Source organism: Glycine soja, chromosome 2 (assembly GCF_004193775.1).
Source record: "Glycine soja cultivar W05 chromosome 2, ASM419377v2, whole genome shotgun sequence".
Lineage (NCBI taxonomy): Eukaryota > Viridiplantae > Streptophyta > Magnoliopsida > Fabales > Fabaceae > Glycine > Glycine soja.
The window spans coordinates 9,788,946-9,860,758 of NC_041003.1; the positions used below are offsets into that span (position 1 = coordinate 9,788,946).

At 32.8% G+C, this 71,813-nt stretch overlaps 6 protein-coding genes and 1 non-coding gene across 13 annotated transcripts in view; 3 read left to right on the forward strand and 4 right to left on the reverse strand.

The window, feature by feature from the left end:
- Positions 1 to 7,309: 7,309 nt before the first annotated feature.
- On the reverse strand, positions 7,310 to 10,699 carry LOC114370807 (transcription factor bHLH95). Its single transcript, XM_028328198.1, has 3 exons — positions 10,230 to 10,699; positions 8,472 to 8,885; positions 7,310 to 7,581 (listed from the first exon to the last, which is right to left on the reverse strand). The coding sequence occupies exons 1-3, from the start codon at positions 10,554 to 10,556 to the stop codon at positions 7,489 to 7,491; spliced, it is 834 nt and encodes a 277-aa protein (XP_028183999.1). The 5' UTR covers positions 10,557 to 10,699; the 3' UTR covers positions 7,310 to 7,488.
- Positions 10,700 to 16,858: 6,159 nt separating this feature from the next.
- On the reverse strand, positions 16,859 to 25,411 carry LOC114386156 (E3 ubiquitin-protein ligase MBR2-like). 5 transcript variants are annotated; one of them, XM_028346155.1, is made up of 8 exons: positions 25,225 to 25,411; positions 25,028 to 25,079; positions 24,772 to 24,835; positions 18,782 to 20,528; positions 18,336 to 18,386; positions 17,777 to 17,878; positions 17,551 to 17,700; positions 16,913 to 17,272 (listed from the first exon to the last, which is right to left on the reverse strand). In XM_028346155.1, the coding sequence occupies exons 3-8, from the start codon at positions 24,777 to 24,779 to the stop codon at positions 17,141 to 17,143; spliced, it is 2,190 nt and encodes a 729-aa protein (XP_028201956.1). In that variant the 5' UTR covers positions 24,780 to 24,835; positions 25,028 to 25,079; positions 25,225 to 25,411; the 3' UTR covers positions 16,913 to 17,140. The 5 variants fall into 5 exon arrangements, with proteins under 5 accessions (XP_028201952.1, XP_028201956.1, XP_028201960.1 ...); XM_028346159.1 differs by lacking the exon at positions 25,028 to 25,079; XM_028346163.1 differs by lacking the exon at positions 24,772 to 24,835.
- A 6,310-nt stretch (positions 25,412 to 31,721) lies between these two features.
- On the reverse strand, positions 31,722 to 31,794 carry TRNAA-UGC. The gene has a single exon. It is a non-coding gene; the product is annotated as a tRNA-Ala (tRNA).
- A 16,385-nt stretch (positions 31,795 to 48,179) lies between these two features.
- LOC114386181 (caffeoyl-CoA O-methyltransferase-like) lies at positions 48,180 to 50,156 on the forward strand. Its single transcript, XM_028346171.1, has 5 exons — positions 48,180 to 48,454; positions 48,606 to 48,685; positions 48,798 to 48,942; positions 49,163 to 49,294; positions 49,628 to 50,156. The coding sequence occupies exons 1-5, from the start codon at positions 48,362 to 48,364 to the stop codon at positions 49,919 to 49,921; spliced, it is 744 nt and encodes a 247-aa protein (XP_028201972.1). The 5' UTR covers positions 48,180 to 48,361; the 3' UTR covers positions 49,922 to 50,156.
- A 3,169-nt stretch (positions 50,157 to 53,325) lies between these two features.
- Positions 53,326 to 54,105, forward strand: LOC114386185 (40S ribosomal protein S16-like). Its single transcript, XM_028346174.1, has one exon. The coding sequence runs from the start codon at positions 53,402 to 53,404 to the stop codon at positions 53,870 to 53,872; it is 471 nt and encodes a 156-aa protein (XP_028201975.1). The 5' UTR covers positions 53,326 to 53,401; the 3' UTR covers positions 53,873 to 54,105.
- Positions 54,106 to 55,933: 1,828 nt separating this feature from the next.
- LOC114386194 (filament-like plant protein 7) lies at positions 55,934 to 61,213 on the reverse strand. Of its 2 annotated transcripts, none has more exons than XM_028346181.1 (6): positions 61,025 to 61,213; positions 60,009 to 60,118; positions 59,682 to 59,829; positions 57,074 to 59,327; positions 56,896 to 56,956; positions 55,934 to 56,651 (listed from the first exon to the last, which is right to left on the reverse strand). In XM_028346181.1, the coding sequence occupies exons 2-6, from the start codon at positions 60,105 to 60,107 to the stop codon at positions 56,169 to 56,171; spliced, it is 3,045 nt and encodes a 1,014-aa protein (XP_028201982.1). In that variant the 5' UTR covers positions 60,108 to 60,118; positions 61,025 to 61,213; the 3' UTR covers positions 55,934 to 56,168. The 2 variants fall into 2 exon arrangements, with proteins under 2 accessions (XP_028201982.1, XP_028201979.1); XM_028346178.1 differs by lacking the exon at positions 61,025 to 61,213 and adding an exon at positions 60,627 to 60,951.
- Positions 61,214 to 65,773: 4,560 nt separating this feature from the next.
- The window catches only part of LOC114386203 (probable E3 ubiquitin ligase SUD1), a 6,902-nt gene continuing 862 nt past the window's right edge, over positions 65,774 to 71,813 (forward strand). The window contains exons 1-8 of one of the 2 annotated variants that reach the window (XM_028346182.1): positions 65,774 to 66,324; positions 67,150 to 67,845; positions 68,456 to 69,217; positions 69,306 to 69,517; positions 69,602 to 69,964; positions 70,231 to 70,391; positions 70,465 to 70,628; positions 70,732 to 70,878. In XM_028346182.1, the coding sequence (XP_028201983.1) occupies positions 65,959 to 66,324; positions 67,150 to 67,845; positions 68,456 to 69,217; positions 69,306 to 69,517; positions 69,602 to 69,964; positions 70,231 to 70,391; positions 70,465 to 70,628; positions 70,732 to 70,878 (2,871 nt within the window). In that variant the 5' untranslated portion in view covers positions 65,774 to 65,958. The remainder of the gene's footprint in view (positions 66,325 to 67,149; positions 67,846 to 68,455; positions 69,218 to 69,305; positions 69,518 to 69,601; positions 69,965 to 70,230; positions 70,392 to 70,464; positions 70,629 to 70,731; positions 70,879 to 71,813) is intronic. The other variant, XM_028346184.1, reaches the window with a different exon arrangement.

A 71,813-nucleotide genomic window follows, 5' to 3' on the forward strand; every position in this document is an offset into this window, starting at 1 on the left:
CAAAGCAAGTTTTTTTTGTTCGAACGGAAATCCATGAGTTTGGTTTTTATTGTCATGCCTACTACATTGTGACCTCACTTTCTTCTTAGAAAGAGTTTGGTTTAATTTATTTCATTTTTATAAAATATATAACTAGAATTTCACATAAAAGTTAATTAACTTTTCTTAATATAAAATGCAATTTAATAAATTCTATAACATCTATTATCATTGTGAGGCTTAAAATAATTTTTGGTGACATTCTTAAGATGGAACAATAGTAGCAAGTTTTCCTTTTTAGATGTAGCAAAGTTACAATATGGTTCTAAAAAAGATTAAAGACTATTTCTCGTAAATGACTAATTGATTGTTTTTAATATTGTATTGAGAATTAATGGGGTTTTATTGGTTTCCTCCAAAACTGTTTTGTAGTTCAATGCTTCATTGACAACAAATGCTTTATTTGCCTACGAAAATAAAAAATGTCAAAGCATTTAAGGAAAAAAAAGGTCCTAAACTTAACCTTGGTCGTTGTCGGCGGGTATTTTAGTAGATAAAATTCTAGTGACATTAATGACTCTTTATTTTTAATGTAAAAGAATTCTATTTTATTATAGTTTTTAAAATATTATGAAAATATTTTTTTTCTCGATATATTTAGAATTATCACTTGAGAGTTCTTTCTAAAAATCATTATCTAAAATTGTTAACTTTAACTAAGTTCCTATCCATTTTATTTTCTTGATCTTTAAGGTATAAATAATAATAATCATAATCATAATAATTTAAAGTATAAGTACAAGTAATTAACAAATTCACTTGTGCATGTAATGAAATTTGATTTTAGTTTCTTTCTCTTTGCGTTAATGTTAAATCCCCCATCTTTCGTGTTTTTTTTTACATTTCATAATTACCCATGAGTCATGTATGATATCTAATCTCCAAACAACAAAAAATTGTTTCTAAACATGATTTAGTACAGTTAGAAAAATGTATGATATATAATCTCCATCCAATTGTGTAAATTGAGTCATGTCTAATATGTAATTATGAATCATATTGTTTTTAAATGAGATGAAGAATAACACACATTTGTCCAACTACACTGTTTTTACCACATTGAATTCAAATGCAATCAAATCTATAATAACTACATAAATTACATATTATTAATGAGTGAGATGTTAAAAAAGAATAATGTTATATGCTACTAATTTCTCCTACAAATTCTTCTACTATCTTTAATAGTAAGTATTGAATAAAAAGTAAATCCATCTAATGTGTTGAAATTATAAAACACATTCATTACTTACCATAAAAGAGTATATGAGGATGATCTAGGAGAATTTAGAATTATTCATTAAAAAAACATATTGTTATCATTACAATAATTTTTATTTACTACATTTGGATTCATTTTTGGTATAAGTGATTTGATGTAACTTATGTTTAATAGTTTTTATAGTGGATGAGATGTAGAAAATTCAAATGCATCGATCAAATACTCATATTTCTGTTTTAGGAGATTCGTTGAAGTTATTTGTTATGGTCATAATTTAATTGTCATGATTCTTAGGTAAGATTCCTTTAAACCTATAAGGATTGAAATCAACATGAAAGAGGTTTACTTGGACAAATGAGATGCATGTAGAGATGGATAAATAGGCTAAGGCTTAGGTTCATGGATCGGTCCATGGGGCCCACGGTCTGCATGGGTCATGGACCAATTTTTTAAAAAAACTATGACTATACAGGATTTTAGGTTCATCCCGCATAACCCATGAGCTGTACGGGTTTGGACCGCAGGTTGACCCGCAAACTTGGAACTACTAGATAAGCCTAATTCAAACCCAATTAATCTTAAAAGCTCAGTCCAAAATTTATTTGCATTTTTGTTAAAAATTTACTTGGTTGTGTTAAAAATTTTATAATTGAATATTTGTTAGAGATTTATTAAGACTTTATATATATATATATATATATATATATATATATATAATTAAGTGTAATTGACTATTTTTTAGAAGAAAAAAATATATTCATTTTGAAATTGTAATTTTTTTAAAAGACTAGACCCACAAGGTCCACGCACGCGCACGCACACGCACCCCCCAACACACATACACAATTTTCATAGAATGATAAGAGGTAATCTTTCTAGAAATATTCTACCCAAATTTGGATTAAGCCATAAATTTTTTGCTTAAACCATTCGCTAGATTTCCAAAACCTGCTTAAGCTCAAAATTCTCAGCTTAAACTCTATTTTGTCTAGACTTCACATTTTTTCCAAAATTCACTTAAGCAAAAAAAAACTTGACTTCAACCAATTTCTTCCATAATGCTAAAACTTACAAACAATCCTAAATTCACTTAAGCCTTTTTTTTTTTTTTTTTGCTTAAGCCAATTTGCATTCTACAACATTATTCCTTCAAAAATTCGAGCTTTCGATGTTATTAATGGTTATCCAAACATATAAACTCACAATAAATGCATCAATAATCACCCCTTAAGCTTTTAAACACTAAATCCCAACAAAAGAACTTAAAGATTTAAATCAAACAACTCAAAACCACCATAAAACAAGAAAAAAGGATAAGCTTTCCTTAACAACAAACATCTCCAAGTTGGGTTTTGAGAAGAAAAAATAGGAAATATATTGAGGTCTCTACATCAAAACCAACCAATCATGATTCAACCACATCCATGAGGTCTCCTTTGAGTGAACTTCAAAGATTTTAGCTCTAAAGAGGAGAGAAAACTTGAAGGAGGAGAAGAAGGGAGAAAATAAAAGGAAGGAAGGAGCTTAAGCTTTTGGAAGGGTGTCTTTAAAGTATTTTAGGCTTTTTCACTATGATACCACCCCAAGAAATTGTGGAAAAATTGTACCTTGAGAGGACTAGAACCCAAGACTTTATGACATTTGAAGGTAAGAAAAACCACTATACCAACATATATTTTTAGTTTATATATGATAAAAATAAATTTTATAATATATCATTATTTTAAAAATTATATATTTATTAATTTATGAATGAGATTTGCTAATGGACATACATTCCATTTTCAATTTGAGCGTATTAACAATCAACACACAAAAAATGGACAAAAAACCTTTATCTTTTTTTATTTTAATTAGTTTGTTTAAGAGTATTACAATAATTTAATACTTAATTAAAAAAAATATGATTTCTCTCTCCGGTATATCTTACCTATCAACGTGTTTCCCTTACGTTTTCTGCAACCCCAACCCGCCTCCATGGACATGCTACTGGCTGTAGCAATAGCATCAGTTCAACCTATTGATTTACATGCAAAGAAAACAATAGAAAAAAATAGTCACAAGAATTACAATAGGTAATGAGTCATTTGCATATAAAATTCATTTTTCCGCTTTTGTTTCGAAGATGGACGCCACTAACCTAGGCTCTATTGGGTGGTTTGCTTGCATCAACATCGTCTCCACCATGTCATTAGAGATCACACAATCGTCATTCTCCGCTGCATTCATGTTGTTGCTCATGGACACATCATCATAGGAGCAAAATACCAACGCTTAGATTAAAGACACATTGTGGAGTGCGTACATTGTTGCGGACAGTGGCGAATTCAAGATCCGAAATTAGTGGGGCAAATTATTTAAAAAATAATAATATTATTGATTATCATACATATAAAATTAAAATATAAAATAAGATAGAATAAGATTTTTAAAATTTATTTCGTTTTATTCTTTCTATAAAATTGTCAGTTTTTTTCTTCTTATTTTTAAAATGCAATAGTTTTGGTCTTGAAAAGCTTAAGAGACAAAAAATGGATAAAAAAATTTAAAGGGAGAAAAATCAAACTTAAAAACTTTAAAGGGACTAAAAATATATTTATAATTTAAAAGAAATGAAGTACCTATAGAGTTTCAAGCCAAAATATAAGGTACATGCATATTGGAAATTAGATTTTTATCACAAAGATTTAGGCGACTTAAATGCAAAGTAAAAGATTTCATTTTACTATATGAACCTTAGTTGAATGGATGCATTGGAAGTTGTTTTTGTTTCAACTTCCAAGAAAACTTATTTATTATAGTTGGTGACAATCTTTACTATAAATAGAGAAGAGAAATTAGTGGAGAAACACAACACATGTAGAGAGAGTGTGTGAGAAGAAAGATTATAAAACAAAGTCACTTTGTTGAGAGAAAAGTGTCTTTATGTGAGTGTTATCATTTCTTATAGAATGATACACTATTTGGAGTGGGTTACAATCTTGTAATCATTTTTGTGATGTGAAATAAATTTTTAGACGATTCTGTGGACATGGCAAGAGGTGTCAAACCACATTAAATTCCTGTGTTTGTAATTATTTTTCTATGGTGTAATCTTTGTTGTGTTCTTACGATCATTTGTGGGTGTGGATAATTTTATTTGTGGGAGCGTTGATTACCCAATAGTTGTATCAGAGCTATGGCCGAGAGCACACAAAGGTTCAAGATACCGTTGTTTGACGAAAAAAATAAATTTTATGATTTGGCAAAATACTATTCAAGACCTTTTAGTGCAACAGGGTCTTGATCAGGCATTAGAAGATGAAAGACCAGTTTCTATAAATGAAACCGAGTAGACTAAGATTTAAAGGATGACTGTGAGCATGATTCAGTTAGCCCTTATTCCCGAGATAAAATACACCGTGTTGAAGGAGACAACACCAAAGGCCTTGTGGATATCTATGCGTCAAAGTCGCTAACCAACTAGTAAGTCAATTGTTGAATACAGATGATAAACTCTCTGATGAGGAGCAAGCGATGTTGTTGTTGGCCTCACTACCAAGGTCCTTCAAAACTTTGGTTCAAACATTGCTTGTGGGAAGATCAACTTTAAATTTGTATGAGGTGATTGCTGCTTTTAGAGAAAATGAGAGAATAATGAGAACTGAAAATGTTGATAATAAACACAATGCAATAGTTGTGGTGGAGTCTGAGCAAGGGAGGAATCATTCAAGAAGACATGATGGGCCAAGAGGAAGATCAAAATTACAATAACGCTTGCAATGAGATATGAGTAACATACAATGTTACTATTGCGGTGAGAATGGTCATGTGCAAGTGGGGTGCAAATAAATGAAGGGGAACTTAAGGAAATTAAGAGATATGAACAAAGATGGCACCAACTCCCAAGCTAATGTAGTAAAAAGTGTTGAAGATGAAGATGGCGTGTTTATGGCAACAAATGATGAGGTTGCTAAAACAAAATAGGTGATTGATTCTACTACCTCAAAGCACAATTGCAGAGATCGAGAAATGTTTGATACTTTGAAAATTGATGGAGAATTCGACCATTTCAAGTTAGGAAATGGTGAAACAATGAAGGTTGAAGGCATATGAATCGTGAGGATGAAGCTCCATGATGATGTTATTCGAACTTTCTCAAATGTGAGGTTTGTACTTTCTGCTGTTGTCAATATGATTTCTATAGGGGAGATGACATCACAAGGGAATAAGTATGTTGGTTCAAAGTGGGGATGCAAGGTGTACAAGGGGAGATACTTGGTGTTGCAGAAAAATAAAAGTAACCTTTGCTATTTGGATGAACAAGCCTTGAAGAGGAACCATGATAGCAAAGTGAAGAAGAAAATGAAATTTTCTAATATTGTTGAAGTATTGGGAGAGACTTCTGTTGGAGGGGGAGTTTGTTTGCTTTCAAATTGATTGAAAAATATTTCTCTTTTGGCTTGAGGGGGAGAATCGTAGAGTTTCAAGCCAAAAGATAAGATGCATGCATATTGAGAATTGGATTTTTATCATTAAGGTTTAAGTGGCTTAAATACAAAGTGAAAGATTACATTTTACTATATGAACCTTAATTGAATGGATGCATTGGAAGTTATTTTTGTTTCAACTTCCTAGAAAGCTTATTTATTATAGTTGGTGGTAATCTTTATTATAAATAGAGAAGAGAATTAGTGGAAAAATACAACACATGTAGAGAGAGTGTATGAGAATAGAGATTGTGAAATAAAGTCATTTTGTTGAGAGAAAAGTGTCTTTGTGTGAGAGTGTTATCATTTCTTGTAACCATTGAGTGGAATACTCGGGTATGTAGAGCGATATACTATTTGGGGTGGATTACAATCTTGTAATCATTTTTGTGATAGTGAAATACTTTTTTAGATGATTCCGTGGACATAGACAAGAGGTATCAAACCACGTTAAATTCTTGATGTAATATTTGTTGTGTTCTCACGATCCTTGGTGGATGTGAGTAATTTTTTTTGTGGGAATATTAATTACCCAACAATATCAAACAAAATAACATAAAAGCAACAAAACATATGAAGAAAAAACTAATCAATTAGAGGCAATTGATGAAAACTAAAAACTTTAAAAGCAATGGGGTCAAATCATAAAAATATGGGTGAAATAAATAACAATACTAAGCATATCTTTATGTTTTTAACAAAGCTCAGGAACGATGCCTTGCAAGGTTAGGATTGCTTTTCTACTTATCGAAAGCATGGTGGCCAGTGGCGGCACGTCAAACCGAGACGCGATGAACCGACTGATGCACAATCTAAGGTTTTGTACTCGGTGTTTGATTTATCGTCATCGGTGACATATCAAGATGATGAAGGAAGAAGATTAAATCGTACCAATAATTGAGATAAATGATAATGAAATCCATTGATACGTAGTGTGATAAGAGAGAGGAGAGAGAAATCACTTTTTTAATTAAGCTTTAAATTATTATAATATCCTTAAATAAATTAATTAAAATTAAAATAAAGGTTTTTTTTTCCAATTTGTTTGTGTTGATTGGTAACGCACTCAACTGAAAATAGGATGTTTGTTAATAAATCCCTTTATGAATATATTTATAACAAATGGGTGTAAAAATTAAAAATTAAGTTAAATGTCTTATCAAATATATAATTTATTACAATAAATACATTTATTTGTAGTATTATAATTTTATCAGGTATCATTGAGACATTAAGTTCTGAATTAGAAAATTATTTTTGAGATAGGATATTAAATTTTTAATTATTTTTATATAGATCAACTCATGTAATTTAATTAGTGACTTAATAGTTAATTTGATCTTAGTAATTTAGTAGAGTTGATTACGGGTTGAATTTTTATAACTGAGTTAAACTCTTGTCCTTATGAATTAAATGTCTTGCTTTTATATATATAAAGGCCGGTTAAGTAACTTCGGCATTTAACAAGCATTTGAAAAATTGTCATACCTTTTTCATAGACATAATCTTAAAGTCTAACAAATCTTTTAGGAAAAAACTAAGTTCAAGAATATCCTTTGAAAAGATCGTCAGATAACGATTATGAAATGCACAAACCATTTAGTTTAAACATTAAACCACAAAGATTAGAGTATATATATTTGTTTGCTTTCAGAACCATTGGCAGTTAAGCCATAAAAGTCCGCTAATAGTTTCAAGAAAACTAAAAATCCACACCAAACATAATGATACCAATATAAGTTTTTATCATCCAAAAATTTAACCGATCCATAGCATAATCTCTCCTGCCGCTTGCTTGTAAATTTCCTCTACTGAATTTGCATCTAGGAACTGATGTGAAACTCGTTTTCCCTGTAAGATCAACAATTAATTAGTTGAGTTAATAGTAAATCATATTTACATTCGTAGTGCTCGTGTATGTACTAAATAATCTCTTTTATTTTTTATTTTTGTCCTTTCATTGTCTCCTAAGAGATTCAAATCGACTTTAGGAAGGAAGAACAATAACTTGCATGTATATACCAAACATAATATTGTATGACTCCATCCCGACCACTATCCGGAAAGTATTGTTGTTGTACAGACTTGTAAGTTTTTTTTGGTTACACAAACTTATAAATTTAACAAAAACTTTTGAATGACGATATTTAAGATTTGAGGAGAGAGAGAGAGAGAGAAAAAAAAATTAAGAGAGTTAGATTTGAGGAGATGGAGATTGCTGAATACTTTTATATATAGGTGGCAAAGTATAGTTGAAGATGCCAAAAGAAAATTAGAAAGCAGAAATGATGAGGATGGTACCCCAATATATAATCATAAGACAATACGGTTACTTTTCATCACAACAAATATATTTGACATATAGTATAATATCGCGCACAAGAATATTCCATTAGAGGGTCCCACAACAAATGGTGACCCCGTTTGTTTTAGGAAGAGTTTGATTTGATTTATTTCATTTTTTGGAAATATATAACTAAAATTTTCAAATAAAAATAAATTCATTTTTTTAATAAAAATGCAATTTTATTAAATTCCATGATATCTCTTATAGAGATATATAATAAACATTTGGTGTCACTCTTAAGTCTTAACAATCAAAACTTTGATTTGAAAACAGTTTATTTGTTACTTTGAATTAAAAACAGTCTAGAAAGTAGTAACTTTGAATTAAAAATAAAGTCGACAAAACATGCATAATAAGAAAAAATATATGGTGGGGGATTGAGTTTCAAACTTACATGGGCTTGAATCATGCAAGCATTTCCATAACCAATGCACGAAATGTTGGCAGTTATGACCTCAATCTTGTACTTCTCCAGCACAAAACCAATGGTAGTCATGAGGCCTGGCTTATGGGCTGTGCAAATGGAGAATTGGGCTTCATCTCCAAAAATGTTCAAGACCAAATTTGAAGAAGCCCAAGTCTTGTCAAAAGCTACAGGGAATGAAAGTGCATTTGAAGTAGTTCCAATTATTGCATTGGAAATGTTGTTATTAGAAGATCCCTGACCAGTCACAAACATGGATGGTTCACACCCAAAAGTGGAGACACATTGGACCCTTTCTTGTTTCTGTTTCTCTAGCTTTTCCAGGGTTTTCTCAAGATTTTTAATGTATGCCACTGCTTCATCCACAACGGTTGATTTATCAGCCTACGAAAGATGGAACATCAAAGTATATGTTAGAAAAGAAATTATTGTGCCACCTAAGATTAACTTTGGTGGTTGTCGTGAGGTGGGCATTTGGGTAGAGATAATTCTAGTAACGGTAATCACCAAATTTATATAATAATAATATTTCTTCAAAAAACAAATAATAATAAATTTGTAATTAAATCGATTTGGTATAATTTTTTTTCCAAACAAAGTTGTAATTAAACAAATTTGAAATCAATGTAACTAAAAATGTTGCAATTAGCAAAATGTGTATGGGTTGATGTTGTGTTTTTTTTTTGGTAAAGAGAAGCCAAAGGCCCAAACAAGAGAAACTACAACTTAGATTGAATCTTGTTTAATATGTAACCAATAATCATATTGTGTGTAAATTAGATGTGGCCAAATGTCAACTATTAGATGAAAACCGAACTACATACATTCATCCAACTACACTGTTTTTTTACCGTATTGAAACCTTGTAGTCCTATCTATCATACATATATTATATCATCAACCTCATTAAAATATTTTTTTTTATTTCATTTGGTCAAATTTTTTGTATAAGATAATTTATTAATATTTGTACAATTTTTTTTAATTGAGATACATAAGCTCAAATGTATAAATGTGAGTTGTAAACTCTTTTGATATCTATCTTTCATTGTCATAAATAAAAATGTATAGAGTTGATTAAGTATATAAAAATATATTATTTAGGAAATTTTTTCAAGTGATTTGACGTGGTGATAATTTGATTGTCCTCGGACTCAAGATCCTTTTAAACTCTTTAAAAAAAGTTTCTGGTTAAGCCACTAAAAATGTCAATAAGAAAGAGATTTACATAGACAATTGAAATATATATATATATATATAAGGATTGAACATTTTCTTGGACCTTTAAGAGTCTAGATAAGAAATCATAAAGCTCATATAATATAAAAGAGAGAAAAAATTCTGTAATTTTGCGAAAGATCTCTAATAATATTTTCAAATTGCCAAATAAGGTTAAAGCTCATTCCCCTAAAAAATCGTTTACCATTTTTAAGGTACATGGAAAGATGGAGAAGTTTAATTTGTTCCTTTATTTTCTAGTTGTCCATGTTGGAAAAGGATAGAAAAAAGCTAAGAACTGACATATACAAGATAGATAAACTTCATGGGAAAAGGACATCCTTTTTAGAAAAGGATCAAAGTTAAGTCGGAGAAAGAAGACATATAATATAAAGTCATGTAATGCGAGGATAACATAAGGGAAATATTCACAAATAATAAAATTATTTGGTTATCCTTGAACTTATTAAACCACACGAAGAATGAAAATGAACTTGATTGAATATTTACCTTGGAAGGAAGATGTGGAAGCAAAGCATGAAGACTGGCAAACATGTTCCTCATTTTCTTCCTCCTTTCTCTCTCGGTCCATATATGCATTTCATGATCAGATTCACGACATTTTTCACCTTTCCCTTCACCACTAGTAATATTGCCTTGGTCTCGATTTCGTTTCTTATTCATGAGAGCTTCATCTTTTTCTTCTACCTGATCAAGTGATTTCATGTTTTCTTTACTTTCACCCGAATTATCAGAATTGGAGGGATCCCATGAATGATTTTCCCACAAGAAGTTCATATCATGCAAACTTTGATCTTCCACGGTCAACAAGGTCATGGTAGAGTGAGGGAGAGTGAGAGAGACAGATAAATTAAGAGAGTTAGATTTGAGGAGAGGGAAATTGCAGAAGGATTTTATATATAGGTGGCCAAGTACAGTTAAAGATGCAAAAAGAAAATTAAAAAGTAGAAATGATGAAGATGGTTAACACCCCCAAAATATAATCATAAGACAATGCGGTTACTTTTCATCACAACAAATATATTTAGCATATAACATCATACCGCGTACAAGAATATTCCACTATAGGATCCCACCATATACGATGGCCCCACTTGTTTTAGCTAGGAAGAATTTGGTTTAATTTATTTCATTTTTAGGAAATATATAGCTAAAATTTTCAAATAAAAATTAATACAATTTTCTTATTAAAAAATATCATTTTAATAAATTCTATGATATCTGAGATATAGAAAAGAACTTTTGGTGTCACTCTTAAGATGGATGTCAATGACAGTTTTCTTTTTTCTTTTAGGTGTAGGGAATTTGTAAATTATAATTCTTTTTTCTTTTTTTTCTTTCATCTGCATCCTTCTCCCGTTTACTTATATAGTAATTTTTTAAATGATTAACTTATGATAGTAAAGAATATTTTACTCAAAAATATTATCTCAAAATAATAAATTTTATTATATTTTGTTTATCTTTTTTTTTCTTCTTCTTCATATCAAGCCTTTAACCTCTTTAAAATGTGATTTTTTATTGAGTGTAAATGAATATGATAAAAATTAAAAAAGTATAAAAAAATTATTTATAATCATATTAAAAATACAAAATTTATTTAATACTTTTTTAAGTAATTAGAAATATTTAATAAATTGTATTTATTCCTTTCACATTAAATATCTATAAACACATAATAAAAATTCCTTAAAATATAGTACAAAATGGTTTTCATTATGAAATCAAAAGACAATTTTATTATTAAAAATATAGCATTAGTTGTGAACAATGTATTTCCACCATGGTTTTTAATAAAAACAAAAATATTTATTGATTTTGAGAAATAGTTAACAAAAATTCTTTATAAAAAGTGTTTTTTTTAATGTGTTCAATTCCTAATGGCATTTGATGCGAAGTTATTAAATATGCACCCTATTAAATGCTTACTTTTTAAAAAGTAAATTAATGACTTTTTGCATGTTTGATACGATAAATATCTGTATCGATTAAACCTTCTATTTTTAACTTCTAATTAATCAGATGTCTATATACACATACAATAGTTAACTGAACTCTATAAAAAAAATTAAAGAAAAACAATAATATACTCTTAATGCATTCTTTTCAATACAATATTAATTCAAAATTAAATGAATTACATGTTATTAATTGAAATTGAATTCAAATACTAAAGAGTTTACAAGACAATTCACGTACTAATCTAGACCTATTGAAAATTATATATTTTAATTTAACCCTTCATTATAAGATAATAGTTTTTTTTTACTTGCTATAAGATTTAATTGTTAATATTTGTTCTATTATTTTTACATAAAAAACCACTAAATACATCATTCATTATGAGATTTAATGGTTAATATTGGGCTTTAGACCTCTCCAAATAAATACACATATTGTTTTTTTACCATATAAACAGATACTGTTAAAACTTGCATTTTGACAGTTAAATATTAATCCCTTTTAAAAATAAGATATTACATCGATCCTTTGATCCTTAGTTGTTTCAATTGATTTTTTTATGTTTCTTATCTGCGTTATTTTGCATAATCTAAACTGATAAATTTTATTTTAAAAAATATATTTTGCATTGTCCTTCTAAGCGCGATGAAATAATATTATCTTCTGTAACCATTTTTGTTCTTATCTGCAGGTCCTAATGATGGGTGAATTTTTGTTCTTATATAGTATATAGTAAATACGCATTAGGCAATGAGTGCACTCTTAACTGTCTTCTTAATGAGAGGAAAGGATGCTAACGTTATGAGTATACGTAATGATGATTTTAGATGCATTTTGTTATCATTCTCCAAGTAACTTATACATTCAGCTTAATTTAATTATTTAAGTAACAGCTAACTGGCAGTATATATGTGTGTATATATATATATATATATATATATATATATATATATATATATATATATATATATTATAGAAGCTAACTAGCAGTATTGGTGAGCATATCATAGGAATTCAAAATTAAACTTCCTGTGTGGTTCGTAAAATGAATAAAAGAAATTTGAAATATCATTAATTCATTTTCGTTAATAAGTTTTTTTCAATTTAAGGTAGTCACTATTTTAATCTACTCAAGTCGTAAAATTGTTTTTCTTATTTATGAAATTCTCTTAATAATATATAATAAATTATTGCCTTCAAAAAAATTAATTAAATTATTATGTAGTGATGTGGTTAAGACCAACGCATGATGAATCATACTTAAAAAAGTAAAATAAAAATGCTACTTAGTACTTACTATATATAATTGTATAAACCTTTATATTTTCACGTACTCTAGGAGTGATGTAAATATAGAAAGCTCTATTACAATCCAATAATAGTAATTAATGGTATTTGTCTATTTGAGCTTGTTTAGTGAGGGTACAACTATATGACAATCTTTTCACTTTAAGTTTTTATGAAATTAGAAACGTTAACACTTTACATTAAAGTATTCCACTGCAGACCTTGGCACTCTATAGAAAGTAGTAACTAAAGTATTCACTGTTCAAAATACAGCATGCAAAGTGATTATTGCATGCAACTCTAGTGGTTTGCTCTCACTTCAGTCCACAGATTTGAAACTTATCGCTCCAAATTAAACCAAGAAAACCGCAACACGCAAAGTGACCATTATGAAACGGCCTTGTCTCTCTTGTGTAGTTGTGTTTGCATTGTTTGCTTCCGTTTGATGAAAGAAAAACAAAAAATAAGAGTTTCACTAACTTTTGTTAACATATGTTAATTAATCATCCTTAAAGAATGTTGAACAGATCGATAATTAGTTAAAGACATCATTAATCAGTTTAGAAAGTGAACATTGGATTACTCACTAATTATATATGATATGGTTTTAAAATGTTTTCTAACGTATCTCTATATGTATAAAATACTTATATTTATTGTATGGTATCGTAGAGGTATATTCGTTTTCACTTTTGAGGAAATCATGGTTGTGTCATGATTCCTATATATACGGTAGCACCGATTACACAAACCACAATACAAACGTTATAATATTAAATAAGACAAAAAATTATCATGTTTGGAATACACAAATTAAACTACAGTTTCATTGATAGTGTGTTCTTGAAAGGTGATAAACCCAAATTCTAACGTTATAGAAGAAGCTTGAAAGCTGAAAAATAAAAAATGGGTGAAACATTGGTCGGCTCAGAAACAAGATATTGAAGACCAATGATATTAGGTGTAGTGTTCAAATATAATTGAGAACCGAATTAAGGTGTCTCCAATTATAACAATTTAAGATATATTTAGATATCTTGTAATTAAAATATTTTAAGTGGACCCCACAATATTACATTATATTTAAGTAATTCATGTATAAAGGAGTAACAAGATTTCCTTGGTAGTTAAAGGGAAAAGAAAAAAAAAAGGAAAAAGAAGGGAGAAAAAAATATAGGTTTCAATCTCCTAGGGAACTGTCAATTAATATTTATTGATAAAAAATAATTCATTTATAAAAAAAATTTAATAGTGAAAATGCTAAATAATTCATACTTAGATGATTTTTTGTTTACACTTAATTTTGTTTCAAATACAATAAACTGACTTTTTTATTTGTTTGTTTCTTTAAAAAAAAATCCTCCATATCATATATAGACTTGCTCTACCCTAAAAAATATATATATACTTACTCCAGTGAGAAAAATGAAATTAAAATATAACACCCATAAAAATACATGTTTTAAGGATGCTCTGATCATACTTTATTTGTGGCAAAAAATTAACCCCATAATGTGGTTTGACTCGAGGTAATAAAATAATCATTAAAAGTTGTTGCTAAATGTAATTAACTAGGTCCAACTATATACAAATTATAATTTTATTATTATTATTTTAAAAAAATATCTAAGACTGGAGATCATCTTTATAGAAAAAAAATTGGGGGATCATGTGGCATGCAAGTTTGATTAATTAGGATCATTTTTCATCTCCATGCGATAATTTTTTTCTAAGATCTAGTAAATGAATATCATCATTTTTCATAAAAAAATGAATACCATCAATGAAAAGCAATGTATATTAAAATAATAATACAATGATTAATAAATTTGTATTTTAATATTAAAGTTTGGTTAATAGTTAATATACTATATAAGACTACAGTGTCCTCGTACAAAATACTATTCCTTAAAAAAGGTGATGAATTCTATATATAAAAAAAAAGATGATGAAACTATTTCTGTTAACAAAATTTTGATTCAAAATTTTCAAATTGATCCTCATCTATTAATTCTAACTGCATTTTAAAAAAAAGATCAAATAATTTTAAAAAATACCTTTTGTCCATTTACAATATTGTTTTGTTAAGAAATTTTCATAAAGATTACTAAATATAAACCCTAACACTTTATCACCACTCAAGAAGACCCTTTATAATTAGACCATTGATAATTATACCTCCCAATTTTGTTAATATACCTCTTTTTTTAAATTTATTTTTCCCAAAAATATCCTCAATTCAAAATTAAGTTAATCTATTTTTTATAAATATACCTCTCTTTTCACTTGATAGTTCAAACATTCATCATCATGGCTCAGCCTTAGCACCACACCTCACATCACCACTGATCAATGGCAAATCCTCTATAATCTCTCCTGGATTCCTCTACATCCTCCTCACCTTCCTTCAGGTTGATTTCCATTTTGAAGGCTTCGAACCCAAAGACCACAATAACCTTGAAATAAGTCTTTTAAAACTATGAAGTAGAGACCGGAAAGGAAGATATAAACAAGGAGGAGCTTAATTTTAAATGAAATTGAAAAAAAGATTAATTAAATTTTTAATTCCCCAACTTTTTCAAATTATAATTTTTAGTCCCTCAAAATTTATTTGATAACTTTTAGTCTTTCATTAATTTTCTATTAACATTTTTAGTTCCTCATTTTTTTTCCTATGTTTATGTTTATTGTCTAGTATTGGTTTGAAGATTATTTATGTTTATTGTCTATTTATTTATCTGTTGTCGGTGTAATGATAATTTTGTATGATATATACTAGTCTCTTGCATGGAGATTAACAAATAAAACAAAATTTTCTGTAAAAAAAATAGATAAAGCAAAATTGATTTTTCTATTTATTAATAGAATATTATTAATTACATTAATTGTTAAATCTATCTTATAGATTTAAAAATGTTGTTCAATTAAGAATAATATTACAACTAATTTTTTCAAGTTATTTTAATATGTGCATATGTATGCGTGTATTTTGTAGCCATAAAAAATTAATGAAAGACTAACCGTTATAAAATAAATTTTGAGGAACTAAAATTAGAATCTGAAAAAGTTAATTAACCTTTTTTTTTCAATTCCATTCAAAGTTAAGTTCCTCCTTGTTTATGTCTCCCTTTCTAGTTTCTACTTCATAGTTTTAAACTTATTTTGAGGTCATTGTCCTTTTTGGTTCAAAGCCTTTAGAATGGGAATCAATGTAAACGAAGGTGAGGAAGATATTGAGGAAGACATCCAAGAGAGATTAGAGAGCTGGATTTGTCATTAATGAGATTGATGTGTGGTATGGTGTTAAGGCAGAACCACGATGATAAATGTTTGTATTAAAAATGAGGAAAAAATATTTGAAAAACTAAAAATGTTAATGAAAAATTAACAGAAGATTAAAATAATTTTAAAGGACTAAAAATTGAAATTTAAAAAGACTTACGGACTAAAAACTTAATTAAAAAAACATAAAAATGAAAGTCTGTGACAAAATAGGGAGATATAAATATCCATACCCTAGGCTTACATTCTTCAAAGATTTATTTAAACTTGGGGCTAACAATCTCAATTTATACTTACGTGCAATTGCTGATTAAGAATATCAACAACACTAAGAAGTGTTGAGTGTTGACTAATGAAATTAAGCAACGACTCTAAGTAGCATTAACAAGACAATCTTTAAAAATGAAAAAAAAAAAGGCTTATAATTGAGAAAAGTTCTGAAAATATTAAGAATACATGAATCAATTTTAATTTATAAAAAAAATATTTTTAAAAAATGTAAAGGTATTTACTGAAAAATTTATCCAAACTATGCATAAATGAATGAAACAGAATAAGACTATCGGTTAATCAATATAATCCTCTCATGAGCCACCAACCTTAGATTTATAATGAAATTTAATTTAATAATATCAAAGTGCTTATAGCTTATCATAAACCACATGTAATAATCCATTACAAAAGTATAAATAAAACTCTACAATAGTTCATAGATCACCCACCAATGTTTTTTGTTTACTTCTTTTTAGGGAGCATATTGTCGTCCCCAATCACAACAAATGAGAGGTCCTGTTCTCTTAAGAAAAAAGTTTATAAAGTAAAAAAAAGCTTTAGATAGAGCCAGCTTAAGAAGATAGAGGTTCTCCCTATCATGTAGCTAAGGCTGTTGTTTTGCAAATGGGACACAGGTTCTTCTGCATTAGCCACTGCTTAATGCAACCACTGTGAAACTCATGCCCACAATCCAGTGATCCAACATTCTCCCCATCAGAAAATTCCTCCTGCCATCATGAAAAAATAAGAAAGATGCATTATGTATTTAGCTCAAAAGTTAAACATCATTGCATTTGTTTTCATGTCCTCTTTAGTTTTACAGTTTTACTAACTGAGACAGACGGAGTTATAAGATTGATTTGGTGGTTGAGAACGGAGTTTAAGGGAGAAAGGGGAAGGGGGGAGAGACAATGGGTTCGAATCTCCTCCACTAACATTCTAACAAAAATTAACAACTAACATTGGCTGATCATAAAAGGAAAAAAAAACTGAGAATTACTCATACCTGACAGATACAACAAGGTTCCAGATCTGTATAAGAGTCTGTCATGATAATGGCACGCACGTAAATTCTCTGTTTCATCAACTTAATGATGACATCCTCATTCAATCCAGTGCTCACGTCTCCTATATGCTCCTCCAATGCCAACAATTCCTGCAACCCCAGTTAAAGTCAGAAGAAATAATAGAGAGCAACTGATGGATGGGAATACAATATATTTCCTTTTTACCTCATAAGACATGTTGTCGACATCAAGGCGCATTTCTCTGTGCCTGTCGTGCATTTCAGCCATGCCATGATATAAGAAAGGGTGGTCAAAGACCATATAATCCTGGCATTTCAAAAGTGTCAAAGGAAAATGTTAAGTTAGTATTTTCAATAGTATTGCAAAGTCCAGTGGAACATGGCCAACAAGCTAACAAGCTTGCGCTTGCTTCAAAATGTAAATATTTCTTCTGCAACATAAACAAGTGTGCCAATTTGAAGAGAATCATACACAAAATAAGTTTTATCTAAAAAACATGTAAACAAAGATGATCTAATCAATATTGCAAGAGAAATGGAGTCTACTGTCTAGTTTTGATAAATTGGCAATTGCTCACATACTATTAGCCCAACTCTAGTGTCAGTATTCTATCAGATGAATTTCTCCCTAAGATGAAAGAGAAATAGGCCGAAAATCCACCAAATGTGATCCAATGATAATACATACTCTAATATTAATTTCACAATACAACGAACTAATGTCATAAACTGTCACGAGATGTATTTATACAGTAGATTCAAACCTCAGCTCGTAAGTTCTCACCCCTCCGCATTGCCATCAAGACTTGGCGAATCTAGCACACACAACAATTAGATAATTAATTCAGGTAGGACAAAGGTAGCACCAAATTTAGCTAATTTGCTGATCAAATTTCACTTTATCAAGATGCTTGTTAGTACTTAGCGGGCTGCTACAAAATATCTTTTCTGCTGAAAAGTAAACTGAAAAAGGTTATGAAAAAATGAGACAGCACTAGAAATTAGACAAACATCAAGACTGTAAGTATTATCAAACAATAATATGAATCTAAAAAAATTGTATTATTTATTCACTTGTGCACATTTCTTGTTTAAATGGTTAATCCTGGCTATATGAGCATAATTTAATAGGAAAATCATCATACCTGCATGGAGTAGCCTTCAGATAATAGCACAACATATTACATACAAATGAAAACAGAAAAGATACCTCAGATATTAGTCGACGTCTCCCCTCATTGTCAAAGGTTAATGCTCGCAGTGAATGGGGACCACCAGAGAGAACATCACCACCCCTTCTTTCCATCACCAATGCTGTTCTTGCGTATGATTGGTTGCTGCTAGAACCCTGGGTAAATGAAGTAGGACCAGAAGAAGATGGGGCAGAATGGGCATTATGAACACCAGATGCAGAGCTAATTGATGGAAAAAGGGACCAAGGACTGAACTCTGACACACTCTGCATATTTTCTGCTGGGACTTCATGATTAAAAATCCAGCTACGGTTAGCGGGAGAGTGAACATTTGAACTAGATCCAATCCAGGATGGAGGAGGTGCACCTCCAGAATTGTTCACATTACCAGATGGTGTATGCCAACCAATAGGTTCGTGTCCTGAAGATGCAGGCACATTCATGGGGTGTTCCGTACTATCTCTTGGAAACATTCTCAAATTAAAATCTTCGCGCACGGCTCTTTCTCCAGAGTTATAAGAAGTTGAAGATCTGGCCCCTCTAGGATTGGCAGTTCTGTTCCAAGGAAAAGAATGGATGCGCAAGGCAGGTGACTGGTTCAGAGAAGCGCCAGAATTAGCAGAAGATGTCCCTCCAGCTGTTAACCTCAACTCCAACGAATCATTGATTGAGTGAGAGCCAGGTGCTTGATGCAGAGAAGAATGATTATGATGCCTAGCACTCCCTGTTGATGGTAAATTGAGAGGTACAGATTCCTGATGCTGTAGATGGCTCATTCTTCTATCGAAGTTTCTTAGAGGCCTTTCCACATTTTCTGCAATACTTATCAAAGGAAATCCATTGGGAGCTTCTTGTCGCTCTTCATTTGTTGCATTCTGAAATAATGGAGGACTAGTAACAGGAATATCTTCTATAGGTGTAGAATCAGTTAAGTCGCTGGAAGCATTAAGATCAACAGGATCAGTAGGCCAGCAACCATTTCCGGATTGTACAAGAGTGCTTGAGCTTCCTCCAGAACACAGTTGCCTAGAACTACCTTCAAGAGCCTTTCTCTTGCAGGAAGGACCCCAATTAACTAAAGAAGAACTTGAATTAGCACTATCACCCCAAGCCATGTATCCAGAGCTTTCAGATGAAGCTCCTGTGTGATTACATGAAGCACTGCCAAACAATGTCTTTTCTCTGTCTATTCCACTAGTATTGTTGGCATTAACACTACTACCAGCTTCTTTGCCCTTCCCACGATCAGCAGCATTAGCTACATGCCCCATATCTAGACTAATATTCTGGTTAATATGAGTAGAACTGGAACCTTGCAAAAAGGAAGGGTGAACTCTAGATTGATTGCCATGTAGATTAGTATTTGAACTAACAGGAAAAATTACATTATTTGCTTTGAATTGTCCTTCCTCAGACCTGAGATCATCCTCGGTAGCAGCATTATACGAAGAAGACAGCCCATGTTCTGATTTTAGACCTTCATCATTGACTTGGTTGATCAGATTGAGTCTTGAACTAGATTCACCAGTATTCCAGCCACTGAAGCTCTGAACATTATGACCAGTACCACGTAAACATGCAGTCTCACCAGAAGATCCCCTATAATCTGACAAACAGAAATCTACTGCATTTTGCACATGATTCAAGGAAGACTGGTGGTTCATATCAGTGCCACTAGAACTGGGCCCTTGCATCATACTAACAATTGCTGGGAACGACCCAACAGTCCTCCTTTGTCCTTGCATCAGAATCAAGCTATCCCACCTAAATTAATCAACAGGAAATTTATAAGATTCTCAAATCTCAAGCTATAAGTAAGGTGCACAAGAGTCATATATATAACCTATAGATGACGACTACGGCTGTGAAACTAGAGTGTATAGCATGCTTTGCCACAGATACAATCAGAATTTAGCTATTTAATCAATGTAATAAAATGAATGAGGTAAGATATACAAACATTAGAGAGTAAAATAGTTCACTGGAAAGCCTAAAACTGCTCTAGTAACACATAAATCAGATAGAGCTAGCCCAGAGAGCTCAAACATGCATTTTTCTTGGACAAAATTATTGTTTCAGTGTGATGGTGCACATACATCCTCAATGGGAGATTTAGACTGAAGAGAAACAAAAAGGAAAATAAACTTTTTACAGGTAGATTATTATGTTGATTACTGAATATTTCTGCTAGATACCTATCAGCTAGTTAGCTGGGCCAAGATGAATAGAAGAATTAAGGCATATTTGTGTCAATGGAATTAATGGAAAATTAATAGAATAAATGGAAAAATTTTGGGGCTTTAAATGAGCTGTGTAATTGTACATTTTGTAATTTTTATTCTCTCCTTAAGTAGGATACCACAGCTGGAGGTGAAACTGTTATTTTCTCCTAAATTAGGATAAATGTATATATGTCAGTCAGCTAATATTTTGGGCTGAAAATCAGCATGTCAGCTTGTAATTATATACTATTTATATGAGAATTTGCCAGCAGAACACAGTTTTCTGGCCTAAAGTTTTCTGAGTTTGACACGGTAGCAGTCTGGCTTATGGTCCAAAGCCCAGTCAGAGTTTTTCTCTCTTATTTATCAACCTAGTTCCAGATTTCACAATTTTTGCCGCTGACTCAGTTCTGTTCTATTTTTATTTTTCCAGTCCAGTTTGGTTCTTTGTCATGCCTTCAAAAAAACTAAATGTCTTAATGGTTTGCCTTAATGGAAAGAACTACCCAGCCTGGGCATTCCAGTTCCAGATATTTGTCGAATGAAAAGATCTTCGGGGTCACATTGATGGCAGTGCTTTTGCTCCTGATAAAGACAAACATAAGGATGAACATGCCAAATGGGTGGTAAAAGATGCTCAAAAGTCATGGTGTGGATCATCAGTTCGGTTATTCCCAAAATCATCTTGATAGCTAATATTTTGGGCTGAGAATTAGCATGTTAACTTGTAATTAAATACTATATATATGAGAATTTTCCAGCAGTAGAACACAGATTTCTGGCCTACTGTTTTCTGAGTTTGACAGTTATTAATAAGAAAGGTTGAGAGGGAGAGATATCTATCCATTTGTGAGAGAATTGGGCCCTTTGGGCATTGGGAGGTGCAGACCCTCAAAGTTCTGCAATAAGGCTCTATATTCAGGGGGAAAGTCCCTTATTTTTTCAAATAAGATACCAGGTTTCTGTCAACTGGTATCAGAACTCCAATGTTGGAGTTGTGGGTATATCTTAAAGCTGATTCCAGAACTCTAAGAAAAAGGAACCTGAGCGTGGCTGATTAATGTGTAGTAGTATTTTGAGGTCACAGGAATAAAAAAGGACGAAAAGATACAACTGATTGGAAACACTATGTGAGGACATGTGCATTTATTTGGTGGTTTGTGTGGAAAGGGGACCATCTAAGTGCAACATGGCAGCGATTCTCAAAGGCTTTGGTAAAAGAGTTCCAGCGAGACTTGATCCAGATCTTCTAGAGTGGGTTCGAGATGTGAGGAGCAAGAATCTTAGGTGCTGGAAAATAACAGAGATGGTCTTGAAAATCAAGAACCAGGCTAGGGGAGAACCAAGCTATACAGTGGAAGCAGAGAATGATGGAAAGTTAGATCTGACAAATCAAAATGTTGGGAGGAATTCAGGATGAACATGCCCATATAGGGTCGATTAGAGACATTAGAGAAGAGTGTCAAAGCTCTATGATGGAGCTTGGAAGAAGATTGGAGGAAAGCAGAGCTTACACATGGGGAACAATACAAACGAGATGAGCTCCACGAAGCACAACTTCTGAAAATTTGAATCAGTAACCTTAATGGCCAGCAAAAGCCAGGGGAATGCAGTGAATGGTAGCAGAACCAGAAGTGAGCAAGAAGATGAAAGGAAAAATTAAGAATTTAAGAGAAAGAGCCAAAATTGCAGTGAGGGAAGAGAATCTTGGAAGCAAGAAAACAGAAAGAGGGAGGAAATCTTGAAGACATGAAATAGATGTGGCCAATGAAGATCCTGATCCGCCAATGGAAGAAAATGAACAAATGAAAACCAACAAGCAAAACATGGATTGTAATAATCACCTTTTTGGGTATCAAACGGAGGGTGAAATAAAAGGAAAAAAAGCGTTCCCTTTGTGGGTGTGTCATTAGTTGAGTCTTGTGACTGATTTTTGTGGAAGAATTGTAGAAGTGCCTATGGAAATGGTGGCCACACCTAGAAGCAGCGTGCATAGGAAGGAGAAGAAAGAAGGGGGCTGGGTTGGAGTAACACAAGGGGAACTCATAGTCAGGCTTGATAGACCATGCCCAAAGGAGTAAGGAGAAGAATTAGAATTCAAGTAGAGGAAATTATTGAGAAGCAAACAGGAAATGGCAACAATTGAATTGTTCCCATGTCCCAATGGGCAAAGTCCAGCAAAATTAAGGAGAGGACCTTGATAATCATCAGCTATGACCATGTGCACTGGTGCATTTTGCAAGAGAGCCAACTCAGCCAAGGGATCTTCACAATATAACCATAAAGGCTCTAATGCTCTGTTTCATGACGAACTGGAGTCGGAGGTGGGCTGCAGGGTAAGTTTGAGTTAAGTCACCAACAATACCATGAAAAACAAAGGCGCTAGGGGAGCAAGGGCGTTCACATGCTTGACCCTGGAGTAGGAGGTGGCTGCAGGGTAAGTTTGACTAAGTCGTCATCATGGTCTTAAATATCGATCCACAACCACAATTGCGGCCACAACATGAAGGTATTTTGACTCACCACAACCGCAATTCCGGCTGCATCAGCCGCATTTTCCCGCAATGTAAAGGTTTTCTTACTCACCACAACCGCAATTTAAAACCATGGTCATCATGCTTCAATCTATTAGAACTTTAGTGGGACTTTATTTCAGGCAGCAGCCACAAGCTGTTCACCTTGAGGACAAGGAGAAACTTTATAAGAGGAGTATTCACATATATCCATTAGTTAGTTAGTTAGCTACATACTCTAGTTACTAGCACCAAGATGTTAAAAATTAAAGCGTGTTGCCTATAAATAGGAAGACTGGTTGAGGGGGAGAGATATTTGATCATTGTGAGATTATCAAGGCTCTTGAGCATTGGAATGTGCAGACCCTTGAAGTTTTGCAAGTGAGACACTGCATTCAAGGGAGAAATCCTGTATTCTTTCTAATAAGATACCAGTTTTCTGTCAATTTCCATGACAACTTTACAACCTTCATTCCAAGCATGACAACTGTAATAAACTGGCAGGTTCCTCACTGATACGTGCCAAGTTTCCATGAAGTCGAGAAGAGACAGGAGCAAAATAAGGGGAGAAATTGCAAACTTTAAATTCATTGACAACCATTGGATTCTTGATTGGTTAAAAAAGACATGACTAGTAGCCAGTGTAACGAAATTTATGGTAGAAAAAAAATGTCAACTTTTTTTGGGCGGTTATAAGAAGATGCAAGCACGTGGGGAGGAGTGGGAGAAAGGTGCCCTCATGGAGGATTCAACCTCTGAAATCAATGTCACCTGAGCCTTAAAGACTTGGGCAGATTGGGAGACAAGTTCAGTGGCAAAACTCCATAGTTTTGAGAACAGATAATCTTACTGCAATAACAATTAGCAAAAGCTAGGAAGTGTGCTCAATGAATGTATCTATTAAGAGGGATGAGTGAAGAAAATTCATCATGCATTCAACTATTTGTTAAAAAATCAACTTCTCCAAAATCATAAGCTATTAAGAACTATCCACCAATCCATTTACTTTTTGTTGAAAATGTCAAGAACAAGCCATTGCAAAAGCTAAAGCTGTTTGAATGCCAGGGAATGGTTTTTAATCAACACCTCAGAAAGTATTAAAATGTACAAAGTCTATCTTAATGCAAAGCTTTTACTTTCCCCTAATTTCTCACCCATACCAACGAGGGTAATAATGCAACACTCAATGTCTGCACCCTAAGACACCAAAACTAAAACACACTGCATGAGCTTGAAATTAATCAGGTTAAAATGGAGAGGGTAAAGATCAACCAGATCATCAAATGAGTGAAACTTCACAATACCCAACCCTACATTCCTAGGATGCAAAATCCACCTGGGAAATCAAAATAAGCCGAATCAAAACTAAAAAATTGAAACTTTAATAAAAAAAAATTAAGAAAAAATAAAGGCATGCCTTCGAATCGATTAAAAATTTCAAAAGGTACGGTTGAAATTAAAAAAAAAAAAAAAAAAAAAAAAAAAAAAGGCAGAAAGAAAGAAATAAGCAAAGTTGAGGACAAAAAACCTAATGGATTGACGCGATCCTCCACCCCCAAAACCGATTAAAGATGTGAGACCTTGCCAACGGAAAAACCCAAATTCAGATCATTTTTAAAGTCACAGAAAACAAAAAGGGATTTTTACAACTATAATCACCTTTAGCACAAGCATTAATGAAGAAAATTGAGGTTATTGGAGTTTGGAAATGGAGAAAATTATTACCAGAAGGGGATCCCTGGATTGATTCAAATGGGTGGTGGGTTTGATTGGGAAGCGATGACGACGATGATGATTATTCTTCAGCTGTTTCAATTTTCAATTACTGTTTTTTTCTTTTATTAAGTTATTATTATTGAACAGAAGAGGGCAATGAGAACACGACAAGAGAAGAGAAAGAATGAAACATGAGAGAGAGAGAGAGATTAAAGGGACAGAGTACCTAGCGTACAGTAATCTATAAACACTAATTTAAGAGATTTTTGTAAGAGAGAGAGAAAGAACCTAGTGTTTCACAATTTTTATAATAACGCCTTTGGGTTCGGGGCTCAACCCAACTATGAAATTCGTACACGTAGACAGATGCTGTCATTGGTTTAATTATGTTGCTAGAAAACCAGAAGTTATATTATTCTCCTTGATACAGAATATTCTCTCTACTCTTTTTTTAGAATAATATAGTGATCACAACAAGAGGAAATGCAATCAGTATCATGGATGCTAGCTAGCATTTAATCTTGATATCCTAGTTAATTATGAGTCACAAAATTAACTTATCTCCTAACTACATTCATCCTAAAGTTTGGAATTAAGGAAAGACCCTGTCTACAGTTGGCTAAAATAACATGAAAATCAGAATGGCCAACTATTTTGGAGTCTATGGTCTTTGATCAATTGGCAATAAGTCTTAAAAACAACATTATTCAGATCGAGTTGTTGAGTTCAAATAAGGCTTTGATAGAGAGAAAAACTTTTGCTTCTGCTTGTTGAGGAAGGTCATCAAAGAAAATTGTTCGAGCTCTAATGAAGTTACCGTGGTCGTCCTACAAGCACATGCTGATGTCAAAGCAGTTGTGATCCTTAAAGATGGTGGCATCAAGATTGCATTTGATGACGTCGAAATTCGGTGGCTACCAAACTTGAGTTGAGTAGTCATGTGAGAGGCAATGACATGAGATTTTACAGCAAAGCCATTCGTGCCAGAATTGCATGGCTAGCGAAATGACAGTAGCTGAGGGGGTGTATACATTGTCCCATATTTTCTGATTTCTGTTTGTCCAGATGGACTAAAGAATAACAATAATTTGATCTTTGTCTTGAGGTTGAAGCTGATGAAGCGAGTCAAAGATCATCTTGTTGAAACCTTCTACAGTAGTTAATTTGCGTTAAACAAATCTTAGTACTTCAAAGTCCATACAAATCATATTAAATAAAATATGGTGAAAAACTACTCATTAATTTAATTCTTAGATAAATGAATAAAATTTGTATCTCAATGTTACATTGTTTCAAAGCATCCGTAATTCTAAAATTAATAGTAATATAAAGTGGAGACCTAAATCTCTCATGTAGCATCATCATCATAATCTTACAGAGACTCGACTCGCCTGCAAGAGTGACATTCAGCCTAAACAAAGTAAAGACAAACATACGAGGAGTGAGATATATCTCACAGTAAATTTAAAAAATTAAACAAGTCATAAAGACACATTTATAACCATTATGTTCCACAACACAAGCATGTCTCATTTAAATCAAACATTTCATACACAAAGTTACACATGAAATGTGATGCACATTAGACTCATACACTCATATGCATGTGGTAACATTTTGGAGAACACTTTGAATGTAGTCCTGGAGTCCATGTAGTTGATGAATTACCACACAATGGGCAATCTAGCATTATCACTCTCATCAAGATAACACTATCGACAATGCATTAGGATGTTTTGGCCTTGCAAAAATACTCCAACACATGTGATCAGCATAAGCTTAAAAGAGATTTCAAACCGTTGCACTCCCAAGGTTAAAGTCATGTCAACTCATTCATGACCTTCCCGGTTAGGTTCATAAAAGTTCTTTACTTCAAAACACATATGCACAACATGATGCATGGTTCATAGATAATATGCACATGGTTTATTTTTGAATTTCCTTGAAGATTCTTATCCTACATGAAGTAAGTTCTCTTAATATTTTTTGCAAAACATACGCATATCATGGCATATTACTTTCACATGTACTCATGAACATCATGCATTCAGTCACAATATCAATCATGAGCACATTTACTTATTTACACAATAATATCATCACATCACTTTATTCATCAAATCATAAGTATAAACATCATACATCATACAACCACTCATTATAATATCAAATTACATACTCATTTTTCTTCTTACGTTACTATGACTTTCATAAAGTATAATAATCATATTTAGAGTTGTACTAATCCTATTAATTTGGTTCTTATCTCATAAAAAAGATAAGACAGTTTTCTACAATTGTTATGTTGACCTCAAAATCCTTTTCAATCATTTAGAAACCTAAAATTAAGAAATATACAAACTAAATGCATAATTCTAACTACTTAACCTTTACTCGTTAAAATTACAATATTTGGAGTTATATAAATCTTAAAGTGAAATCAAATCCCTTAGCTAGATATAATCCAAGGCTACAACACTTATGAAGAACACAAAGTATAATTCTATCATTTAAGTACATGTTTTGGTGTTCTAAGTTAATGTTTTCTATCAGAAAATCAACACATGCGTCGAACATTGATTATCAAATTCAATTTCAAGAACATCAAAATGACAAAACATCAAAAGAGACAACAATCAAATTCACTCAAATCATAACAAAACAACGTGCTTCAAGGTATTTACAACCCATCCAAGAAAATAAACTTATTATAATCATAAACCTAAGATCATACAATCTACTTGTGGCTCATTATCACTCATACAACAAAAGAAAAAGAGAAAACCCACTCTCCCTAACCTCAAATGAAGCAATACCTCAACAAGGAAAAGGAAGACGATCTCGTGACCACTCCCAAAAATGCATTGACTGAGGGGCTCCATGGCTAATGCTAAGCCCACTTAGTTCTTTGGTGTATATAAGACTTGTCGGTCTTCTCTATGTATAAGGAAAAAAAGGGGTTCATGAGGTTATTTTGTCCAATGTGGGACCTATAGTGTTTTTCATGATCAAGTGACCTACTCTTAGAGCTGATTTTCTCTAAAATAAGAGCTAATTTTGGTTTCTAAGATATATGAATGAATTGTAGTTTTTTTAGCAAGCTTTCCTACGACACAAAAAATACCTCAAACGGACAACTATAACTCAAGATATAACATGGTCTATCTAGGGTTTTCATCATAAAATTAACATTAGACTTAGACAATTTTTCAAGCATTTTAACTATAAGAAGTTAATTTAATACTCTTCTAACATCAAATATAATATAATAAAGACGACGACAACAACAATAAAAGTAATAATAAAATAATAATAATATACATAAAATACACACATGTATAGAAACATACATTATCACAACACAAGTACATGTTTAAGATAAAACCAATAATACACAAATAATAATAATAATTTACAAAAGAAAATATAATAAAAGAGTCCTAATAAGAGTTCTCCTTATGATATATTCTTAATAGTAAACTTAAGATGTTACAACAACAATTAGATGGTTACAGAACACTCTTTGCTTTGTCTAGTTGGTAAGCATCCTCAAAGGGATCTCCATAAAAAAATATTTGATCTTTGGCTGAATATGAAGATTTCAAATCAATATCCAATTACAATTAGCTTTTAAGTGTTCATTCTCCAGCATGTTATGCATGATATTGTGGTAAGTTGTTCGAATAGTAGAGTTACCCAGTGTACAAAAATTCCGAAGTAATTTGTCATTAGCGGAAACAGTCAGAAGAGGCATGGATTGGATATCAAGGAGTTATTATGATTGAAGATGGTATCAATAAGGTCAGTCTCCAAATTCTTTTTTCATAGCAAGTTTGTTCCAACTTAAGCAATTGATGCCCTTCTTTATTTGTGGAAAATACGATAATTTTATTTTATTGTGATTATGATTAATTGTTTATGTCAATCTATATTGGTCTCTAGTCTTATTTCTTGCCCAAACTAAGATTAAAAGAAGAAACAAATTTTACGAAATACTTGTTATATTGTAAGGTCTATTTCTTTGTTATTTTTATGAAAAAATAGTTTTTAGAGATATGTTTAAAATTATTCATTAAATTCTTATCTATGATTTTCTAAAATTAAAAAAATTTATTTGTGCTTTAGGAAAGGAAAAATCTGAAAAATATTCTATAGTAATTTTTTAAGTTTAGAAAGAAAAAAAATCCTTAAACGTCACTGTATTCTATAATAATTTCTTAAAGGTTTTGATTTGTTTTAAATTATTTTTCACTATATATATAAAAGAAAATAATTTTATTTTTCTTTATTTTTTCCTCTTAGTATATTTCATAAATAAAATAAAAGAACATGGATAGAGTAGGAAGTTAAAGAATTAGATTAATTATTTCTTTAAAATGAAAATATTTAATAATTTTCAATCATTATTTAAAATGATAATTATTTTAAAATAAAATAAATGTTTTGTGGAGAAAAATGAGTGCTTCAAGAGAGAGAAAAGGCAACACAAAGCTCATCATTTCTACTTGAGTCATTAGATGAGCGTGGTGGGGTTGTTCAAACAAGATTTATTTCCCTAACAAATTGTTAGGACAACAGGCACCAAAGAGATCACATTTATTAGCAGGAAATATTTTCGCACATTGACGAGTGTAGTCTTTAAGATCGATCATGGTTTCTCCAAAGGGATATTAGAATTGTGAAATTTTTAGAAAAAGATTTTAGTTTTTACACTATATGATATCAACTCCAGTTGATATGTAAGCCAATATGTTGTACTGATAGATATCGGACATGGTTTCTACAAAGGTGAAGACTAACTTGGTGGAGGACAGGGAAAATATTGTTCAATTGGGGCTTTGGATATTTTTTTTACCATTATCTAGTAGGGTGTCCAAGGGTTTCAGATTTTGTTTTAATAGTAGTTAAAATTGATTCTACCCTATGTGGATGTGCTTTCCCAAGTTTGGGTATAAAATACTATGACGAAAGTGAGTTGTTAGTGTTAAGGCATAACTCTTCTTGAAGTACAGTTTTTAATAACAAATTTTCAAAGAAACAAATTCTAAGCATTTTATACTTAACATACTAATGCCTTGCTTTGAGAATGTGATTAAAAGACAAGGGACTTGATCAATAAGCATAACAAAACGGTGAGAGAAATTAATATATAGATGTGAATCCTCCAAAAATAGGATGTGTCCATTAAACGAATGTGAGTCTATTCATTTATGATCACTAAATTATTTTTTATCCTTATAATCCTTCTAAGTTAGAGTCTCAACCCTTAAATCATTTGTATATATTAAGTGTAAGACTTTGAGCTTAATATGTAACTTTTCTATAAGATGATATATAGTCAATGTCCACTTAATCCTTACAAAAATTTGTGGAATCTTTTGAAACCTAAAGAGGTTTGGAGTCAAAGAAATGAATAATTCTAAGGTGACTAGCTTGAAGAGACTAGTGTAAAACTACTTGGGGTTGAGCCAAAAATGACTTGAGAAAGATTATTATACTCTAATCAGTGATAGTGAAACTTGATGAATTCGTCAAGAACTAGACATAGTTAGAATGGTAGACACGAACTAGTATAATAATTATGTGTATTTTATTTGTGTTTTATTCGTTCTATCTAACATTGCATTGTGTTTCTCTATTATAAGTGGTTTTTAAAAATGTTTTTAATAAAACTAAATTTTTGAACCTATCAGCTATATCTTATATTGGTTGCTAATGAAATCACACTTTCTATTAAGTGATGTTGATATTTTTTTGAAGGTTTGTGAAAAAGTTTTAAGGAACAAAATTCAATCCCTTTCTTATGTGTTCCTACTTTCTACACACGAACTAGTATAATAATAATGTGTATTTTATTTGTGTTTTATTCGTTCTATCTAACCTTGCATTGTGTTTCTCTATTATAAGTGGTTTTCAAAAATGTTTTTAATAAAACTAAATTTTTGAACTTGTCAATTATATCTTATATTGATTGTTAATGAAATCACACTTTCTATAAGACAATGTTGATATTTTTTAAAGGTTTATGAAAAAATTTCAAGGAACACAATTCAATCCCTTTCTTGTGAGTTCCTGCTTTCTATATATACCTAACTTAAAAAGTACAAAATGCAATACATGTATTGTGACTTTGTAACTAATCTAGATGCAAAAAAAAATGTATCCTAGCAATATAGCATCTTAAATATATGTAACTCAAAAAAGAAAAAATATAATTTGGAATCATATACTATGATTTTATAGGTTGCCTTTGCCAAAATCAAACATCAAAGCCTATGTTAATCAAATGAAAGTTTAATACATGAATTAGTGATTATTTTTAGTCTCCTAAACTTCTTAGTCTCATTCTCTCTAGCCAGGGCTTTTTCGGTTTTATGCTAGTCACCAAGTATTTCAGTTTGCAATTGTCATGAATGAAATGCAATAAGTTTATTCCTTTAAAAAAATCTTGATTGAGCTAGCTCAAATTGAGTCCAATTATTACATTACATGTGGGTGTGTAAAATTGGAGATGCAGGGGATCGAACCCTGTACCTCTCGCATGCAAAGCGAGCGCTCTACCATTTGAGCTACATCCCCAATTAGCAATGAAGCCTCTAAAATTATGCAAACAAATTCTGAGAATAAAATCACAACCAACAAAACTGTGCTCCTAAGAATAATTCACACACCAAGAAATTTAGGGCGGTCTTTTAGGTTTTAGGTAGTGATTGGTTACTTTTATATTTGGCATATTTAAGATGAAAATTTTAAAAAGTAATGTAAATTTTATATTTTATATTTTATTTTAATTCAAATATTTTATCTCATTTTATTTTTTTCACTTTTACATATCTTTTATTTTTTTAAAACCAATCATACTTTTAAGGTAAGAAAGTACCTTTTAGAGGGTAAAATATAACCATAGTATTAACTTAAATAAAATAATTAAACCAATCATATCTTTTATTGTCGGTACCTGTTAACCAAAAACGGTGTCTCCGGTACCTGTTAATCCTCCATCGCCGATGGCTCCACCGGAAATGGAATCAGAAATCCATGACGAAGACGAAGATGGTGATTTGGCTAATAGTAAACAAGGACCTGCTAATGGAAGTGAAATGGTGGCTCAAGAAACCCTAATCGAAGACCAAGATGGAATTGGGCGTAAACTCTGGGTTGACGTGATTAGTGGAAACAGAAATCCAGCTAAGGGTAGAGTTATGCAGTATGTGGCTCCCAAGGTGGTAGATGGTGAAATAGATGTGAAAATTGAGGACGAGGATGTTGCCCCAGAATTGAAATTTTGGGAAACTACTTTGATCTTGTATGTCTTAGGTGGAGATATCAGTATGCATATGATGAAGAATTTCATGGAGAAGGCTTGGAACTTTGTCTCCCTGTCGGATATGTACTATCACGATGATGGATATTTCATGCTTCGCTTCAAATCTCATGCGGATATGGATGTTGTTTTGATGAAAGGGCCTTATACAATCAGGAATATGCCTTTGATTTTGCAGGAATGGAGGCCGGATTTTGATCTCAAGAAAGACATGTTGAGCACCATCCCTATATGGGTGAAATTGCCAAAACTTCCTTTGCATCTATGGGGAGAAACTAGCCTAAACAAAATCGGTAGTGCCATTGAAATTCCTCTGGTGACAGATGAATGCACTACACATAGGCTTAGAGTTTCATATGCCAGAATATTGGTGGAAGTTGATATTACCCAGAAGATGCTTGATGAAATTACTATTACAGATAATAAGGGTTTAAAAAGAAAGCAACCTATTGAATACGAGTGGAGGCCAAAATTCTGTGAGAAGTGCCAGACAATTGGGCATCAATGTGATGGAGCTGCTAAGCATAAGATTTGGAAGTCTTAGCTGAAGAAAGTTGATCCTGATAAACAGCCGAAAGCAGAAAAGAATAGCACTCTGGTGAAGACTCCAATTAGAGACAAAGGTCCCAATATCATTGATGTTGAAGACGGTGGTTGTTGGACAGTTGTTAACAAATCTAGAGATGAAAGAAAAGGTAAAGATGCTGCTGAATCATCCTCTACATTACAATGTCTGAATGGCTTTGAGGCTTTAGGGGCTTTGAATGGTCCACAAGGCCCTTATGACAGAGGCCCATGTTAGTCTCTTGGAATGTAAGGGGGCTTAATAAAGCTGGCAAGCTAAGGGAGATAAGCTCTCATCTCCTTAAGCTTCAGCCTACTATTGTTGTTTTGATTGAAACTAGGGTTAAACAAGAAAAAGCTCAAAAAATTCGAGATAAACTCTGCTTGAAGGGTAGATACCTGGATAATTACAATCATCATGAAAATGGTAGATTGTGGATAGAATGGAATGATAACAAGGTAGATGTTAGATATGTTAGGAGTACTAGTCAATTTATTCACTGTGGGGTTTATGATTTGGCTGGCACTTTTAAGTTTTGGTTGACAGCAATATATGCCCACAACCAACTTAATGAGAGGAAAAAGCTTTGGAAAGATTTGGAGGAAATTCATGATATGCAACAGGGGCCTTGGTGTGTTGTTGGAGATTATAACAATGTGGCTAAAAGTCAAGACAGGGTTGGAGGTAAACTGGTTACTGAGGCAGAATATGAAGATCTTCAAGCTATGATGGATGCAACCGGTTTGAGTGAAATGGACAGCTCTGGGGAATTTTTTACCTGGACTAATAAACAGGCAGACAATCCTATCTATTCTAGGATAGATAGAATATTGGCTAACATAGACTGGTTCCAAACTCATAGTGATGCTAATCTGACTATTCTCCCCCCCCCATGTATCTGATCATAGCATCCTTTATTTGTCTGAGCCTCTTCATGTTAGAAAAAGAAATCAGTTCAGATTCAACAACTGCTGGGTGGATGCAGTGGGTTTCAATAGTTTTGTGGAAAGAAGCTGGAACCAACCTGCTAGAGGCACTCCAATGCAGAGGTTGTGGTATAAACTTCATAGGCTTAGACCTCATCTCTTGAAACTTAATAAATTTACTAATGATATTCAAAAGAATAAACTTGCAGCAAGAGAAAAGTTGGACCAGGCTCAACAGGACCTTAGAAATAACATCATGGATGCCCCCAGAATTGAGGAGGTGAAAAGGTTGACTGATTAAGTGATCCACTGGAATGAAATGGAGGAAAAAATGTTAATGCAAAGATCCAAAATTGACTGGATTCGGGCTGGAGATGGCAATAATACATTCTTTCATGCATATCTGAAATCCAGACAAAATGCTAAAAGAATTAAAGTTATCCACAAAGATGATGGCACTATCCTCACTACTCAGAAGGAAATTACTCAGGAAGTGCTAGTTTTTTATGGGAAGCTTATGGGTCATGATAGTAGAAGCCTCCAACATGTTGATATTGATGCTTTAAGAAGAGGAGATCATCTCACCATGGTTCAAAGAGAGGATTTAGTGAGACATGTCACTGTTAAAGAGATTGAAGATGCTCTAAATGGAATTAGTGACTTAAAATCGCCTGGAGTTGATGGCTATAGCTCTAAGTTTTTTAAGTCATGCTGGAACATAGTGAAAGAGGATGTGGTCAATGCTGCTCAGGAATTTTTTGCTCAAGATCAGTTATTCTTGCCCTTTAATCAAACTGTGGTGACATTGGTTCCAAAGAGTGATAATGCAAGTACTGTTAAGGAGTACAGACCAATTGCAGTTTGTACAACTTTCTACAAAATCCTGTCCAAGATTCTCACTGCTAGACTGAATAAGGTGCTCCCTAGTGTGGTTAGCCTCTCTCAGGCAGCTTTTATCCCAGGTCAGGTTATTCATAACCATATAATGCTTGCTTATGAACTGTTAAATGGTTATGCTAGAAAAGGAGGTACCCCTAGGACAATGATCCAACTTGATTTACAAAAAGCATATGATATGATAGACTGGTTTTCTTTAGAGACTGTCCTTAGGGAGTTAGGTATTCCTGGCAGATTTATTAGTTGGCTCTTGATCATGTTGAAGACTGTTACCTATATTTTCAATATCAATGGTGATCTCTCTGATGTGATGCAGGCCAAAAGAGGCATTAGGCAAGGGGATCCTATTTCCCCCTTGCTTTTTGTAGTGATGATGGAATATCTTAACAGGTTGTTGGTTAAATTGCAGCTGGACCCTAATTTTAATCACCATGCTAAGTGTGAGAAATTAGGGATCACTCATCTTACTTTTGCAGATGATGTACTCCTGTTCTGTAGAGGTGATGTTATGTCTGTGGAAATGATGCTTCATGTGATAAATAAGTTCTCTGCCACTACAGGCCTTGTGGTTAATCCTAACAAATGCAGAATTTATTTTGGTGGGGTAGATGGTACTACCAAGAATAAAATCCAGCAGATTTCTTCTTATGAGGAGGGCCAGCTGCCAGTTCGTTATCTTGGGGTGCCACTAACTAGTAAAAAACTCAATATAAAATACTACCTGCCGCTGATTGATAAGATTACGACTCGAATTCGACACTGGACTTCAAAGCTGCTCAGTATGGCAGGGAGAGTTCAGATGGTGAATTGCACCATTACTGCTATCGTTCAGTTTTGGATGCAGTGTCTACCTATTCCTATGAGTGTCATAAAAAAGATTGATAGTATGTGCAGAAGTTTTGTTTGGTCAGGGAGCACTGAAATTACTAGAAAAAGCCCTATTGCCTGGAATTCTGTCTGTAGACCTAAAGGCCAAGAGGGTCTGAATATTTTCAATCTGAAGGTTTGGAATCATATTACCATGCTCAAGTGTCTATGGAACCTGTGTAAAAAGGCTGATAATCTATGGGTGAAATGGATCCATACTCACTATATAAAAAACTCCTCTGTTATGAATACTATGATTACAAATAATTTTTCCTGGGTGCTGAAGAATGTGTTAAGTCAAAGAGAGTACATTCACACATTGCAGCCTGTGTGGGATGAGTTGCTGAATAGTGAAAGATTTAAAATGAAAAAGGCTTATGATAAAATGATGGAGGCTGATAGAGTGCATTGGAGCGGTCTGATGAGGAAAAACTGTGCTAGACCTAGAGCAATTCACACATGGCTTGCTTGCCATGGTAGATTGGGGACCAAGGATAGGTTGGTCAGATTTGGTATGATCACTGATAAGATTTGCAGCTTGTGTAAGGAGGTAGAGGAAACTCAAAACCATATTCTTTTTTCTTGTAAAGTTGTTATTGATATTTGGAGTAATGTTCTAAACTGGATAGGAATTGATCATGTCCCTCAGGAGTGGCCGTTAGAACTTGACTGGTTGCTGAACTTGACTAATAGGAAAGGTTGGAGAGCTTATTTGCTAAAACTCTCAGTCACGGAGACAATTTATGGCATATGGATCCACAGAAATAGTAAGATTTTTGGAGATAATATTTATAGGAATACTAGCAAAGATGTTAGTGATGGGATTATAGAAAACATAGTGTATAGAGGCTGGGGATCAAAGAAGTTGAGAAAGCATATAGCTTCTTTGATGATATAATTTTTTTTGTCTCTTGGGTAGGTTGGATCATTGGATCACCTTGTACTGACTTGGCTTTTGAGAAGTAATAATATCTTTAGTTCAAAAAAAATTATTAATTTTTCAACTATTAATTACAAAATCAAATTCTCTAATTAAAATGCATTTTGTCTTTTGAAAGTATAACTTCCTCATGGTAGAGAAATTAAATATTGATGGTCTGTTTTCCCTCAACTCTAATCCAAGTAATCTCAAATGGGGCTAATTTTATTCTATTTCAGTAGCTTAAAGTATTTATTCACATGCATGATGACCTCAAGATTTTATTGGACCCTTTTACCTAACAATGAGTTTTATTCTTGCAGCAAAAATATCAGATTGCTAGTTTCATAGCAAAAATAAAAAAGTTAAAGATGACAAAAAATCGATGGAATGATAATCATGCAGGTTAGAAAATTAATTTTTTGTTATATTCTAAATAAGATCCTAATTTCTTGAGAGATAGATATCTAAAATGAGTTTTATCTCTTCAATCAAATTATTCTTTATACCCATGGTAAAAAAATCAAATATTTATCAACATGTTTAAAAAATTCAACTATTCACTCATTTGTTTGATCTTGTTGGTGTCAGATAATTAGTCATACATTTAAATTGTTTGTTGTTTATGATATCTTAGCCATTTAATCCTTTCTTTTTATTTATTTGATTTTGACGCAAATGAGTGCTTTTTTTATTTTGGTGATTGATGATGGTTTATTTTTACATATTTTTTACCCACCTATACATCCTCTCTCCTCAATATTCTCAAAATATATCTCTTTCTATTTTATTAGGCAAACTACATTAGTTTTGACATTTTTTTAATTGATTTTAAAAAAATTAAAATAATTTTTATTTTTGTTTAAGAAAATGATGTTATTAAGTATAATTATTTTTCTTACATTATTTAATTTATACAAGACTTTTTTTAAGTTAACATTTTAATTTTTTTAAAAAAATATGAATTTTTCTAATAATATTTTTGCTTCAATAAAAAAATTAAAATTTTTAATATTAGTATTTTACTAAATATAATTTGTTTGTTTATGCCATTAGATTTTTTAAAAAATGATAATACTTTTTGTTTAACAAGTTTTGTATAGAAGAACATTACATTATAAATAAAATACTTAAACAATTACATTTGTCTAAAAAAAAGAAAGATGAAAACATGTTGGAACATTTGTTTTTATTATGGCCTTGGCCTTGTTGCCCAAACTCCTTCATATTTTTGCCACATTAATACACATAGTTCATAGGCTGTGTCTTGGACCCATAAGTTAGTTGAGTTGTTGTAGGTACTTAATCGAGTGATGTCTATCTAAAATGAGAGAAATGTTAATTTGTGGAGTAACATGTCTTCTCAAATTGTTTAGAAAAAATCTACACGTTGTCTCCCATTCTACAATGGCTAGGCATAAGGAAGATATGGTTAGCTTTATCTTGTGTTGTAGATGTCATCAATATTGTGTCAATATACTTCTCGTAAATTCATGTATATCATATACTTGCACTATGGGTTTGCAGTAGTATAAGAATTTTTTTTTCCCGGTATGATCTCTCACCCACGGATTTTGTTTGAGCAGCAATCACATTGCCGGAACACAAGATTGTAAAGCTCCCAAAAGTTTTGGCAGCTTGACATATGATTCTTTCTCATTTCCATGAATCATTTCCAACACTCTTTGCTTTGCTAACCATGTCTTTTTGTAGGATGAAGTATAATTCATGAACGTTTTGATCTATGCCATCAATGTTTTGATGGAGACTGTTGGTTGGATGATTTGTGCTATGACATGTTTTTCGAGTTGTTGATGATCTTATCTAAGTATTAGCATGAGACAAGTGTGATGTATGATACTTTTGATAATCCATTTCTTATGCCTCTTTGAACTGCATGCGCCTAAGCTCTATGTACAACCATTTTCATGTGATTTACACACGAAGTTTAGGCTTCCCTGGTCAGAATATATTGTTCTACAGTCAAAATGATTTCTGATGTTATATTCTTTGACTGCTCGAATACATTATTTTTTTTATCGAAGGTCATGCCAACCTCGAGTGCATTGGTTGGTGGTTGTACATTATCTTGTTGCTGAACGAAATGATGTTGATTAATGTAGTGTGGTAGATGGTCAAGGTTAAGTCCCTTAGGTTGGTGATATTACAACGAAGGTGATGTTGGTCTGCCAACACCCTCTTTATCACTTTGGTCATCACTTTGGTCATTGACGTGATCAAAGAACTGTTGATCCTCATCCTCACTAAAATATCCATGTTTTCCTCATGAAATCATATAATGGGATCTTCGTTAGTGATGAGGATGTTCATTTTGGTTTGATGTTCGTGTTTGTGGTTGTTGTGAGAGTGGCGTAAAATATTGTGATGAAGGATGGTTTTGTTGGTCAAATGAGGTTTGTTGGGCACCAAAAAAAAGAATCATTATGGGATAATAGTTGTGTGTATGAAGTATAAATGTCAAAGGCATCTTGTGTTTCAAGATTGTTGTATGAAGACACAGGATCATTGAGGTCCAGGTTGTTGTACGGTAATGGTTGTGGAGGCGGTAGTTGTAGTTGTGGACATGACAGTTGTGGAGACGATGGTTGTGGTTGAGGAATAAGGTCAATACATGATATAACAATTGAACAATTTTTTCAGTTACCCGAGTAGGGAGATGATTGTTAATTTTCTTAATCAATCATGCTAACATAATAGAACGAATCACATATAGAAATATTGGGTTCACACATGTGTACATTGATCCCTAAATCGGGTTGTCTGCAATGTGACCATGGTGGTAAATGACGATCGCAATTTCTTTAGGTGGAGTCATGGGTGGTGATTGTGGGATATGAGTGGAAAGACTGTGAGAGTTACGAATAGAGGTTTGTTTTATGAGAATGTTATTGTGTATGATATATTGTGAAATGGTGAAATTATATATAGGGTGAGAAAAAGTTTGGTACGAGAGTTAGGTGACAAAGTTAGATAGGAGACTTGGGTGGGAAAGTTAGGTAATAAAGTTAGGTAGGAAGGTTAGATAAGAGGGTTAGACGGGAGAGTTAGGTGACAAAATTAGGTAGGAGAGTTAGGTGAGAGACATAGATAGGATATTCAGTGCATGTGAGTGAACATTGTGTAGTTGCGTAAATTTCCAAAAACGACGATCGATTTTTTGCATCATGATTGTTGACCGCAATATTCCGCATCACGCACCGAGCTCACACGAATTGTTGAGAATCACATTAATGGGGTAAATGTACGCATGTGAGTCAACAGTGTGCAACACCATACATTAATATACACAACAGACTATTCGTTGCATCATGAGTGTTGACCGTAGTGTTCCGCATTGCAAATTAAGAGTAAAAAAATCACAAAAAGTATGTTTCCCACCCATAAAACAATGTTTAAGTGATCATCTTATGCGATTTTTTAAATTTATGTGCAACACATTAAAAACTTCCGTGGGAACTTTATGCATAGTCCTCACGTCAAAGAATCCAAAAAACAAATATATCGTGTAACAGTTTCATCAAGAAAAAACTCAAATTAAGAGTAAAAAATCACAAAAAGTATGTTTCTCACCCTTAAAACAATGTTTAAGTGGTCATCTTATGCAATTTTTTAAAATTTATGTGCAATACATTAAAAAATTCCATGGGAACTTTATTGCATAATCCTCACGTCAAAGAATCCAAAAAACAAATGTATCGTATAATAGTTTCATCAAGAAAGACCTCAAATTAAGAGTAAAAAATAAAAAAAGAAGTATGTTTCTCACCCTTAAAACAATGTTTAAGTTGTCATATTATGCAATTTTTTAAAATTATGTGCAATACATTAAAAACTTCTGTGGGAACTTTATTGCATAGTCCTCACATCAAAGAATCCAAAAAATATATATCGTGTAACGGTTTCATCAAGAAAGACCTCAAATTAAGAGTGAAAAATATAAAAAAAAAATATGTTTCACACCCTTAAAACAATGTTTAAGTGGTCATCTAATGCAATTTTTTAAATTTATGTCCAACACATTAAAAACTTTCGTGGGAACTTTATTGTATAGTCCTTACATCAAAGAATAAAAAAAAATATCATGTAACAGTTTCATCAAGAAATACCTCAAATTAATAGTAAAAATCACAAAAAGTATGTTTCTCACCCTTAAAGCAATGTTTAAGTGGTTAACTTATGCAATTTTTTAAATTTATATCCAATACTTTAAAAACTTTCGTGGGAACTTTATTGCACAATCCTCATGTCAAAGAATTCAAAAAAATATATATTGTGTAACAGTTTCATCAAAAAATACCTCAAATTAAGAGTAAGAAATAAAAAAAGTATGTTTCCCACATACTCACATGTCATTTACCTCTGCATGTGAGTAAAAAGTGAACATATGCTTGCAATTGAAAAATTCTATAAATACCAATATTAGCTGAAGACATTCATAGAACTTTCAAATATTCACCTCAACCCCTACAATGATGAAATCTGCAGCACTGATGAGGATACCACCTTCATTAATAACAACACAAAAAATTTCAAGGTCAACAAGGCCATAACCTCTACGCAACTCCTTGAACTTATTCACCAAAAAATAAACATTGAACCATACCAACATATTGAAGAACTTTGTTTTTGATGCCCCATATTTGAGCCAGGACAACCATATATGTACATGTTAGCTAGATTGGCAAGTGTACCAATTCGCTCAAGTAGTAATTAAAATGGTAAGTACGAGTATTGTGTTCATAGGAAATTTGTTATACTTAGATGTCGCATACTTAGTTTGTGAACAATTTCAGGTGCAGGGAAATAAAATGAAAGAACTCATGCATGTTTCAAATTCCTAAATTAATTTTTTTTAAACTGAAAAGAACACGACAAGACAAACGCAGAATTGTATACTAGAACAAATACCAAAATGAAAATATTGGGGAGTATTCTACTGAACTTTCTCTTGACGTAACTAAATAAGTTTTTCTCTATTTAATATTGCTCTAATGCTCTTGCACCGTTAAATTACTCTAACAGTAATTCCTCACATGAAAGAGCCTAGCCCTCCTATTTTCGTTCTTGATTCTTCAACAAACTCATTTTAAGCAAGTCGCACTACATAAAAGATGCAATATTTACTAGATTACTGCACACTATTCCTAGAAATGCAGACTTCTAGCTGCTTTATCAAGTTCTAAGGATTAAAAGCATTTTCCAATACTCAAAACCTAACAAAGCATATAAATGGGTGATCAAGCCACGAATATGGAAAATAAACACAGATAGAAGCAGAGAACACTAGCAATAATATTAAATAGATAGTTAGAATTTTTACATCAAGAGTGCTCAGTGGAAAAACTCCCCAACAATGAAGTGTCTAGCCCATCATTAGCAAGGGGGACTCAATACAAGGGTGAAAACGATGTAGGAATGGAATGATAAAGTAAAATGTGAAGAAAATGTCCTCTCTTCAGCCTTGGTGCATTGTTCCTTCCTTTCCATACTGCTTGACGCTTCATTTCCCTTCTTTTCTTAGTTTTTAAAGACTTTTGGGCATCTCACCTTACGAAGGCACGTTCAACGAGCATCTCTCGCTAAGTGAGAGTTAGTGATTGGGGGTTAAGCAGGCTTGGATTCGCTAAGCGCGAGAAGAGACAAAATCCTCACTGGACGGGCTGGCTGCGTGCTAAGTGTGCTGCTCTCTGACTTGACATTCTCTAGGGTTTTGTACTCGCTTAGTGAGTTGGCTCCCTCGCCAAGCGGATGAGCCTCACTTAGCCAATCTAACTTGCTGAGCGAGCCTTTCAACATCATTTCAAAATCTTCTCTTCCTTAGCCTAAAAATTCAAATAAATTTAACATTAGTCCTTCAACTGGAGTTTCCATTGTAATAATTCACACAAGAATAAATTATTCATAAATCTCACAAAAGAAACCATAAATTAGAGGTACGTTGCTACTTTTTATCCTATTTTGATGCATTTAGTACTTATGAATAGCAATTAATAGAACACATCTTTTATTCTGGGAGATGATGTTGACGTTCAACAAATGTTCAACATTTTTTACAACAATCCAACACTACCATTCGTGGAGTTATTTGCCACAATTTGTGACAACAATAACCCACCAAACAACCAACATGACTCAACCTCTAATGTTGACGATCTGTTATATGAATACGACAGTTGTTGGGTCAAAGACCATGGTAGTGATAGTAACTCTTCTTTTGGGCCAGAAGGATGCAACATGTCCCTTTCCCACAAACAAATATTCAAATGAATTTGGTAATCTGGGGATGATATGTGTGTTGTTACTGCTTTGAGGTTATCCAATGATGTGTCATGTCGGTGTTCAATGCTTTAACATTAAGTCATCATGAGTTTACATTGCCTGCTTCATTTCGTGTTTGTTATTTGTAGTACTTAATTTAGCTAATGAAATAAATCATTTGTTTCAGTTTATGTTGATAATTTGGTAAAAAAAATGACAACTCACTAAAAAAAATGACTTGTTTTTTTATAAGTCTGTGCAAATTAATCAACTATCTATTATTTACAAAAAATCTACATTAAATTGACAACTCACAATTTAAATTCAAGTCTGAAAATAATATTAATAGACGTCTGAAGCACAACGTAACAAAGTAAAATAAAATTCAAAATTGACAACACTTTAAAATTTTACACACGTTTCTGAAAAAGCAATATATGCTTCACTGACAAAACTGACATTGAATTGCCAACTCACAATTTAAATTTGAGTACAAAAGTAATAATAATGGACGTCTGGTGCACTAGAGAATAGGATAACATCACAATCGAAATTGACAACACTTTGCAATTTACCCAAGTCTCTAAAAAATAATAGATGTTTCACCAACAAAACTGACATTGATTTGACAACTCACAATTTAAATTCAAGTCTCAAAGTGATAATGGGTAATCTGATGCACCAAGTAGTATGGTAAAATAACAGTCGAAATTGACAACACTTTTTAATTTATCCAAGTCTCTAAAAAAATAATAGATGTTTCTCCAACAACACTGACATTGATTTGATAACGCACAAATTACATTCAATTCTCGAAGTGATAATGGATGGTCTGGTGCACCAAGTAGTTAGGTAATATCACAGCCGAAATTGACAACACTTTATAATTTACCCAAGTCTCTAAAAAAACAATAGATGTTTCACCAACAAAACTAACGATCTTCACCAATAAAACTGACATTGATTTGACAACTTACAATTTGCATTCAATTCTCGAAGTGATAATGGACATTCTGGTGCACGAAGTAGTAGGGTAAAATCACATTCAAAATTTCATAATACTATGCACTATATCGATAAAAGCGAAATTACAATAATGACATGTGTCAATAAACATCAACAGGTTGAAGCTTCAAACAACTATAAATAACACAAAACACCCTCAATATAGTTGCACACTTTCGCACAACATACCTTCACAAACCATATTCAATCTCAATATTCTGGCATTCTTAGGAGAAACAAGAACTTAGACCATTCTAACTTGAGATTAGTATTCATTTTCCTAAATGGATCAATCATTCACAACCAAACTAGTGTTTATTTTCAATGTCTTATTCCAACACTGATGCGAGTTCCTAAAAATTGTTCTTTTAAAACACTGAACAGTAGAATTCACAACACCCTTCGGCTAATCAATAACCAATTTGTGGATGAAATCTACTACCAACAATCATCCATAGATGTCGGTCAACAATATTTTTTTCATTCTCTGCAATTGAAAAATGATGATGATGTTTGCACAATGTTAATGTGCAATGAGCAATACTCATGTGTTGGCTCTATAAAATTATTATGTATCATCAGCAGAACACCCGATGGTATACTCAACTTACTTCGATCCACCATCAGTCATATTCATGATGCAATGTTGTATTACAATGACAAGTAGAACATACCACGACAAAGCGATTTCTTGGGTTACACCTTCACTTAAACAAACCCAATAAGATTTCAAATTCCTTCGGGATGTAGCATCGAAAAACTCAAGGATGTCATCAATCAAATTCGGCCTATATAGGGGTTCCCTTTATGAAATTCACAAATCACAATTGGTCAGACAATTATTCTTTCGACAGTCAGGACATACAAAATATTCAAAAAAAATTAATCAAGTATCAAATAATAGAGTTGATAACCAATGAACTAATAGAATCCAACTACTAGAAATATTTTTGTCCAATAGAAATTTTAGCCACTTTTAACAAACCCAATAATCCAACTATTGTAAAAAGACATGTTCGCTGCACAACACCTTTCAAACAAAGATTACTTTCGCCATTTTCATGTTGAAATTGTTATTGTTATTACATTGTGTTATTTTCGTTTTATTATGTTCTGCCTATTATGTTTCAAATTCATTTTATTATTTTCAATTGTTATTTGAGAATTTTAATTTCTTCAAAAGTCTTATATAAATTAAATATTATCAAACAAAGTCTATTATCAATTAAGTCTTGTATAAATTAAATAATATAAGAAAAATAATTATACTTAATAACATCATTTTCTTAAACAAATAAAAATTATTTTTAAAATCAATTAAAAATATTTTTATATAATATAATATTTTATTATTTTAATAATTTAAATTAAATCAAATTTAAAAATAAAAAATAAATAAATTTTATTTTTTTAAAAAAAAACCAACGTCTAGAAGTCAAGTGGTCAGTCACAACTTCCCAAAACACAAACTAATGTACCTGGATAATAAAATAAAATGAGATGTATTTTAGAAATATTGAGGAGAGGGTGCGTAGCTAGATAAAAAATTCTTATTTTTACTCACACATGATATATATATATATATATGAGATGTCTTCTTTAAAGTGACAAGGGAGATCCTGCATATAATGTCATATGGAGCGTTGACATACATCATATTATTTAGAAAACTCTCAAGATGCTCCTTTGAATTCGAGTCCCTAGTGCTAGAGGCTCTATTGCAACAAGTTTGCATAACTCTTTGGGTACACAAAGTGTACAATCATATAAAAAAAAATGGAGTGTGGAGATGATGCCCAAAAGGGAGAGAGAGTACGTAATATAAGAAGACCGGTTTTCTTCCTTTCTCGATATGGCACCAAATTATCCAGGATTCCCTTCAAGATTTTATCATTCAGTTAGTTATATCCATTAAGGCAAGGAAAATTTTAACTAATTATGCTGTTTTCGTTATCGATCGAATCCAAATGGAGTAAACTCAATAAAGTCTAAAATCAAGTTTACCTTGAGAGGGACAAGCAGCAACGTTATCAAATAAGAGATCGAATTCATATCTACTTAAAACATTATAATTTACTAATCAAACTAATTAGTAAAATAAGAAAATAAAAAATTGAATGGAAAGCGAAATTAGAAACGAGTTCATTTTATTATATATGTATATATATTGTGATATTTTTGTCATATTAAATAACTATGAAATAGTTTTTAATTTGAGAAGCAGATGCACCTGAGTATAATTAAGCCGCGGGAAAGTTGGAGCAGGCAAATTGGAAGCTTTCCTATCACTATGTCTTTGACTCGTTTCACAAGGACTCTATATTCCCTTCTCTTCTCTAATTATTTTGATTTCAGCCACTTACTTTCCTATCACTTTGACTCAAAGCAGCTGACCTTTACCTTCTATTAGTCTTCACTCTTCACCTAACGTTGGGTCTCTTTTTTCCTTCTCAATCATCTTACTATCCTTTAAATTTTGTGTTCACATATTCCTTTCCGGATGTGAATAAGAATATCTCTAATGGTAGAATATTTTTGAATGTTTACCTTACTTTTTGTGGATCCTTTAATAACATATCAAATCGTTGATGAAAAATATTATAAGATTATAAAAAAAGTTAAACAAACTTTACATCGTTATAGAACTCATTTTTTATTTTTAACTTATTTTTTACGAGTTCCATAATGAACCTTACATTTTTATATTTTTGTTCAGAATTATTTTTAATGTAAATTAAAATAATTATTCATATAAATTTTAATTATGAATCAATAAATGCATAAATAATAAAAATATTTTTTCTCACTTCTACTTTTTTTTTTTTACTTCTCTCAATCTAAATAATTTGAAATTTTACCCATTTTTTACTCTCCTCTTCTCAACATCTTTCATCATCCAAACAAAGCATTAGTATTTGTTTAGATATTAGAAAAAAAATATTTATTTATAAAAATATTATTAAAAAATTACTTCTTTAAAATTGTATATTAGCCTTTAAAAAATATACTCTAAAACATATCATAGCAATTTCACTCTTTATATTTTTTTTATCAACAAATATTAGTCATTAATTTTTATCAGATAGTGTTTGAGATAGATTGTGTGAAATTTTATCATTATTATTATATCAAATACAAAGTTTATAATTGAATTTCATTTCTGTAAAATTGAAATTTAAGAGAGAGATGTGGACATGGGACATAACTAATGATGAACTACCCTTTGCCAAAACCATACTACCAAGTCTTGCCTGCATTTGCATCCAATCGGAGTAACGGCGGAAAAACAAAACTCAACCACACACTAATATTTTACTCTTATATTCCGTTTCAAGGATTTGGTAAACTGAAACTGAAACTGAAACATTAGAAGAGGAATAACTCTTGCACGTTTAGACACAGTGCCGTCACCAACCACACACCAACTTCAATTGCCATGTGTAATTTTCAACTACACCCGTGGGACCCACCATTCCAACCAGCTCGATCACCAACACCCCACTTTTGACCCGTGTTTTGTTTGTGAATTGTGTAAAATTTACACAACTAAGAGATTAAGATTAAAAAATAACTTGAAAAGTACTAATCTAAGAAGCCAACACTTATTAGTTAGCAAGTAGCGATAACCTTATACCAACAAATAAAACATAATTTTTCTTAAGCAAGATTTTATGTTCAAATGTTCCATCTTATTTAAAATTCTCCCTCTAATAAAGTATCAATAATCTAGAGAAAAAACCTTACTTAGTTTGTGAATAATATACTATTTATTGAAAAGCATTAAATTTTTAAAACTGCTCGAGTTATGACAGTGTTTGGCACTAACAAGTTGAAGATAAATCCTTAGAATTATCTGGAGTTAAATTAAATAAAAAAAAAAGAGAGCAAGGCACACTTCTTTAAATGCATTTGTTTAAAATAAATGAGTATGGCATAATAAATTAATAATTAATTGAGTGGCCGAATAATTAACTATATTTCCTGCACTCCTGCAGGAAATCTTAAACATTTATGTTCCATTTAAAATGTCATAATTCATTAAAATGATGTCATAGCCTATTTCGATAAATGCAGAAAATCCCTTACCAACAAATGAAGCAAACAAGAGCATATGGATCTGTGGAGCCTAAATGCCTAAACCATGCTGCTCAATGCACAAGCATTACTATAAGACAAACCTCGCCAACCCCGGACCGGACGCCAACCGGTCCAACCAAACATCACACCGGTTCGAACCGGCCTTTTCCTTCCTTATATCAATCACTCTCCTACATCCCCCCACTTCATCAAGCTCCAATTATCAACTCTTTCAAAAGGGAGAAGAAAAGGAAAGGAAACAAAACGCACAAAGGATTATTATAGCAATGGCAGAACAAAACCAAAACCAGACAACTGAAGCTGGAAGGCACCAAGAGGTTGGCCACAAGAGCCTTCTCCAGAGTGATGCTCTTTACCAGGTACCACCCCAATTACATTCCTTTGTTAAAAAAGAAAAAAAAAATCTTTTTTTCTTTTGGTTTTTATTTTATTTTATATAATAGTTATGTTGAAAACAAAAATCGTTTTTTTTCGGGGGGGTGTTTGATAAAATGGTTATGTTGTGTTTAGTATATTCTGGAGACCAGTGTCTACCCAAGAGAACCTGAATCCATGAAAGAACTGAGAGAGTTGACAGCAAAACACCCATGGTATATATATAATTATTTCATTTTTCAATTGACATTTTGACTCCTATTTATATGCTTCGTTTGGTTTCTCTGCTCATGGTTACTGATTTTTTTTGTTGAAAACAAACAACAGGAACATCATGACAACCTCTGCAGACGAAGGGCAATTCTTGAACATGCTCCTTAAGCTCATCAATGCCAAGAACACCATGGAAATTGGTGTCTACACTGGATATTCACTTCTTGCCACCGCTCTCGCTCTTCCTGAAGATGGAAAGGTATTAAAAGCAGAGCTTAGCACCCCCAAAGAATAAAGCTTTTTTTTTCTCTCTATAAAATCAAAATTTTCTGACAACCATTTTCTATGCAATTATAGTCAAGTGGGTATTTATTAATTAATAATTACATCCAATTTTGGGAAAGAGTGTCCTATTTTGGCATCATGTGTTAAACAAAAAATTGTGTAAAAATTTGAGTTGTTGCTTGTACTTGGTGCAGATCTTGGCCATGGATATTAACAGGGAGAATTATGAATTGGGTTTGCCAGTAATTAAGAAAGCTGGTGTTGACCACAAAATTGAATTCAGAGAAGGTCCTGCTCTCCCAGTTCTTGATGAAATGGTTAAAGATGTAAGTTTTTCTATCTCTCAATGTCCCAATGGAAAAAGAAAAATATTTTTAATGTCTCAAATTTAAGATCTGTCTTTTTTTAATCATTTACTTTAAAATTTATATTTTCAAACTTTTGAATTTACGAAATGTTTTTTTAGTCTTTTTTATGGTAAAAAAATCATCATATATTGTGCATCAAATCATAAAAAATCAGTCATGAAAGACTAAAAAAACATTTCTTGAATTCAAGGTAAAAAAAATGCAAGTTTTTCCATCACTCAATAAAAAATAATCAATTTAGAGGAGTAAAAAGAGGGTAATTGGGTAGCGATTGCGTGTGGTGAAATGCAGGAGAAGAACCATGGGAGCTATGACTTCATCTTTGTGGACGCAGACAAGGACAACTACCTCAACTACCACAAGAGGTTGATAGAGCTTGTCAAAGTTGGGGGAGTGATCGGGTACGACAACACCCTATGGAACGGCTCTGTGGTGGCACCCCCAGATGCTCCTCTCAGGAAGTACGTTAGATACTACAGGGACTTCGTGCTCGAGCTCAACAAGGCACTCGCTGTGGACCCCAGGATCGAGATTTGCATGCTCCCGGTTGGTGATGGAATCACTATATGCCGTCGGATCAAGTGATTCTGATTTTCTGATAATCACACAATCGTGGACCAAGACCACCGTTGCTTCTTCTGCACCCTAGTGATGATTGGTCATCATTGAGTGGCACCTGCTAATGCATTTAAAAGCAATCGATATTTTCCTTTTATTTTTTTTTTCTTCAAAATATTTGTGTTTGTACTTTTCTTTTCTCTATTATTCATGTGGAAAACGGTGGACAATTAATTATATGCAAATGACTTTTTTTCTTATATGATTTACTTCCCACAACTTGGTTTATTGTGAAGCCCAATTAAGTGTTAACCTTGGTTTATTAGAAAGAGGATATATACGTGTGATTTACCGGGAGGATGGAATTGAGGGGAATTGAAGGGTGGATGAAGCCCAATGTTTAAAAATTATATGTTTAAATGAAATATTAGTGTTGGAAATAATCTAAGTTTCACATTGATTAAAAATAATCCAACATTAGAATATATAAGTGAGGGACAACCCTTATTCCTTAAACTAATTTTTGAGGTTGAGTTAGATCTCTCATATTATGCATTCTAAGATGGTAATTCATGAATATACACATCAATATTCATGGATCATACCTTTTATTCCATTTTCAGTTCCTATGTTAATAGGAGTGAGACTTCTACTTTTTATGCAGCAACTAAATATCTTTGCCGTATGCGGGCTTTTCCTAGTATTTTATTGTTTACTATAGTTATGACGATTTCTTGATTTGTCTATTCATCAAATCAATAATAGTTCTTTTTATCAATATGTATGGTCTTGGATCATAAATAATGATCTTTTTTTAGAGTTTGGGTACTTGAGTGATTCACTTCTATTATGTCAATATTAATTACTACGGCTGATATTCTGAAGTCCGTCCAGGATTTGGTATGAGAAAATGTGTTAGAAATAATTCAAGTCGCCCAGGTTGAGTTAGGTGTTTGATATTTATGATTTAACTACTATTTTTTATGATGACTTATCCTTTAAAGCAATTGTGGTGGAGAATGACTGCCAACAATTGATTCAAGCGTGGAATAAATATGAAAGTCACTCACATAGTGATTTTGATGGGATTTTGGAGAACTTCAAAGTCTTGGCACAATCCGTTCAAGAAAAATCTAATCTAGAAAGTACTCTTTCTTTCCTACCTGCTAAGCACATTCCTACCTATTCACATTTTAATTTTCAAGTTCTCCTTCTTCACATTTTTTTGGCTTTTTGGTATAACTACAACTCTACCAAATACCACCAACTGCACAGTCAGCACTTATATTGATTTACTTTAATTAGCTATATTAATCATATGTACAAAATAGATGATACTTGTGTGCTGCTTGAGTTGGTTTCAATATGAGAAAAATACATTTTATAATATAAAAATATGTTAAAATTAAATATATCTATTATTATAAATAGCTCTTTGTGGATATATTTATGGTATTAGTGGGTTCCTGAATTATTCTATAATTTTTAATTAGGTTCACGAATTATTTTTCTTTTCAATTAGGTAATTAAAATTATATTTATTTTTAATTGAATCATTTTATCTAACTATTGTTACGAAAGATTAATCACAATAATTTAATTAATCCCTATATCCAATATTATCACTTTTGCAAGTCTTCATTGAGTATTCTTAATTTAGAAAGTTGGATCTATAATTTATTTTTTTGAAGTATATCAACATAATAGATTAGTCATGACAAAAAAACAAGTTAGAAAACGACTAGAATTAGTTGAAACAAATCTAATCTAGAAAGTAGAATTTGAAAAAAACATCCTCTTTCTATATCAATGCTAAGAAATTGAAGTAGGAAACATTTCCTAGGTTGGTTCTTCATTGTAGATTTGTTATAAAATAGAAACTTGTTTCCCTTGTATATTTGAGTTTGTCACACAATAAAATAAGTTACGGGTTGTGTATTTGAATTTGTTAAAAGTAAAAACTTATTTCGTTATGTATTTAGGTTTATTACACAATGAAAAACTCTTTTTATTTTTATTGTGTATTATTTCCTTCATTCCTTTTTATGTTTTTAAAGGTTTTTAACGGAAAAAAAAATCAAGAAATGTAATAATTTTTTTTATCCTAATAAAACATTTATGGGTTTTCCTATTTTATCCTTTTTCATTTCTACTTCACAATATAAATTAATAAAAAAATTAGCCAAAAAGTTAAGAAATATAATTAATAAAAAAGTAATCAATATTATCTTGAACTAAATAATAGGTAAATATAAAAAAATATTTCAAGAATCTGACAGTTCAAAAGAAAAGGAGGTAGTGTCATTTCACACCTCTCTTTCACAGTGAAAACATTTTTTTTAATGTTTCAAAACCAAATACATAATGAGATTTTGGTTCCATTGTATATTTCATCCATATTCAACAAAAACATGTTTCTTTTACGTGCATTTAATAAACAAAAGTATGTTTCAGTGGGAGACATTTTTGTCAAAAAATACAACTAAAATACCTAGTACTTTATGGTTTTCTTATATTCACTTTAATCTTTTATCTTTTGAAAAATTTAACTTAATTTTTAATATTTTCAAAGTGAGTCAAAATGACTATTTTGAAACTGTTTTTTGTTGTTGTTTTGGAACATAATTTTAAATTTTGTTTTTTTACTAATTTAAGATGTGAAACTTATCATCTTAAATTTGTTTACATGAAAATTATGGAATTCAAATGATACTCAAACCAACAAAAGTCATAAATATGATAAAAATTACATAAAAAATGAGTCTCACAAATAATTTAAAAAAATTGACATAAGATATTTTAATTTTTTGTTTGCTTGTGGGATTAGTTTTCACACAAATTTCACCATGGTTTAATGACCCTTTATGGTTAAAAAAATTTCTATATTTTTTATATACATAAATCTAATGAGACAAGTTTCATGTCTCAAATCTATAAAAATAGATTTAAAATCGTGTCCCAAAATAAATAAATAAACAATCACTATTTCAAAATGACAATTCTGATCTGTTTAAAAACTTAATGAACTAAATTAAACTTTTAAAAAGATAAAAGACCATAAAACATAAATGATTAAAAGTGTATTTTAGTAAAATACTATCAGCAAAAAGTTTGGGAGGTTTAAATCATAAATGAGAATACCAATATCAAATCCTCAAAAGAAGAGATCAGAGACAAATTTAAGCCCAAATGTAACAACTATCAAGTATTTTGTTTTTGTGCTATTGTATCATATACTTCCACTATTACAACTTATACCTCTTATTGCATTCCGGTAATGCAATAGAGAGGTGCATGATGCAAAAGTGGGAGTGCGGAAAATAATTACCTCGTTTTTGTGATATCTTAGGACAGGCCCATGTCACATTACACTACAACAGAAGGTCCATTCCACAACCCTCCAAAAACCCTAATACATATATAAGCTCCCTCCTTCCCCCAACTTCACTTCCCTCACCGCACAGAATTAGGGTTTTCCAATTCACAGAGCAACACAACGAACCAACAATGGCGCAGCCTCAGCCGCAGTCGCAGCCGCAGCACGGGCAAGCAGCGCTGGAGCAGGTGCAGTGCTTCGGTCGCAAGAAGACCGCCGTGGCCGTGACCTACTGCAAGCGCGGGCGCGGTCTCATCAAGATCAACGGCTGCCCCATTGAGCTCGTGGAGCCGGAGATCCTCCGCTTCAAGGCCTTCGAGCCTATCCTCCTGTTGGGTAAGAGCCGCTTCGCCGGCGTCGACATGCGCATCCGCGTCAAGGGTGGCGGCCACACCTCCCAGATCTACGCCATCCGCCAGAGCATCGCCAAGGCGCTCGTCGCGTTCTACCAGAAGTATGTCGACGAACAGAGTAAGAAGGAGATCAAGGACATTCTCGTGAGGTACGATCGCACCTTGCTCGTTGCGGATCCCAGGCGCTGCGAGCCCAAGAAGTTTGGTGGGCGTGGCGCACGTGCGAGGTTCCAGAAGTCTTACCGTTGAAGAAGAATGGTGGTGGTGTTTTCGTGTTTTTGGCTTTTGGTTTCGGTTCATGTTTTATGCTGTGGAAAAAATGAATACTTTCGTTGCTGGTGGTTTTTGGTAGTTTTATAATTTTGGTCGCTTTTTTATAATTGTTGGATTTGATGTTGTTTTAATTCAACTTTTTTTGTTTAGGTACAATGAAGGTATGAAGTTATTATCATTATTATAAATTCTAGTTTTAATGTCATGGCTTTTTGCTTGTGCTTGCTGGAATTGTTCTGGGAATGTTGGAATTAAGCGCGATTTAGTGCTTGTGGAATTGGGATTTTTTATAAGTGTTAGGCCAAATTAACACACTTTAAATATTGGATGTGCTAAGGCATTCTAGGGGCGTAGGGCTATGGATTATAATTGATTTATGTAATAAGTTTTGCACATGTTCTTTGTTTTGGCATTGGCTTGACAATTTTGTTCTTTTAGTAGGTTGAATTTAGAAGAGTGCTTATTTGAGATTAATATTAGTTTCGGTTGGGTTGTTATAGGTTTTCTGTGATCATTGTCTTCTAAAGGTTGAAGGTGATTATCGAATTAGTTAGATGATGCCAATTCCATGGATCGATGGTTTATTGGTCTCTTAGATCAGGCTTAATGAAACAGGGGGGTACTTGAATAGATGTAGCTTTTAAAATTTTATCAAACAAACGGTTACACTATAGTAGAGTAATATATATGTTGATGTTCAAATGAGATTTCTGACAACTCAACCATTTGTTTATAAGTAATTCAATAGTAAAAATTTGTGTATATTTTAAATTTAATGTTATACTTTATAATAAAGTAGTGTAATAAGGTATTAATTAATTTCAAAATAATGAGAAAACGATGTTTTAATATCATTTGGATTATGAATTCAATTGATTCATAATTATATTAAGGGATGGACGGAGTAATTGTGCTTAAGGTTATAAATAGTCTTATAAGAGCATCTATAATGGAGAAAATTGCTTAACAAAAAAAGATTGTTTTTGTGTGTTAATATGTGATTCTGAGTCTCCGAAATTGGAGAGTTGTTTATGAGTTAGCCTAACTTAATATTAAGAGAAATGAAATATTTGTGAGTTAATCAACTTGTTAACCACTGAAGAAAAATTATTTGATTATTTGAGTTGTTTAAGATTTTAATGTGGCTTAAATTAGGTTGTCAAACATAACAATGGAGATGCCCTAATTAGGTGCACTTCCGCAACTTACTCTGGCCACATACATAGTCTTCAATTTTTTTTCTTCTTCTAAAGCGATAGAATGGAAAAACATTCTCAGTACTCATTTACCCACTCGAGGTCCTTTTTACTTAGCAGGCGTGACTGAAGAATTATCAAAATGTATCCAACCCTAAGCATATATTTTTGGTGAATCAACCCTAAGCATCTGACATCATGTTAGTATGAAAGTTGAAGTTCTTGTAACCTCCAGACATAACTGGCAAGCATATTTTGTCAATTTTATGTGTGCAAATTATAAGGTAGACATTTTGAGCTAAAAAAAACTGACTTTTCTCTTTTGAAGTGTAGGTCATCAAATTAGACTTAAAGTTCTACAAGTTTCATTCTTTTATTAAATTTTAATTCATTATTTTTTTTATTAACTATATTATTTGGAACGAGTAAACCTAGAATGAATTTGAGAAAATAATCGAGAATAAATAAATTACTGTTATTATTTGAGATGCTAAAGGCTTTTTCATTTCCTCATGAGTCTATTTTGATAAGTTTCTTTAAAATCACTTATAAAAGAAGAAAATAAGAAGAAAAATGAAATGAACTTCTTCATAAGTTAAAATTAGTTTTTGATTAGCTAACTATTAATTAACTTATAGAAGCTCTCTCAAATAATTTCTCTAAAATTAACTCTTCATTAGCTAACATTGGCTAACCATTATGTAATGATTTGTTCGTTTGTCATGCCTTTGATTGTGGGTTTTTTTCCATTTTTTTTTATAATTATAAGCTTTGTTTTAAAAAGTTATAGTGATTATTTCAGTGTTTTTTGAAAAATAAAACAATAGCTTCTTAAAACAAATGCAAACAACAACCGTAACATAAATCAGCACAGCTTAATCTCAAATGCCAATGAACTTATTTACACCAGCTATATTTACAGCACCAAACCTCTCTTTCACTCTGTGTCTCAACTCCAACCTCAATCATCTCCAATACAAGATAAAAACAAGTTCCACCAGAATCTAATCTAATAAAAGACAAAAGCATGTTACACCAGAAGCATGTCTTCGCATTCTCTCCAAGATCATTCTTATTCATGCTTTGGCTAACAACTTAGTTCCCTTACCCCTTCCTTTCTTTCGTCTCGACAGCAGCTTCCTCAGAAAACCAAAGCCTATTTGCTTCTTACCTGGCACAATTGCCAAAGAGCCTGTGGTTTTGCTTCTATCATGTTGCTCCGAAGTGAGACTTTTGGGACTTGGCAGAGATTTTTCGGTTTCAGATTGAAGAAGGGGTGGCCTCTGCACATCTTTATCGCTTTTAGTTTCTTCAGTTTGGACAGACTTATGCATCCCTCCTTTAGCTTCATCCTCTGCTTGCATTTGATTGCGTAGAGAGGATCGTTTGATCAAGTTCTTCTTCTGAGTTGGATTGGCCATAGTATTAGTTGTGGAGACAACCTTGTCAAAAATTGCTACTTCATTAGATGAAGCAAGTGCCTTGAGTTGTTTCCTAAGGTTTAGGATGGTTTCTTGGCACTCTGCCAACTTTGATGAAGCTGTTGTGATCTCCCAGCCCTGAACATTATATATAATTTTTTGTTTAGTTAAGATTCATTAAATGTTTAATTCAAAAGAAAATAGAAGTACAATTGATTAATGGTAATGCACAAATATATATATATATATATATATATATATATATATATATATATATAACACCTTGCAACATACAGAAGACTTACCAAAGTCAATAAGAAGAGTTTAAGATATCAGTGTTATAAACATATATCTCTAATTAAATAGGATGTGAACTACTTACAGTTTGATATATCTTTTCTACTTCGTATTTGCCATATGTTGGAGATTCCTTCTTTGCAATGCTGAAAAGATTTTTTTTTCATGTTCTCGAAATCAGATTCATTGTGCATGGCAACAGAAAATTGCAGTAAGAATAGAAAGTAGAAACCATAAAAGGGAAAGGGAATACAAATCATTACCTTTCCAGCTGGAGTTGAAGTTCTAGACATGTTGCTTCTAAATCCTCACAGGAGTTCTTTTTATCCTCTAATTCAACTTCTAAGGACGAAAACTTTTGAAAGATGTCATTTAATTTGGTCTGAGCTATTGTAAGTTGTGTATCAAGATCTTCATTTATAATCTTCTGTTTCTCAATCTGATCTTCTAGTGTTGCTTTGGATTCTTTCAGTGCCTCGATTTCTGATTCTAAACCTTTGATGTTATTTTGTGCTTCTTGACATTGTTTTGCTAAGTTCTGACTCTCATCAGTTACTGACAGCAGCTTTTCTTCCAAGTCTTTCTTCGCAGTTTTTGTGCTCCTCAAATCATATTTTAGTTTTCTAATCTCTTCAAGGAGATCACACTGATCATTCTGTGTGTTGAAGAGTTCACACTGTTCGTCAGGATATGCAAATGAGGGCAAGCGAGAAGACTGTTTATCTTCAACATCTGTTTTACTTTGATTTTGTGATAAATGACTGCTGAATTGCTTCTTGATCTTATCCCTTGCAATGGCAGCATTTGTGGAGGTGACACTGTTATTAATGCTCCAGTCCAAAGCAAATGCCACTTCCTCGATAAAATTTTCAAAATAAGCTTTCCCTGTTAACAGATCTTTGCAGGTGTGAACAAGTTGGTGCAGGAGAGGATTTAAGTCTGAAACCTTCCATTGGAAAACATGAACAAAATAGTCTTTGGGTGTTGGTGATTGCGATATGTCTGAATGCTTAATCTCCTCCAAGCAATCTGGACAATTGTTGCACATAAATGACTTTGGAGCAATTCCTTCAATGAGGTTGACAATTCTGTGGACTGACTTTCTCAAATTAGAATTGAAGTGTTGTTTGCTTTCTGCTTCGGTATCAGATTTACAAGCAGTTGGATGATTTACACAATCCAAAGCAATTTTTATGTCATCAAACAGTTCGTGAAGACTTCGCTTCGATATGTGTTTCTCCTTCGACATTGCATTCAAAACAATCTGAAGCCAGTCAAATGATTTTTCTGTTGTTGTATGTTTGAATTGGATCTCCTGTTTCCTCTCACTAATGCCAAGATGATCTTGTTTAACTGACACTAGCTCCCTACCACTTACATCAGAGAAGTATCCCCTTTTAGGCGTATCAATAGAAACTATAGCTCCTTTTTCCATCTCGGCAAAATCATCCAAGAAACTAATGTCTGAAACTTCAGTGGCTCTGCTGCTTTTATGAATTTTAGCCTCTGAAGTTCTTAAATGTTCGAGTTCCGACATAAGAGCATTAGCCCAGGATCCAGAAGAGATAGCCTCATCATCACTATAAATATCATAATTTGACATCAAAGGAAGTTCATTTGATGTGGGATAACACCTAACCAGCTCCATGGACCTCTGATTTTCAGAAATCTTTCTAAGCAGAATCTCAGCCTGTGATAATCTGGAAGCTGTTTCAGCGTACATAAGTCTTGAATATTCTAGTTCAGAGTTTTTTGTGGTTAAAATTCTTTTGAGAGCCTTGTTCTCCTCATCCAGATCTTGCAAGCGTTTGGTCATTAAGCCGAAACTTTTCTCAGACACATTACTAGAGTTTCTGGCATCATTGTTTTTGTACATCAATTCTCTGGAAGGATTTGACTTTCTTATTCTCGCCACTCCAACTTCATTCTTCATATTCCCCAAACCAGCAGAACCAGGTGATCTTTTCTGCAGCAAAAGACGTAGTCTCTGACACTCGGCCTCTAACTTTGAGGCTTTCTGAGAACTCTCAAGGTACTGTTTATGTGAGACATCTGCATACTGACGGCTATAGTCCATCTCCTCCTTCCGGATCTCAAGTTCCTTCTCCAGCACGTGAAACTCGTATCTTAGGAAAGAATTTTCCTTTTCTGTGGTGTCTAATCTAGCCATCAATGTACTAAACTCGGCATCTGCTTCTTGTTTACATTTAACCAGATCCCCAATTGATTTCTCTTTGGTTAGCAATGCATTAGCAATATGTGTATTCTCAGCAGTTAAGTCATCTAGCCTTTTACTTGTTTCCCTCAACTTCTCTTCCAAATCTCTCTGAATCTTTTCATGCTCTGTTGATATCTTTGCAGTGGCACCACTCAACTTTTGCTCTTGTTCGACTTGAACACTGCTTGGTGGCTGCAAAGGTTCCTCCAATGTTGCATCTGCTGGAGTAACAGTCTCAGCAGATGCTTCTTCTTCTAAGTCTTCAACAGATTCTACTTCCTGTTTTGTCTTGTCATTGCCTAGATTTTTATCAGAAATTTAGTAAGATCAAAACCAAATTGTATGTTTGAGCAGAAAACATGTATTGAAAGAGAAAATAGGAGTGATAGCAACACACTCTACTGCGCTCCTTCTAACGCACTCTCTATTATTGACTAAAATTTATTAGGAACTACAAATCATGAGTGAAACTTATTAAATAAAAAGTGAGACCTTCAAAATTTTGTGATTTCCAATGAATATCAACAAATAGTAAGGAGTGTGTTTAAAAATCGTGTGTTAAGAGAGTTGTTACTAGCTTTTTTCAAAAAGGAATCATCAAAGAAGCACCATGATAGTGGGAAAAGTTGAAAGGAAATGTAACATTAAGATACCTCTAATTTCCTGTTGGGGCTTTTGGGCTTGTTTTGCTAAAGGGTCATCTCCAGAATGAGAATCAAGTAGGACTGTTGCCAACTTCTCATTTAGACTTTTTGATGATCTTTCCAATCCAGTTTCTTTATTTGTTGGAAGTTTGTGTGCCTGAAAAAAATATAGTACTGTCAGTATTATAATCAGATCGAGCATTTCTTCTATGAATTCAGTTCTCTAGTATTTGCTAGATTTTTATATATCAAAACTTTGGCAAAACAAGAGGATAGATAACCAAATGAGGAAACAAACAGCAACATAAAAATGATTAAGGTAAAGTTTTTGAGTACCTCTTCTTCAATGGTTTTAGAAGAACTGACAACTTTGCCAACTGCAAGGATTGTTTTCTCCATAGATTTTTTCCTCCAAAGCCATGGCTTGTGGTTCATGATTTCAGGTACTATTCAAGAACCAAGAGAGAAATTTAGAAAACTTGCTGCTATTGGACGATAACTATAAGAAGAATTTTTTCCCCCTACATTATTTCTCTATTTGGTCCTAAAGAATTTCAGTGCAACATAAAAAAACAAAAGACTAAACCTAATTAATATTTAAAGAAATATGGATTCGGTAACATAATGACGCATTTTAGGGTCCATTCCACCCATTTATAATTTGAAGATAAGCCACCCCACTATTAATAGTTTTACTGAAGCATTTATCTAGCTCATCCTTTATGGAAACTAGCTTTTTGGTTAAAATTCAAACTTAGCTAACAATGCTGAACTATCAAACATGGATAAAAAAAATCATGAAAATGTAAATACTGCAACACAAACATTGAACTGAAAAATCCTAAAACTCTATGCAAGGGGGAGCACGAATAATTGAATTAACTATAATTGACTATAACTTCATACTCATTTTCACCCTTTAATTATCGAATTCCAGGGACCAATATTACATACATGTTTTCACGCATCCATGTTTCTTCATCAAATTTGGCTACATTGATTAGTATGGTGCATTTCAAGTGAAACACAGCTTTTTAGATTTCAGACCTTCTGTAACCTATAATCACTCATATGAAAAAAAGAACATTTAAAGCTTATGCCTTATGCTTAAGAAGTATCACATGATTCATGTAGCTGATGAACTGTCTAACACGGAAAAACACTACACTAAGACTCTATCTTTCTATATCCCTTGCATCCTTCACTATCAGATACTCAAATGAACCATCGAGAACCACTGAAAAATTATCAAGATAGTGACAACAAATGAAACGGAAGTAAAGACAAAAGCTAGAAAAACAAGTACACTAATAAGAGGAGTTGCGAGTGAAAATTGCTACAACAGCTCATACCTGACAGAATTTAGCACAAACAAGACTTAAAAAAGCATTGGAAGGTTACTACTGGCCTTGAAACTTCAACTAGCCACCAATGGAACTTGAAGGTGAAAGTAAAATAATAGGCAGATAATAAGTTATCAGAAAAAATCCCAACGGGTATATGTCATAGGATGCTCACCCTCTCCACCGACAGCTAGGAATCCTTGTCTGAAGGTGTATATATTATTAGTATTATCCTATTAAAAAGTTTCACGTATGATATGATGTTACCAAAAGGTTAAAAACGAAAAATAAAAGAAAGACCCACATTCACATTTACTTATTTTTTTTCATAGATTAATGATATTATCTATATGAGATAATCATATTCGAATCGGATAAGATTATTATTAGTAAAAAAAATTCAAAATATTTTATATAACTATATAGACAAAACTTAAATTTAATATTTCTAATTAAACTTAAATAATTTTATGTCAATTAATCTACATATTCGGAATATAATTACATTCACGGAATATAATTACATTCACTTAATGTATGATGGATTGAAAGAGAAGTAACACCAAGGAAAAGGAGAAGTCATAAAATTGACCACAAGTGGTAGAGGAGGGTCATAAAAGACACGGCGTTAGTATAGGTGAGGAGAAAAGACTAAAAAGAGAGCACTCCCGCAACACATTTAATGTTGTAGCTATTGTTAAATGTTGTCGAGGTTCGGAAGAAATAATGAAACTAATATATAGCTAGATACCACATGTCCAAGATATTCTAATACCATACCTCAAATAACCAATTTATTTATATTTGTCTGTGTACTCGACAATAATTGCAAATTGTACAGTGTAACTTTTTGTTTTCTGCACAATTTTACTTTTTAGATGATAATTCAAAAATTTACATTAACAATGAACGAAACACCACGCACACAAAAAATATCATACGCTAACAATAGTAAGCAAATGCTAAGGCTTTAGGATTGTCAACGTCAATATAAATGTTAAGCAAATATACATCAAATATGTTGTTAGTGTATATATTTTAAATTTAAACTAACAACATATCTGATGTATGATATTAATTATAGGTATATATGCTAATATGAAATATCTATTTTTAGATTAGCAATATCATTTTTTGTGTAGTTCTTTCTCTATTTTTATGACACGTAATAAATGATGCGAAAGAGATAAAATAAAAAAAATATTATTATTCATACCGAAGTATAATAATAGACCCTCTAATGCATTATAGAGTGTATTGAAAAAATATATTAGAGAATGCGTTATCATACTTCATTAATTTCAAAAAGTCAAATCAAAAGTGTCACAATGGAGAATACTATGGAAACAGCCTCCATGAAATGCGGGGTCAGAAGAATTGTGAATTTATCATAGCATCATATTATACCCTCTATAAATGATGATGTCTGGTGTGTTTGCTTCTGTTGGTTGCTACAGGATACAGAGTGTCAAAATTAGTTTAGTTGGGGAAGGAAAGCTTTAATAGCAAACAGGATGAATATCTAAAGTTATATTTTAAATTATGTTTTTAATTTAATTTATTTTAAAATGAAAGAAATAAAATATTAGATTAGGATAAAAATGTTATAATTTTTTTGTTAATTATATAAATACTACAGTTTTTTAATCCAAAAAAAATCCTTGTTTTCCCTCAAACAATCCATCCTCACATACTCAAGGGTTTCCTTTCTTATTGTTTGAACAAAAGAAAATCCCTTTTTGTCATAAATTAACTTACCTGCACATGTTAAAATATCCACAGCTGACACATGCTTTAGAATACCATGTCTATGTCTTCCATGAGAATACTTTCTAAAATTAAATCGAAACAAGCCTATCAAAATCTAACCTTTAATCATGAAAGATCTAAGAGAATAATATTGATGATTTTTATGAAAGCTTTTTTTTTCTTTTCCTATAGTTTATGAATGAGGCCCATGGCCAACGGTGGCACATTCACTCGCTTCAACAATAAGGAGAGAAAAAAAAAAACGGGGGAGAACAAGCCATTGTCCCCAATTAGACGTTATTTGAGTTGACAATGGAACCAACCATTTCTTGTTTCTCAGTTGTGAATCTATAAACTTATGGTAGAATTGTTAATTAAACGCTTTGAATTATTGTTTTACTGGTCATTAAGTCATACTTAAACGTTTTACCGTTGATTTTTTTTCCAACGTTAAGTTACTTTGGAAGATTGCCCCACATTACCTTCCAATAAATCAGCTTTAATAAAAGTGAAGACCTTAAGCAATGATACTTTTGACTTTGAAAATCATGAAATGCATACTTTATCACAAAAGGGTTTTTGTCTATCATTTTCTTTATACAAAGGGGAATATTAAAGGAAATTATGGTATATAGGAAATGGGTGTTTCCCAAACGTTACCAGCTGTGGTGGAGCAGCATAGTTTGATGGTCTAGATGCCGATGCATTCTTATAGCAGCGCAAGACATTCAGAAATGTAGCTGAGAATGAGATAAAAAGGTAGTTCACCAACGTAGCTATATGGTGTATTAGACTATTAGGTATAAGCTTGGCTAAAATGGACACAATAGAACAAAAATGATTTTTTAATCAGTTTTTTTTTTCATTTTAGATCAATTTTCTTTGAGGATATAAATTTAGTTGATATAAAAATTCGATATACTTTTTATAAGAGTTGGATATTAAGAAAGTGAACTTTCTGGATTACTTGTGACTACAACAAATATAAAAAGTTTATTAAAAAGAAACATGCATCACCCCAACTACAATTCTCATTTCTTTCTTGATGTACAATACAATCCAATACAAAAACTAAAATTATAGAACCAATAATTTTACTATAACATATAATACATATGAGAAAAATGCAATATAATGCATTACCATTAATTAATAACTAAAAATAACTACAATCTATTAGAAGTAGCTTTGATTCCCTTTTTTTTCACATTATTGTGATCATAAACCTTATACTCATATTATATTCATTTATTTAAGTCAAATATATGTTATGGACCTTAGCGTATGATCAAGGTTGGGGTGATGGTGTTTGGGTTTTGGTTGTTGCGGTTGTTTGGGTCAATGACGAGATTGGAGCGGATCTAGTCAGGTTTAGGTTTTATAGGTCAATGGTGGTGTAGGACGTTGATGTTGGTGGTATGGCTATGATCACAGTGGCACGATGGTGCTAGTGGTGGTGCAGCAACATTGAGGGACATAAAGATGTTGCATGAGCAGATCTATTGGTGTGTGGTGTTATTTGGGTCTCTACAAAAGTGAAAGAGAGATGCTAATGATGGCCTAGGTGATTGGTAACAACAATGACATGATGGAAGGTGGTGATCTAGTGTTTGATGATGGTTATGGTGTGGTGATACTATTGTTGGTTGTGTTGCTTGTCCAACAAAATCTATTGCTTGTTGTTTATCTTTCTCAACAAAAGCATACTTTTGTTTTACTGAGTACGGTAAAAAAAAATTAAACAAAGAAAATATCATTTTGTTGAATAATGTGTTTCCTTTATTTTTTTTTCCAATACTTTAGTAAACAATGGAAGCATAATTATGTTGTACAACACATAATGAAATTGTGTTTTCCTAGTTTTTTTTCACTCCTTCAATAAACAACAAAAATATGATTTCATTGTTTAATTGTATAATAAAATTGTGTTTCCATGAAAAAGGTAATTTTGGAATTACATAATAAACCTCCCACATGGATAGTGCAAATAGCAAAAGGGAATTGTTAATAGTAACTCCTTTTTCTGAGAGGATTTGGTCCCAAAGTCTGTGTGACTGGTTCATCAAGGCCCAAATATGGTTCCTATAAAAGATAGGTTATTGCTATTGGCAATATCACAATTGTTAATGGCACTACTCACATGGTACCTTTTAGCTATATTCTTAAATTATCTCTTGAACGGAAACACAATGAAAAGGTATTTTTGTTAAGTGAGGTGAAAAAACAAAACATACCGAAAACAAAATTTTGTTATACAAGTGTATAACAAAATTGTATTTCCATAATTATTTGGGGGTGAAAAAAAAATACAATTATACAGTGTAAGGGTTGCTAGTGCCAATAATAAGGGTTGGTAGTGAGAATAATAGTTCCCAAGAATTTACGTGACAAAAAAATATTTAACTCTAATTTAAATTTAAAAAGACAAAACCATTAAATTAAAACCATAAATATTATCAATTTGCGACTATTCGAACTTCGAACTAATTTCTGTACCTGACGTGTGAATTTATCAATAGTTGCAGTTGCGCGTAAATGGCTAAATGCACCGCCTACTATTACAGGAGCAGTTTATGATGGGTAGCAGCTTGTGTGCTGGACGCCAGTGATAAAAAATAAATTGTGTTGCAAGTAAACTATATCAGAAATTGAAACTAAACTATTTTTGAATATAAGTTTATTTCAATAGACTAATTTTTATTGGTATTTATTTTTTTAAAAAAATTATAATGAGTTAAGATTTATTCAATATTCATCTTTATCCGAAGAAAAGTCAACTTAAAGTCAAAGCATAATTTTAAATTTTTAATGACATTAATTAACAAAATTTAATTTAATAGTATGTATGGATTTTCCGTTTTCGATTTTTGATTTCCAGTTTTTGCACGTAGAACATGGCCATAATCAGCGACGCACAAATGACAGGGTGCCACGTGACCCCAAAACCCACATGACCATATACGTCACCGAACCCCAAAACATCCGCGTAAATATAAACCACCGAACGAGGGCATTCTTGGGAAAACCCTAAATCCCCACGCCAAAATTTCCGATCACTCTCTTCCATTTTCTCTCATCTCTTCTTCGCACTTTTTTAATTTCTCTCTCCCTTTTTCCGTCCCCCACCGATTCGCTCCCCGACCCGCCCTGACTCGCCACCGACTCGCTCCCCGGCCGGTTCGGTCCAAACCGCCATGGAGATCGCTCACGAGCCATCGCCTTCCCTCGACGGAAGCCCCTTCGCCGCCGCCGAGACTCTCGCGAATTCTCCGTCGTCCTCGTCGTCTTCCCCTTCCTCCTCCTCCTCCTCCGCCTCATCGCCGCGCGGCGCGAAGGGAAAAGAGGTCGAATCCACCGCGTCGGGGACGGCGACATCTCCGGCGCCGGCGAAGTATGACGACGAAGATGAGGAGGAAGAGGACGTGTGCCGAATTTGCCGGAACCCCGGCGACGCCGAGAATCCGCTTCGTTATCCTTGCGCATGCAGCGGGAGCATCAAATTCGTGCATCAGGATTGTCTCCTTCAGTGGCTTAATCACAGCAACGCGCGCCAATGCGAGGTTATGCCTTCTCTTTTTTTCCCCCCTATCTTTTCGACGGTGTTCGACGTAAATTAACGTGTTTTTGAGTTTTTGTTGGATTTCTGATCTAAATCTTGTGTAAATGGAGGTGGTAATAGTTCTTTTACCATACCGTGTGCTAGGATAGGATAATTTGTCTAGTGATGAAGATAAAAAAAGTTTCAGAAATTTCCTAATTTTGTTGCGGAGAATGACGGAAAGTGAAAAGAAAAGTAGGTGCTATCAAATGGTTGCGTTCCTCTTCGTGTCGAAATATTGAACGGCTAAGGATGGAAATTTGTTATGCCCATATATGTGTGTAATCTTTCTATTTAAAAACTAAAGAGTGAGTTGCTGAGGCACAGCAATTTTCTGAAGCAGCTCAATATTGTTAGGAAGATAAACAATTTTTTTTATCAGCAAATGTTAGTTGTTGTTAGATTTTTGTTAGTGGGGGATTTGAACCCAGTTCTCCCTTCACAACCAACCCAACCTTATAACTACTAAAACAATTTTGAACTTGCTAGCATAAACCAAGAGAGAAGGAAAAAAAACACTCATTGGTCTTGCAAGAGCTAATTGAAAACACTTGTATTAAACTTCTAAGCATACAGTAGGTTTGTTTTAAAAGTTATGCGTATGCTATGCTATGTTCAATAGTAGGTTTTGCTTTGCACCTACACCAAATATGTCAAAAGTTAGATAACCCCTCCCTAATGTACTGATGCCTCGTTTTTATGTACTTGATGTTTTTCTTCTTTTTTGTTGGGGTCTTTTTTTTTTTTTTTTTTTTTTCTTTTTAAATGTGCTTCATGTGTGCTGCAGGTCTGCAAGCATGCATTCTCCTTCTCTCCAGTGTATGCTGAGAATGCCCCAGCTAGGTTACCTTTTCAAGAGTTTGTGGTTGGAATGGCAATGAAAGCTTGCCATGTTCTTCAATTCTTTTTGCGCCTGAGTTTTGTGCTATCTGTGTGGCTCTTAATTATACCTTTCATAACATTCTGGATATGGCGATTAGCTTTTGTAAGGAGTTTAGGTGAAGCCCAGAGGTTATTCTTAAGCCATTTATCGACAGCAGTTATTCTGACTGATTGCCTCCATGGTTTCCTACTTTCTGCAAGTATTGTCTTCATTTTCCTTGGGGCCACTTCTTTGAGAGATTACTTTAGGCATTTGCGAGAAATTGGGGGACAGGATGCCGATAGAGAAGATGAAGTGGACAGAAATGGTGCTCGAATTGCTAGAAGGCCTCCTGGGCAAGCTAATCGTAACATCAACAATGGTGATGGGAATGGTGAAGATGCTGGTGGAGTGCAAGGAATTGCAGGGGCAGGTCAAGTAATTAGAAGAAATGCTGAAAACGTTGCTGCACGGTGGGAGATGCAAGCAGCTCGTCTTGAGGCACATGTCGAGCAGATGTTCGATGGTCTGGATGATGCTGATGGAGCAGAAGATGTTCCCTTTGATGAACTTGTTGGCATGCAGGGTCCAGTTTTTCATTTGGTTGAAAATGCATTTACAGTAAGTCTATCAACCTGATGTTATTGAAATTGAACTTGATGAGGGAAGCCTTTTCAAAAGCTAAAACAGCATACGCACAGCTCATTTTTTTTAATAACTTCTCATTTGATTAATTTTTAATAAATTACTAAATTCCATTACTTGATAAGTGTTTACGAAAAGTATTATTTATGTTGTGTATCCAGACTTGATCTTCTTACTCTGCTTCTTTGGGGTAATGGATGAGATTTACTCTTGATAGTTAACTTCTGTCATTCCATGTGGATGAACCTCAATTGATTGTGGGATGAGTTTTCCTCATTAACCAAAGCATGAGTTGTTCACTTATTATGATTATTTTTCCTATGTTAGTTGGTCATTCTATTGATGCTACTCTTTCTTTTTAGTATAAATTGTATTATCTTTTACTGAAACATGAATATTTCTCTGGGTGATGATTTTCCCACGTTTAGGGGCGATTATACTATTGACACCACAAATTCTTATGTTTTGTAAATTATAACCTTTTCTGATTAATTTTGTTCAAAAAATCTGTTTTATTCTTTGGAGAAATGAATTTGCTATTAGTCACATTTCGTTTTTAGAACTAAATGTTTTTTTCTCTATGCAGGTGCTGGCTAGCAATATGATTTTCCTTGGTGTTGTAATCTTTGTGCCATTTTCATTGGGCCGTATCATACTCCATTATCTATCCTGGTTCTTCTCAACTGCTAGTGGCCCTGTGTTGTCAGCTGTGGCCCCACTTGCAGACACATCTCTTTCTCTAGCAAATATTACTTTGAAGAATGCATTAACAGCTGTTAAAAACATGTCATCTGAAACTCAAGAAAATGGATCAATTGGTCAGGTTGCAGAAATGCTGAAAGCAAATGCTAGTGAAATGAGTGAAATGTCAAACATAACTTCTGCTTCAGCTGTTATCTTGAAAGGAGTGTCAATTGGAACTTCAAGGATTTCTGATGTTACCACTCTAGCTATTGGATATGTTTTTATATTGACTCTAATTTTCTGCTACTTTGGAATTGTTGCTTTAATTCGTTACACAAAGGGTGAGCCTTTGACCATGGGAAGGTTTTATGGCATTGCTTCTATAGCAGAGACAATTCCATCTCTTTTCAGGCAGTTTTTGGCAGCAATGAGGCATTTGATGACTATGGTTAAGGTTGCTTTCCTTTTAGTCATTGAACTGGGGGTATTTCCTTTGATGTGTGGGTGGTGGCTCGATGTTTGTACCATTCAGATGTTTGGGAAGACAATGGTTCACAGAGTTCAGTTCTTCTCTGCATCCCCTTTAGCAAGCTCATTGGTTCATTGGGTTGTTGGTATTGTGTATATGCTACAAATTAGCATATTTGTCAGCCTTCTTAGAGGGGTAATTTCTTGTCATGTGATATGATTTGTAAAGCTCTGGTTATATTGTTATCCACTGTTTCACGTGGTTTGTATGTTTCCAATGACAGGTTTTACGTAATGGAGTTTTATACTTTCTTCGGGACCCTGCTGATCCAAACTACAATCCGTTCCGTGATCTGATAGATGATCCTGTGCACAAACATGCTCGCAGGGTTCTGTTATCTGTTGCAGTTTATGGGAGTCTGATTGTGATGCTGGTATTCTTGCCTGTCAAACATGCCATGCGGATGGCACCTTCGATTTTCCCGCTTGACATATCGTAAGCTTTCCCCTTGATCAATTTTAGTAGTTTCCATGGATTATGTGTCACATTTTTTAATTGTGAATATGCATGTTTTTGCAGGGTATCTGATCCATTCACTGAAATTCCAGCTGACATGCTTCTCTTTCAGATTTGTATCCCATTTGCTATTGAGCATTTTAAATTGAGGACAACTATTAAATCCCTACTTCGATATTGGTTTACTGCTGTTGGTTGGGCACTTGGTTTGACTGATTTCTTACTGCCTAAACCTGATGAGAGTGTTAATCAAGAAAATGGAAATGGGGAGCCAGCTAGACAGGAAAGGCTACAAATAGTACAAGCTGGAGTGCATGATCAGGGTTTGGTGCCATTTGCAGACGATGATTTGAACAGGGCCATTATCACAGTGGAAGAAATGAATGCTGAAGAGGATTATGATAATGATGAGCAGTCTGATTCTGAGTGAGTTCCTTGCAAATTGAAATCCTGCAACTATCATTTATGAATTATCTTATACTGCACTCTATTTATCTAGTTATATTACATTTTTGTGAGTAGATGTGTGGGGAGATGAGGGCATGACGGAGTCAAGTCTTTCATTTCATGATTTTTGGGTTAACGCAATGCATGAAAAAGTTTTCTAGAGCCATCAGTTTCTTTGCAGATGCACATTTTAGCTATTTTTAGTTACTCTGTCACTATCTAATAGAATATTTTTCTGACTATAGCAGTTACGCCTTCGTGCTTCGCATTGTGCTTTTACTGGTGATTGCTTGGATGACTCTCCTTGTCTTCAACTCTGCTCTGATAGTTGTACCAATTTCCCTTGGACGGACACTTTTTAATTCTATTCCTCGCCTTCCCATAACTCATGGGATTAAATGCAATGGTGTGTAATTGATTGAACTAGCTTTCAAGTAACTGGGCTTTATAATTATTTATAACCTTACTTCTTTTCATAGATCTGTATGCATTTATCATTGGAAGCTATGTGATCTGGACTGCTGTTGCTGGAGTTAGATACTCGATTGAGCAAATAAGAAAAAGGAGATCTTCTGTTTTGTTTGGCCAAATATGGAAGTGGTGTGGCATTCTTGTGAAGAGTTCTGCACTTCTGTCTATATGGGTAAGGATGATTCCTCTTGCTGATCATCTCACTGAAGCTGACCCTTTGATTTTGCACAGATCTCTATTTGCTATTGATTAATCCATCTTTTTTTTGGTCACAGATATTTGTTATCCCAGTGCTAATTGGGCTTCTTTTTGAGCTTTTGGTCATCGTGCCAATGAGAGTTCCAGTGGATGAAAGTCCAGTATTCCTCCTTTATCAAGACTGGGCATTAGGCCTTATATTTCTCAAGATATGGACTAGATTGGTGAGTTTGTTTCCTTTATTATCAGCATTTTCTGTTAGGTTTTTTTTTATTGGCTTAATTTTTTAAAAACTTTTATAAGCTTATCTAATACTTAAAGGTATGTTAATAGATTATGAGTGATGTGATGTGGCAAACCTCCTTTTTGCTTTTAAAAAAATCTAGTCTTCTGCTGTACTTTAGTTCTAGTGAATGTATCCTGCTGCATTAGTAACAATAAAACAAATTCCTTGATAGTATCAAATTTCTGAAATGTTTCTTTTATATTTTTTTTTCCATACCAATGACACTGTGATTTATGTAGCTGACCTCACTTAATGGGATAAGACTTGTTACACTGTTGTTCCTTTATTTTTTTTGTTTTTTTTTTCATCTATTTTCTAAAGATTAATAAAGTTTTATATTAGTTGCTGACAACCTAACTTAAACCTCCTTGTAATCTGGGCTTGGGAGTTGGGACTGGTATAAATGTTAGCTTCAAATCATAAAATAGCTGTATATAATCCCAATGACATGTTTTATCCATGTAGCTTAACACCGTTTTGGGGTAAAGCCTGGTTGTTGTAATCTAAAATTTTTTTGCCATATATAGTATTGTTCTTCATTTTTTGGGTAGGATTTTTTTTTTTAGAAAAAACATTGAAGGCATTGCCAACTTTTTTTGGGGTGGTGGTGGTCAGTATATTGTTGGATGGTAAGAATAAATATAATTGGATAGTAAGGGTTTTATAAGAGGGGAAACACTTGTTGAGCTTACTGCTTGGTTTCTTGGAATTGAAATCAGCGGGAAGTTTTGTACCTGCAGATTTAGTTGATGAACTACAACTTAGTTTCTTTACCATCTATACAAGTTTCAGATGATCAATTTCCATTCTGTTGACAAAGAATCATCTACCTTGAAAAAATGTTGAAATCTTTTCATACCCAACTAATAATTT

Coding starts and splice junctions, on each gene's coding strand:
- LOC114370807 (XM_028328198.1), bottom strand. CDS start 10,556: ATGACCTTGTTGACCGTGGAAGATCAAAGTTTGCATGATATGAACTTC. Junction 8,886..10,229: donor TTCCACATCTTCCTTCCAAG/GTAAATATTCAA, acceptor CATCTTTCGTAG/GCTGATAAATCAACCGTTGT. Junction 7,582..8,471: donor CTTGCATGATTCAAGCCCAT/GTAAGTTTGAAA, acceptor TTGATCTTACAG/GGAAAACGAGTTTCACATCA.
- LOC114386156 (XM_028346151.1), bottom strand. CDS start 23,541: ATGCGGCTGATGCAGCCGGAATTGCGGTTGTG. Junction 20,529..23,509: donor CAGCCGGAATTGCGGTTGTG/GTGAGTCAAAAT, acceptor TGATTAATTTAG/GTGGGATAGCTTGATTCTGA. Junction 17,701..17,776: donor TCGACAACATGTCTTATGAG/GTAAAAAGGAAA, acceptor CTGGGGTTGCAG/GAATTGTTGGCATTGGAGGA.
- LOC114386181 (XM_028346171.1), top strand. CDS start 48,362: ATGGCAGAACAAAACCAAAACCAGACAACTGAAGCTGGAAGGCACCAA. Junction 48,686..48,797: donor TTGACAGCAAAACACCCATG/GTATATATATAA, acceptor AACAAACAACAG/GAACATCATGACAACCTCTG. Junction 49,295..49,627: donor TTGATGAAATGGTTAAAGAT/GTAAGTTTTTCT, acceptor GGTGAAATGCAG/GAGAAGAACCATGGGAGCTA.
- LOC114386185 (XM_028346174.1), top strand. CDS start 53,402: ATGGCGCAGCCTCAGCCGCAGTCGCAGCCGCAGCACGGGCAAGCAGCG.
- LOC114386194 (XM_028346178.1), bottom strand. CDS start 60,654: ATGAAGAAACATGGATGCGTGAAAACAT. Junction 60,119..60,626: donor ACATGGATGCGTGAAAACAT/GTATGTAATATT, acceptor GTTCTTGAATAG/TACCTGAAATCATGAACCAC. Junction 59,830..60,008: donor CTAAAACCATTGAAGAAGAG/GTACTCAAAAAC, acceptor TATTTTTTTCAG/GCACACAAACTTCCAACAAA.